The sequence below is a fragment of the Gracilinanus agilis genome, chromosome 5, assembly GCF_016433145.1.
Source record: "Gracilinanus agilis isolate LMUSP501 chromosome 5, AgileGrace, whole genome shotgun sequence".
Taxonomy (NCBI): domain Eukaryota; kingdom Metazoa; phylum Chordata; class Mammalia; order Didelphimorphia; family Didelphidae; genus Gracilinanus; species Gracilinanus agilis.
The window spans coordinates 259,196,545-259,255,971 of record NC_058134.1 but is presented as its reverse complement, the minus strand read 5'-3'; the positions used below and the strand labels follow the sequence as shown (position 1 = coordinate 259,255,971).

Below are 59,427 nucleotides of genomic sequence, written 5' to 3'. Positions count from 1 at the left end.
TCTCTCTCTCTCTCTCTCTCTCTCTCTCTCTCTCTCTCTCTCTCTCTCTCTCTCTCTCTCTCTCTTCCCACCCCCTTTCTCCCCCAATCATGAGTCCTTTACATTTTCCCCTAGTTTCAGGGTTTCGTTATAGGGATACTAACAAACCATACCTCCATACCTTTTCACTTCTGACAGTTCTACAAAGCAAAAATTATGGGTTTCTCTGAGCAATGCATTTTCACTACAAAAACTAAAAGTTATGGATGTTTGAACCCTTTCAAGTATTTACCACCTGACTTTAGACTGAGGAATTCTTCAAAAATCATTGCAAAAAGGGTCAGAAAATGAAATTAAAATCATACCATAGAGCCTTGGGAAAAGCAGATGGGGCAAAAACTTGGGCCAAAGTGTAAATGTTCTCTTTCCTGCTCCCATTGGAAATAATTTAATTAAGCACATATTTTTAAGTTAATACACAAAGAAGCCACAATCTGAAAGACTTCTTCTTAGGTCTATTTAGAGGATGGCTGAAGTCTTTCACAAAATGACATTTTGTTCCTGGCCCATAGAGTTTAAAGAGAAATCCGATAATTCTTTAAAACAGCTGGGTATTTTTTTTTAACCCTTACCTTCCATCTTGGAATCAATACTGTGTATTGGTATCAAGGCAGTCGAGCAGTATGGGCTAGGTAACTGGATTAAGTGACTTGCTCAGGGTTTCACAGCTAGGAAGTGTCTAAGGTCAAATTTGAACCTAGGACCTTCCATCTCTATTCACTGAGCCACCTAACTGCACCCCCTCTATTTTTTCATCGATATTTGGAAACCAAGTTTCAGTGTCTTTTTGTCCCCCTCTCAGAGCAGTTGCATTTAGAATATTAGATTCTCATACACAATTCTTAACACTTAATTGCTTTTAATGAATTTCTACCCAAAATAGAGCTCTAGGGGAGAACCAAATAAAAAACTTAAATGTCAAGGCGCGTGGACTTGGCATGACAAACCATCCATCAGTCATCACAAACAGTATCCTTATTAAAGTCTCCTTGAAATAAATAAATGGATTCTCAATGTCTCTTCCTGTCCCCTTTGCCTTCACCTTCCCACTTCTCCAAGGGTGGGGGCTTATTATTATTAGCAAATGGAATTTGACAAAACGTTTCATTTCTGGAAAGTGGCCTACATTCAGAAATGTCTGAGAACAAGCATTTAAAAAAACTAATAAATAATTGCAAATTAAAATACATAAAATAAAATTACAGTACATCATCTCTCCTAGAAGCGGAGCCATTCTAGAAGAGCCTCTCCAAGGTTCATAAATAATAGTCGAAGTCTTCATGACTCGAAATTCTTCCCTGCAACATGAGGAGGCCCGTGCAGAAAACTAATTGGGATGGGGGGCGAGTCACAGGTTACCACAGAGGTGAGGTCCAAGATACCTAAGCTTGGCTGGGGTCCGGGGGATTTGTTTCTTTGAGGTTCCCGATCAACCGAAGCCAACCAAAACGGGATCTTCCCATCTTGCCGAAGAGTTCTTTAGTTCAACCTGGAAAGAAGTAACCAGTGACATTGAATGGCGGTGAGGGCTCTAAAGACTCCCGGCGCCCCGTTCTCCTTCCACCAACGAGGCGCACGTTCTCGGACAATGGTTTCCCCCAAGCCCCAGCTCCGTGCCAGCTGGCCCAGACTCCCTGCGAATCCCTTCTGCCCTGCACTCCGTCTCCCTCCGCCTGCCGCCTCTCTGCTTTCTAGAGCGCAATCTGTAGCGTCTCTGGCTGCATCCCCAGCGCCAGGTACCCGGCCTTCCTTGCACAAAAGTAAAAGACGCGGGACGAACAGACTTGTCTGGTCTGAGCGTGCCCGGGACACGGAGAGACCCTGCCCGTCCCCTCCGTGCCTCCACTCCAGAAACTTGGCTTTCTCTTCTGTCCCCGTTGCCCACCCTCGGCCCCCACTCCTCCTTCCGCAATCGCTGTCCGGCCTTGGGAACCGCGGGTATCCCGTTCTCCCAGGTCTCCCTCCCTTACCTGGTCCAGCTCGGAGTGAGGGGGGAGCTGCCCTCTACCCTCTCAGGCGGAGTTGGAGGTGCTGCGGAGGAGGCGGTGGCAGGGCTGCTGAGGTGGCGGCAGCTGCTGCTGCGGGGGCTGCGGGTGCGGGTCCCGTGGGGGGTGCTGGTGCTGCTGCTGCTGCTGCTGCTGCTGCTGGACCAGGTGCTGCTGTTTCTGCCGGGTGGACTTCACGGCCAGGATCGCCTGGCGATTCTTGTACTGCACCATCTGCAGCGTGATCTCGGCGTTCCAGCCCTGGTCCTGGGGGCAGCGAAAGTCGATCTCTTTCCCCTCGGCCATGACCACGGTGAAGTACATGTACTTGCCCTTGCGTTCCACACAGTCCACCGTCTTCATGTTGGAGAAATGCAGCTCCTTGAGCTTGGCGGGCGGCTCGAGACCGGCGGCCACTGCGGCCGGGGGACTGGGCTGGGGCTGCTCGGCCGCCGCCGCCTGCTGCTGGTGCTGCTGCTGCTGGTGGTGGTGCTGCTGCTGGTGCTGCTGCTGCTTGGGGGGGATGAGCAGCAGCCCCTCCTCGGTGAGGATGCAGCATTTCTTCTTCCACAGCTGCAGCAGCCCGTCGCTGCGCTTCTCCAGCACCCCCTCCTTCAGTGCTTTGCAGCCGCTGCTCTCCAGCATCCTCTCGGCATAGGGGTGGCCGCCGCCTCCGCCGCCCCTGCTCCTCCGAGCCGCCTCTCCTGCTCCTTGGCCTCCCCGTCCTCCTCGCCTCGCAGCCGCTGGCGCCGGGGGCAGCAGCAGCAGGCGGGCGCCGTCCTCCCCACAGCGGCTCCCGCGGCCGCCCAAGCGGAAAGGGTAGAGGAGGCTGAGCAGGAGGACGCAGGGCAGGGCGGCTTGGGCGCCGGGGAGCTGCGTCCTGGAGTCCTGTCTGGGCTCGGCTCCTGCTGCTGCTGCGGCTGCTGTCTGCCCTCCCTCCCTTCCGAGCTAGCCGCTCACTGGAGACGAGTGGCGCTGCCCCCTCCCTGTGCTTTTGAATGGGCCATCCCTCCCGCCCCAGAGTGACACCCAGCGGAAAAGGCGGCTCCGCGCGCACCCACCCGCCCCCGGGCCCCAGCCAGCCAGCCGGACTGACGGACGGACTGCCCCGCTCGCTCTCCAGACAACGTTGGCTGGCGTCGGTGAACTTGGCTCCCTTCCAGCCCCCGCCCTCCCCTATCTCCTCTCCCCTCACTCCTAGGGGACAGAAGGGAGAAAAATGGGTATAGGAGCGCCCCGTGCCCAGGAGAAACAGGGCAACGTGCTCAGCTGGCCTAAAGTCGTGCCCAGATCGAGGAGGTTGGAGACAATGCCGATATGGGGCAGAAATCCTAGCTCCTCCCCAGATTTCTCCTAGGAACCCCGTCCCTGCCTTCTCCCAAAAAATGTGGGAAAAAAGGGAAAGGTTGGGAGTGGTGGGGAATCCTGCCTCTGGGATCGTACTTAAAACACCAATTCTTATCCTAGATTCTCCCCGAACAACTCCCTTCTCACAAAAAAAAAAAAAAAAAAAAAAAAAAAAAAAAAAAAAAAAAAAAAAAACTGAAAAAGGTGGAGACTGAAATCGAAGGGGGGATCCTGCCAAGGAGATCGCGCTCCACTTCAGCCCTCAGGAACCAAACCCCTTCTCCCTGGAACCTCTCCTCCCAAAAAATTGGGGAGCTGGGGATTCCACCCCTGCTACAGCACTCAAACCCAGCTCTGACCCTAATCCCCCCTTCCCATGCCTCTCAAAATGTGAAAAAGTGTGTGGTGCTAATGAGGGAAACAAGTCCACCAACAAAGATGGAAAACAAGGGAAAGTATGCAGGTGGTAAGTAGGGGCTACCACCACTGTGCCCACTCAATCACACTTCCACTCTAGCCCCACCCCAAAACTAACCCTTCTCGGAACGTCTACCTCCCATCTCAAAAAAAAAAAAATAGATTGCGGGAAGTGGGGGATCCCCGCGGAGTTCACACACAATCACACCTCTCAGCCCTTCTGGGTTCATGCTCCAGGAAGGATAACTGAGGAAAACTTGAGGCCGGGAGAGCCTGGAGCCCGCCTGGCGATCTTGCTTGCCAACAGCCATACAGGCTCTTCGGGTTACTCTGACGTGGCCCACACCCAGCTTCTAAAAAATACGTTTGTGCCTAAGCACAGACGCAGCTTCGCATGGGAAACCTCCAGCCCCATTTGAATGGAGAACTGGTGTTTGCTGAACCAGCTTCCAGATGGGCTCGGGTGGGCATAGGAGGAGGCTGCCGGGGCGCGCACTTCCTTGCGCTCCTCGGGCTCCTCTCAGTGCAGAGGAGCTCCGCGCTAGGCACCGAGTGGGATGCGAAAATAAAGCTGGCTTCTCAGTGGGCTCCCATCCACTAAACCACACTGACTAGAGCAGAGCTGCAGTCGCTGTTCTCAGACATTCCAGAGAAGTGACCTCGAGTCCCTTTCCCTGCCCTTTTCATCTGAGTTTGGATATTAAGGGCAGAGGCGAATGCCGCCCGGAAACACCAGCTTCTTCCGCCCCGTTGGGAGATGGTCTTCGAAGAACTACACTGTCCGCTTTTTTCTTTTCTCTAAAACAGAATCTGGCCTTTCCCTTTTTCCCATGGTCCATAATGGCCCTTTCCAATCTCCCAATAGCAACTTCTATGGAAATTGCTCCCAGAGGGGTGGAAGATGAAAGAGATTTTCCGTCAATCGCCACTTTTAGTGGGAGACGTCAGTCCAAATAAAGAAAGGAGCGCTCCTCTTGGTGGGCTACTTAGGGGCCAAGCCAATATTCTTCTCCGAGGCTCTCTCCTCCCTCTCTAAAACCGAGATATTACTACACCCTGTACCTGCCCGGGTGGCCGTTTGTGAACAGAGAGGTTTGCAAATCTGAAAGCAGCACAGGAGCCTATGCTATAAATCTGGCTCCCACGGTTAGCCTGTATCCTAGATGCCAAGGGATGCCAAGGGATGCCAAGGGATGCCAAGGGTTTGAAAGCAGCTCTCCTCCTGAAATGGCCCACCCCGAGTGGAACTATCCCTAAAGAGGGAATCGCCGTTTATGTTTTTAAATGAAATCCCCCGACCTAACATGGCAAATCACTCCTCTCTCTCTCTCCTTGCCAAGACAAGTGGGAAGCGGAGTTGGTTTTTAAAGGAATCCACTAATTCGCCCAACCTTTGGACAGTGTGTTCTTCTTGGCTAATTGGGAAAAGTCAAGTTAATAAGCACTCATTGGTGTCAGGCACAGTACTAGGCACTAAGAAACATCTTGAAATTTATCCTGACTGTCAAATTCCCTTTTGTTTTTACAAATTCTTCTCCCAGACCTCCCCTTACTTTACTGACTTGTAGCTAATGCAATTATCTATGCGAGCCCGTGTTTCAGCCACTCAGTTATGGGCAACGAACAGGACCATAATACAGATTTTACAGATGGATCACATTATATTCGGGTTGGAACTCTGGCTATCCTGCTCTTTCCACTTATGAAATTCTGAGCCTGCCCAGATTCCAGTTTTGAATGTTAAAAAACAAACAAACAAACAAAAACCAAACATCCAAAAGATGGTAGGTTGGATGCCCTCTAAAGAGCTTTACCCATTGTTTGGGAAGAAGGCACATTCCATCTGCTAAATGGTCTAGCTCTAGGCCGGCTGGGTCTCCTCCCTCTCCCGACACAACTTTGCACACACGGATTGGCTAGCACCTGTTTTGTGTTTTCACCTGACATTTATGGAAAAAGCCAGGATTTTCAGCTGGTAATTGCTGGAGAATTTAGTAATTTTCTGCTCAGCAGTGTTTGGCACATAACAGGGACTCGGAAAATACTTGTAAAGGGACAGACCAAATTTAAAAAAAATAGACTTTAGAGACTTTAGGATTCTTGTGGATAAGTAACTTCTCTATCTCAACTTAATATTCCATTTTAACAAAGTTAAAGCTGCAGTCACTTTCAAAATATGTAGGGGGGAAAAGACTAAATGGGGTGGAGTGTCTAGGTGTCTCAGTGAATAGAGAGCCAGCCTAGAGATGGGAGGCCCTGGGTTCAATTTGCCTTGTGTGACCCTGGGCAAGTCACTTAACCCCCATTGCCTAGCCCTTATTGCTCTTCTGCCTTAGACATGAAACTCAGTATCCATTCTAAGATGGAGGTAAGGGCTTTTTTTTTAAGGCTAAATGGAAAGTACATTAGGAAACAGTACTGCTTCAGTCAATTCTCAAAATCTGAACAGAATTGCTTTATGTACTTCCCTCCTTCTTTAAATGGCACCAAAAAGCAAATTTATTCAGACAATGGTAGATGACAGATTCTAATTTCAGACCCTGTGTTAAATTCCAAATAATCCTAGTAGATAAGGAAGCAAACTGTCCGGTCAGGAGTGAAACCCTTATTATCACAAGTGGAAAGAAAAGCCAATTAATTGGTAAAGTACCATTTATATTTCCTACAATTCCCCACAATCTAAGTTAACAAAAAGTTTTTAAGCTTTATTCAGGATTTTATGAAGCCCTCATAGGATGATAAAAATCCTGACCTTGGTTAAGGAATCTGTTGTGCTGCTATGTATGAAGCATAATCGATTTTTAAAACTTGCTCATTTGGGGGATGTAATTGGTCCCTCGATGAATTTTATTATCACCTATAGTCTAGCTATTTCCTTCAAAACAAATTAGTTTTCCTTTCTGTATAATGCAACATTGTGAGAAATATTTAAACAATGTTTGTAAAATACAAGCTAGCTGTTTTTAATATAGGGATTAATCCAAGAAATAGTAAATCTCCATGTAAATTAAGTGAAAGGATTTACAGAAAATGTAGCCCCCCCAAAAAAAAAACCAACTTTGCTTAAATTCCTGGATTAAAAGGCTGTGGAAGATTCTGTTCCATGAATAAGAAACGTTTCTTATTTTCTCATCCTCCCCCCTTTTTTCCCGCATTTTAAAGTGCGTTGGAGGCAGCTGGGTGGCTCGGAGACAGGAGGTCCTGGGTTTAAATCTGGCCTCAGATCCTTCCCAGCTGTGCGACCCTCCATGCCATGGCCTACTGCTTCCTGCCCTTCCGCCTTGTTCTGCCCTGTTTTGAAAACTAAATAAAGTTATTTAAATCCAAGGCAATAAACGCAAGTTTGATTGACAAACGAGCCGGGAAGACGTCCTAGAATGTCACCACGACTCCCTATTTTAGGGGCGGATAAGCCAGAATTTAGATCATCCCTTTAAATAAAAGTCGTCGAGCCTGTTATGTGAAAAGGGGGTTCTCCGTCCCACACCGTGCAGGAAGAACACGCCGGTAGAGGCTTTCATGAGCCTGTCCTGGCCATCTCGGCATTGACCAAAGGCTCCACGGAGGCTGCAGATTCCGGCTTCCACGCGGCTTTAAGAAGGGTCCTCAGCGTGCTCAGACTGTGGGGTGCCCCGAGGCTGCAGAGCTCCCAGGAGCAGCAGCAGCAGCAGCAGCAGCAGCAGCAGCCCAGGGCGCTGAGCTTCCAGGATAACTGAGGGAACAGCGCCGCCTCGTGGCCACGAGGAAGAACACGCGAAGGAAGCCGCAGGGGGGACTTGGAGGCACTAGAGCGGTGGAGCCCACCGCATCCTTACAGCGGGGTAGCCGGGTGGTAGGGAGGGCAGCGTGCCTGACCCACAGAGTCTCCTATCTGGCTCACTCTTTTTTTTTTTTTTTTAAACCCTTGTACTTCGGTGTATTGTCTCATAGGTGGAAGATTGGTAAGGGTGGGCAATGGGGGTCAAGTGACTTGCCCAGGGTCACACAGCTGGGAAGTGGCTGAGGTCGGGTTTGAACCTAGGACCTCCTGTCTCTAGGCCTGACTCTCACTCCACTGAGCTACCCAGCTGCCCCCTGGCTCACTCTTGCTAGCTGTGCGGCCCTGGCCAAGTCACTTCCTCATCTGTGAAAGGAGCTGGAAAAAGGAAATGGCAATCACTCCCATCTTCGCCCCCAAACTGAGGTGACGGTCAGGCGTGGCCGAAACAACGGAACGACAACGTATCCCAGAGTGAATGCAATGGCAAGACCACTGGCTCTGGAGAGAATTCAAAGAAGATCCTGCCTGCCTAGGTGACCTTGGAAAAGGCACTTCGGCTCCTTCTGGAGCTCAGTTTCTTCTGTTTCCAACTGTGGAGAGGAGACTGTGATTCCCAATGTGTGAACCTCTGGCAAAGGACCTTCGATATCCAAGAGGAGGGTCTTTTCCAGTTTAAGAAGGCTCTAAATTTGTAAAAGTACTTCCGGGACACCAAATAACAAAAAAGACACAGCTCGATTTTAAAATGACTTTTCAGAGCCAGTTGGTGAGCTATGAGGGAAGCAATCCCCATGGTTTGGTTTCTTTTTTTCCCTTTTCACAAAAAGGCAAGAGGAGTGACTAGTGAACTGCCATAAAAGCCAGGAAGAACTAGATCTAAGTCTTGTCTGACATCTCTAGCCTGTGTGACCCTGGGCAAGTCATTTAAGGGTGCCCCCAAGAAACTCTCTCAGACTAAGGTGCCTTGATATAAAGGGGATTCCCTATTTCCATGAAATCAGAGATCTGCCCCCTCTCCCTACTTTTCTCTGCCGATTTTTCATTTTTGAGTTTTTTTTCCAATTAATATTTTCTCTCCCTCCTTCACATAGCCACTAGGGTGGGTGTGAGAAGAAAAACTCATAAGAAAAAGTGTTTATATTTTTTTTAAGTTTTTATTTTGAATATTTCCTATAGTTTCATGTTTCATGTTCTTTCCCTCTCCCCAAGCCCCCCTAGACCCCCCCCCCCTTTAGCTGACACACAATTCCACTGGGTTTTACATGTATCATTGATCAAGACCTAATTCCATATTATTGATAGTTGGACTAGTTATAGAAAAATAGTTTTTAGATAAGTAAACAAATGGCCACATTGGTCCTCTATCCCTAAGCTTTTGATCAGTGATTCTGATTCTCCCCTTTCAATGTTCTATTTCCATCTTTCCTTTAAAGAAAAGGAATACAGAATAGATGATACAGAACCATCCATAAAGGAGTCATGGGACAGGAAGCTTAGGGATCTCTGTAGTCCTTTTTCCTGGGAAAATAGGCTCACAGATGGAAAATAATTTGCCTGAGGTCACATAGCTAGAGATTTAGGATTAGAGCCTGCAGCCAATTAGGAGGCAAGGCTGAGTGAGGCTCTAATATTAATCCTCTTGGTCATATAACAACTAATACTAGATGGGTCTTTAAAAGACTTTTGGAATTCCAACATTCCTAGAATCTCAGTTGGAAGGCAACTTTGGGTCATCTAGCACAATTCCTATCAGAATAAGAATCTAGACCCTATATCTAAAGAGAAAGTCTTCGACTTCTGAGACAGACTTTCCATTGATGGACAGTTTTTAAGTTTTCTGTGAAATCTAAACTGGTCTTGGGGGCAGCTGGGTGGTCAGTGGATAGTGAGCCAGGACTAGAGACAAAGGTCCTGGGTCCAAATCTGGCCTGACACTTCCTAGCTGTGTGACCCTGGAAAAGTCACTTAACCCCCATTGCCTAACCCTGACTGCTCTCCTGCCTTGGCACTAGCACTATTAGTACTGATTCTAAAACAGAAGATCAAAGCTTAAAAAAAAATACCTAAATTTGTCTTAATGCAGTTTACCCTGTTTCTTGTGCTGCCCTTCAAGTAAAAGGTCTATTATTTTTTTAAACTACCTTTCAGATATTTGAAAAATTCAGCCACCATCCATACAAGTAAACAGTCTCCTCAGAAACAACAGAAACCTCATTTACCTTCTAACAGACCCTGGAAACCTTTATTTTATTGCATGTCAGAGGCTCAGTCACTTTTCCCCCTGCCCTGTGACTCCATTTTCATTCCTGTTAAGTTGTGTCTTACATATAAACTACATCATGGAAAAGGTTCTCCCCATTCCTAGGTTTCTAGAACGTCCAAGGGAGGAAGCTGTCACTGGAAAAAGGTGTGACTGCATTGAAAATGGAGATGAGAGAGACAGAAATGGAGATTTTTTTTCCCTCAAATAATTTTACATCGAGTAGAGGGTATTATCGTGGATACCAAAGCCAGGTAAACGTGGAATGTTGTTCTGCCTCTGACCCCGCAGGGCTCCCTTCTCCTCCTTTTTGCTCTTCTAAAGAAGGGACACATGGACCCTAGTGGAAGAGGCTCAACAATGTCCCGGGGCAGCCTCGGCATTCAAAGCTAGTCATCTCTTGCTCTCTTCCCTCACCTTTTGTCCTGCATCACACATAAATGAATCAAGAAACTACACAACAGATCATCCCTCCGTACTTACTGATTTCCTCTCCTATTTGTGGCTGCCTCGATTTTCCAAGACTAAAAGTCTTTTTTTTAATTCTATTGGGTTGATATAAGCAAATACCCAGTGGCATTGCTCGTCAGCCCATGTGGAGGGGGGAAGAGAAGAAGGGAGGGAAAGACCATGAATCATGGAACCAGGGGAAAAGATTCTAAATTAATTTTTTAATAAAAAAATTTTTTTACATTGTTGGATGTTCTCTTCATGAACTAAAAGTGTCTAAAGTATACTGTTAAGAGAGCAGAGGAGGCGAGGTTTAGAGAAATGGTTCCTGCTCCAAATGCTACCCAGGAACTCCTGGCTTTGGGTTAATTTACTTACCTGGGAAAACTACATATTCAATTGTCTTTGTCGAAAAAGTATATTCATTGTACTGATTTTCACAAGTAAACCGTTTTTGTAGTGAATAAAACCGTTTTTTAAACCTACATGTATGTCTCCCGGCATATATTTTAAGGAGTCTCATTATTCTTCATTAGTTTAAACCCATGACAAAACCATTTAATTCTGTTTACCTTTTACTTTTTGTTGCATGCACATCCTTTTGGATATGGTCCAAAGAGGGCCTATCATTTGCATGATCTTAACTCCACTAAAAACTTAATCTGGAAATTCCCCTTATCTATTAGAATTATGTCCAACTTTGCTCAATTCCAGTTTCCTTGGCAAAGGTCCTGGAGTGGTTTGCCATTTCCTCATCTGGTTCATTTTACAGATGAAGAAACCGAGGCCAACAGTGGAAAGAAGCTGGATTTGAACTCCCGACTCCAAGCCCAGCAAATCATCTCCTTTGGCACCTAGATGCCCCCACTGGAACTGTAGCCAGAATATGGTCATCTTACTCAAGACTCATTTGGAAACTGAGACATTCAAAGTAAAGCTCCCAACTGAAAACTCTTAGTGCAGAATGAAGCCTATTTTCCCCCCCACTTTTTCTTGCTTTTTTTTGTGTGCAACATGGCTAATATGGAAATGGTTTTCCTAATTTCATCGTATAACTGATATATTGCTTGCCTTCTTAGTGGCAGTAGGGAGGAAAAAACTTTGAAATTCAAAAAAAAATTTTTAAATGAATAATTAAAAAAATAGAAAAACAAAGCTCATATTCTGGTTAGGCTCAGCGGTGTGGCTGGAAGATAACTAATGTTTTAGACGGCTTCTTTATTTGGGGTGAGTGGATGGGAAAGAAATAGTTTCATCTCTTCAACAGAAGGTATACACCACCTACAAATCCTTACACCTCGTTCCCTAGATCACCTTAAATAGTAATTTAAGTAGTTCATGGTCCGAAGGGGATCCTAGACTCTTGCAGGTTCCACCACCAAAAGGCAAACTACGGGACGTCCCAACAGCCTTGAAAGTCTTCAAGTGGCAGCTCAGCCAGGGAGAGAAGGTCATTTAAGGACATTTGTGGAGCCTTAAGATGCAGGAACTGTTTTGGCCGCAACTACTCCAGGAGACTGTGGTCTAGAGCTATGTCAAAATTGTGCCTAAACCAGATTAAAATGAAACTGGCAAATGTTGAACAGAGTAAGTAAAAAATACCTTATCACGTTAATCTGAGGTTTCCTCAGTCAATATGTGGCCAGGAAGGATCTCTTACTATTTGAGTTCTGTTCTTGTGTCATGGGCCACTTTTTGGCAATTTGGGGAAATCCAATTTGGCAGCCAAGAAGCTGCTAGAACTAACAACTTATTTTTAAATGCCTAAAATATGTAGGATAACAAAGGTTACAAATTATGTTGAAATAATGAATTCATGGCCCTCAAGTCTAGAATCCTTTGTTAGTGCCTAGAGTACTCATAGAAGGAAAAGAACTTTTTTTGGACTTTTTTCTCGAGAAATGGCATTTTTAATATTTCAGAAATTGACATCTCATTTAAAATTCTGAGAGGAAATGAGAGGGGAAAAACATATGGAAAGGATAGTTTGTGTTTATTTATTCCTAAGACATGTTATGCTCTCAAAGGGTGTGAAATCAGGGCGGAGGAATATAAGTAACTTCTTAATCTCCATAACTGTCTTGGATTTCCTGTGTCCAGAGGATCTCTTCTCCAAGAACTAGAAGTTATAGGTTACATCAAGATGTTCTAAATTGAGCATTTAAAAAAAAATATTAGGACGACAGCCATTTAAGTATTTCTGTGTGACTTACTTATGGATATTATTACTCCCTTTCTGAACCGCTGTGAATTATAAACACTTGTAAAATGAGAGGGAGGGTTGGATTAGATCCCTTTAAGACTGTTTCCAGCTCTACAGCCCAGGGGTCCTTTTGGAGTCTAAACCCCATCACAGCAGGAATTTCCACTTTTCTTGGTGTTCTCCCAGCATCTGGCACCCACAAACAGCTCAGGTACTTTGTTGGTCGAATCAGCATTTAACCTGCACTCATCATTTTTGAGCAAGTTCAGCTTACATAAGTCAACCACGTTTATCTGACTTTAAAATATCTCATTTAGATTTAATATGTTCTGCTAAACAGTACCAGATCTTAAACTGTACTATAAAGCAGCGGTCATCAAAATGGTATGGTACTGGCTAAGAGACAGAAGGAAGGATCAATGGAATAGACTTGGGGTCAATGACATCAGCAAGACAGTATATGATAAACCCAAAAAGCCCAACTTTGGGGACAAAAATCCACTATTTGACAAAAACTGCTGGGAAAATTGGAAAACAGTATGGGATACACATCTCACACTCTATACCAAGATAAATTAAGAATGGGTGAAGGACTTAAATACAAAGAGTGAAATCATAAATAAATTAGGTGAACACAGAATAATAGTATATCTGTCAGATCTGTGGGAAAGAAATTTAAGACCAAGCAAGAGATAGAGAACATTGCAAAATATAAAATGAATGACTTTGATTATATCAAATTAAAAAGGTTTTGTACAAACAAAACCAATGTGACCAAAATTAGAAGGAAAACAAGCTGGGAGAACATTTTTATAAAACTCTCTGAGAAAGGTTTAATTTCCCAAATATATAAGGAACTAAGTCAAATTTACAAAAAAAAAAAAAATCAAGCCATTCCCCAATTGACAAATGTTCAAGGGACATGAATAGGCAATTTTCACATAAAGAAATCAAAACTATCAATAAGCACATGAGAAAGTGTTCCAAATCTCTAATAATTAGAGAAATGCAAATCAAAACAACTCTAAGGTATCACCTCACACCTAGCAGATTGGCTAAAATGAAAGAAGAGGAGAGTAATGAATGCTGGAGGGGATGTGGCAACATGGGGACATTAATGCATTGCTGGTGGAGCTGTGAACTGATCCAACCATTCCGGAAGGCAATTTGGAACTATGCTCAAAGGGCCATAAAAGACTATCTGCCCTTTGATCCAGCCATAGCACTGCTTGGTTTATACCCCGAAGAGATAATAAGGAAAAAGACTTGTACAAATTGTGGTATATGCGGGTGATGGAATACTATTGTGCTAAAAGGAAAAATAAACTGGAGGAGTTCCATGCAAATTGGAGAGACCTCCAGGAACAGATGCAGAGTGAAAGGAGCAGAGCCAGAAGAACATTGTACACAGAGACTGATATACTGTGGTAAAATCGAATGTAATAGACTTCTGTACCAGCAACAATGCAATGACCCAGGACAGCTCTGAGGGATTTATGGAAAAGACGCTACCCACATCTAGAGAAAGAACTGTGGGAGGAGAAACAACTGCTTGATCACATGGGCTGATGGAGATGTTATTGGGGATGTAGACACTAAGCAATAACTCTAGTCCAACTATTAATAATATGGAATTAGGTCTTAATCAATGATACATGTAAAACCCAGTGGAACTGCTCACTGACTGGGGGAGAACATGAATCATACAACCATGGAAAAATATTCTAAATTCCTCAATCCAAAAAAAAAAAAAAATGAATAAACTACAGCTCTCTCCGGTCACCACACCCAGAAGGAAGCTCAGGCCCTTCTGCTGCCACGCCTTCATTCGGGGTCCCCAGAATTCTCTGGCGTGGCTGATCCTGTTCTGTAGGACTCTGCATCCTCTGCCTGGTACGGGAAAGCCCATGTAAAATCTGGCCTTCCATTGGAGACCGTCTGTCTGCGTCTGCGGTAGAACTCTGGGCCACTTTACTCATCCCTGAGTGAAGCCTGCTCTGGAGGCCTAGCAAGGCCTCAGACTGGCCCGTCTCCTTTCCTCAGTGCCCCAGGAAGGGCTCACGCCAGCCCCGCGCCGCTCGCCTCAGCACCTGCTGTGCTCCCCAGCACGCTCTCCCCAGCCTTCCAGGCTGTCCGTGTCGGAGGGGCTCCGTCTTCTGGGGAAAGGCTTCGGCGTCTGTCTGGAATGACAGGCCGCGCAGCGTCCCCATCCCCATCTTCCACGCTCCGCTGGGGTCTCCCTGGTCTACCCCGGCCTCAGCGGCGCCCTCCACAGTCCTTGGACGGCATCCCGGCCTCTCTCCACAGGAAGACTCCCAGAGAAAGCAGTGTCCTCGCTGCCTCCGTTTCTCCCGCTCTGACCCCCCACCACCTTCTCTCCAAACTGTCCGGCAGCAGAACTCTTGCCAGGCTACGCCACGTCCGGCTCTGGGGAGGCGGCCGGGCGCATACAGGATAGAATAAAATACCGCGGCCCGGAGGGAGGAGGCGAGGCGGAGGGGTGCGCAGCCAGGAGCGGCAGCGGCCAGAGCGCAGGACCCACTGGAGGCCCAACAGCCTCTGCTCCCCAGGAGCTCCCAGGAGGCACTGTGCTCACCAGCTCTTCAGGACAAAGGAGGCCGGGCAGAGGCCCACAAAGGATTGGAGGCAACGGGACGGGCAGAAATGCAGGCGGTGACAAGGCCAGGTTCAAGGAAAGTGGATGGAAAGACGCCACACGGGGATGGTGAGCCCCGAATGTGGAGGTTATGAACCCAGGCAAGGGAGAGAGGAGTCTCTCCAGAAAGGGGACAAGGAAGCAGAGGGAGGGCCTGGAGCAGACTCGGGGCGGCCACAGAGCCAGAGGAGGGCCGAGCCAGGGGCTGGAGAATCAGAGGCCCCCAGGCAGGGCCCTTTCCTCTGCAGCCCGGCCCCACAGCCCCATCTCTGGTCTCGGCAAAAGAAGGCTGCCGTCTGCCGGTCCCAAGCAGGCTCTGGAGACCCGGGAGCCAAGCCTGAAAACGAGCCTGGGCTCAAGCCATGGGAGATGGGAGGCACCAGAGGGGAGTCCTGAGGGGAGATGGTGGAGTCAGAAGGGGCAGCCCCTGCTCTCAGACTGGGGGGGGGAGGGGGCTCCGAGCTGCCCTGCCGGGGGAAGCAAGTGGTGCAAGTGGAGGCGGTTAGTTCTGTCACTGGCTGCAGCCTGGCGTTCGGAGGTCCACAGCAGCCTGCATGTCTGGTAGGGTGGCAGCGGCCAGGCCCAGGGCACACAAGGATGCTTCCTCAGACAGTCTGGATCTGTGGCCTTAAGGATGAAGCCCGCAAGAAGCCCCCCTACAAAAGGAAGCTATAAGTTGAAGCCTTTTCTCCCCCCAGAAATCAGAATTCCTGGGACCCTCCCTCCCAATTTCAAATAGCAAGTTTAAGTCTGGTTCAAGGGAAAAGCGCTATTATTCTGTCAAGGAAAACTCACTTGGAGGCAATTTCCCTTAGTGATAGTGATGGAAAAGGCTTTCTGAAGATAAAAGTAAAACTTAAAAAAAGCTCTTTATGGCTAACTAGACACTTGGCACTCTCAAAGTGTCTACAACTGTGATGCTGCTCATCTGGGCAGAAATGAGGCATTTGCTGCCCCCTCATTTCAATGGCTTCCGACTTACCCCAAAGCAGATAAGAAAGGCCACCGTACATTTTGCCATCTTGTTCAGTTATCATTTATCTAGGAAACAAAATTGACTCCAATCAGTTAGAGGGGCTTTTCTTGTGCATGGAGGCCATTTGTGGGGTTCACACCACAACTCCCCCAAGACAGCTAGCTCGTAAACCTCCAAATCTACGGCATTTGGGGGCAGTATCACCTCCCCCCAGGCTCCTTTGCCTATATATAAGGCAATCTGAGGCAGATTAGCGGGTAGAAACCAAACTAGGCAAGATCAAACCTAAGATGTATCTTCTGTCTCATTCCCTAATGAAGACACTCTACTAGTCTACTAATAATTTAAAATTAGGAATTAATTCCTACATCCATTTTTTAAATCCCCCTAAACCAATGATGAGCAAACTAAGGCCTGGGCCGGCAGGCCAGATGCAGCCCCCTGAAATGTTCTATCTGACCTAGCAACATCATTCCTAATCTGATGAATACAGTGAGTAGGATACAACACAATGAAACTTGGAAAGATTTGCATTAGAAACAGACTGACAGGAGCATTTCCTTAACTTTGGCCCCTCTTTAAAAAGTTTGCCCATCTCTGGCCTCAACTATTCATTTAGAAATAACTGTTGCTAATTACCATCAGTAACAACTAGTGACACCAAAGGCACACATTTATAGGTTTTAACCTTGTACAATCAAAAGCGGCATTAGACAGAACAAAGATTGTGAGTATAGACTACTTTCCAATCTGGGGTTGCTCTTTCCCTAGAGGGGGTTATTAACATCTGAGTGACGTGGATTGCATCCCTCTGGCAGCATGAGGAAGGCTATGGACACCTCAGAATGTTTGCAAAATACATTAATGTAAAAAATGAAACCAATTACATTGAAACAGTTATTATAAAAAGTTTAAGAACTCATGCCCTAGAAATGACAGGCAGGTAGGGATTTCTTAAGGGAAAATATAGAAAACAATATACTGTGGGGAGCGGGGAGAACAGAGCATTATCCTTTACAGCTTAATAAAAAAAGTTTTTAATTGATATGTTAAGATTTGCTGGTTGCAGAACTATGGGGGGGGGGGGGTCAGCTGTAGTTGAGACAGTGAGAAATGATGCAAGTCAATTCAATGAAGAGGGGACTAGATGGAGAGATCTGATAAAGCAACAACTACAGCCCAAGGCCTGAGGAACCTATTAACACCAGTTAGGAATGCAGATGAAACACAAGGATTACATTTAGATTTATAGTTAAAACACGCAGGAAAGGTAAAATTACCAAGCATGAGTGTCAGGATTAAGCAAAGCCCAGGGATGGAAGCCTTGAAGAGAATATTTATGCATGATGGTTATGGTAGGGAGATTTTAAATGGGGCAGTCAAGGACTCCAGAAATTTAACTTCTACAACTCAAACTTTTCAACATTCAGTGCTACAATTTTGGAAGTGGCCCTCAAAATGAATACCCTAAACCAGTGATGGGCAAACTAAGGCCCCCAAAAATGTTCTATCTGGTGAGTGGCACATTATTCCTGATCTGATGAATACAATGAGTAGGAAACAATACAATGAAACTTCGAGAAATGCCTTAGAAAAAGACTAACAGATGAGCAATTCCTTTCCTTTGGCCCCCTTTTCAAAAGTTTGCCCATCGCTGTTCTAGACAAAATTGTCAATACTTGAATTAATGAGAGGTAGGAAAAGAGAAAAGCTAGATTGGGTTTTCCACTATGCCTTAAAAAGTTCCTTCCAGCTTAAAATTCTACATTCAATGCAATTGATAACAATGTTTGGGTTTTGTTTTGTTTTGTCTAAAAGCAGCAATAAAGATCCTGGAAACAGAAGGTTCTTGCCCTCAAGGTTTTATGGTCTAAAGTACTTATTATTGTGATCTTTACAAATGGAAGACACCTAGCTTCAACTTAATTTATTCATCTGGGGGAAAAAATTCACATTTAAAGTCAATCTAACTACTAGAAAAGGAAGGGGTAGGGGGAAGCCTGAAAAGTAAATAGGCTTTTACCTGCTAAATTTTCAACTCTACAAATATTCATAAAGTGAGGCTAAAAGTGAATACTAGAAATGTTAATGCCTGGTAAATGACACAATTCCAGTCCTTAATCTTTTCCCCAAGGGCAAATTTAATACCTAGATTCTTACAGTAATAAATAAAATCTTTAGTATGCCACTTCAGGTCACTTTTTCTCCCATAAATTCTACTACATCTCACACAAAAAACAATTTACCTACCAGGTGGTACTTGGCATAGTCCTAAGAAAAATTCCAACAAAAATGTGTTCATTATCAGTATAGCATAGACAAAATTAAAAAATCCAATTAATTCCCTTTTTCAAATTAACAAAAGGTAGTTTCTCCCAAAAAAATTACGGCAAGAAATGCCATGCTCTATAAATCTGTTCTATGCTTTCAGAATAACATTTAGTCTGAGTAGAGAGCTAATATAACCACTTCAAAATGAAAAACACTAAATTACTTACAAGAATGAACTAAAAATACTTTGAAATCAAAAAATTCAAAGAAAAGGCATATCAAATACTTGCATATTAAATGGTTTAATATATATTAAATGGATAGGGATGAAAATGTTTCAGCCAGCCACAGCTCAAGTTTTCTTACAGGAATTGTAGTATCTAATTTAAACCAAGAAGAGCACCAAATTTACACTCTCTTCTAAATAATTATGTGTAAACACGGAAATTCAGTTATCTTTAGTGACCCTACTATAATCGCCAACCACTTTGCTATTATACTATTCATAGTGCAATGGAATACTTCTACCAAAGAACAGAATCCTTTTACAAGGAAACAGCCAGTTTTCTTTAGGGCTAAAAAGGAAACAAGAGACAGGTAGAATCCCATTTTAGCAAATATAGTGAGGTACAGCTCTCCACATACTAAGGCTATTTCCATGCCATAGAAATGCATAGGAATATTACTTTATTGAATTGGACCCTAGTTTTCTCAATGAGAAATCCATATAAAACAAATATATTTCACAAGTCTATGAAGTTGGCAGTCAATTAGAAAGTGTTCTGTTATTTATATATAAAAATATAAATATCAGTATATAACAGTAAACATGCAAAATGTTATGTTGGTTATTCAGAGTTCTTAAAGAATAGATGTGAATTGTTTCCTGGCTCCCAGTGGCTGGACTGGTGAGGACTATATATAAAATGAAAGGTAAGACAAATCAAAAATACTAGCAGAAATCTTGGGACAACAAATTTCCCTAATTATCTCTGAAATGCTGTGAATTACCTTCTGAACTCAGCAGTTCACAGGGCAACTTACAGGTCCTTCAAGTTCCTACAATTTGCAGACCCCCCCCCCTTAAGAATGTAATGAGAAGCCAGAAAACAATATTTCCAAATTCCTCCCTTTCTCAAAATAGAAAAGCCCCAAATCATTACCAACACAACATTCTGAAAAACATGTCAAAATTTATTAGTAATCTTTGAATACATTCAAATATAATTTCGGCAGAAGGGAATCACATTGTTTACCCTCTCAGATTCCACTGAGTCTAGGACCCTTCTTTCAGAACACCTACCCACCCCCCACCCCCATTATTTGGTCACTATGCAAATGTGGCGTCATCCCTGACAATTGCTTCCCATAACTAAAAACAATTAACCATTTACTCCTCCATTTTTTAGCAATAAGTTTCTCTTTCAAAAAGGGCTGTATAAAACATTGCAATTTTGAAACTCTTTAAAGTTCACTCAAATGGGATTCTACCTGTCGAAGAAAAACAGAAAGGCAGGGGAAAAGTGATCAAAAGACAGAGAAACAAGTGAGATCAAATTAAGATCATCAAAATTAATCTGACAGAAAAAATAACAAAGACAAATAACAAAAGATTTATCGCAAAGATCTTTCCACAGCAAATTTTCATACAGTAATTCGATGTGTTCAGTTAAGGATTTCCAGAAGTTATAATTAAATGTTCTGAAGTGAAAAATGGATGTGGCCCAACGTAAATACCAAATGTTTGCTGCATATTACCCCAAATCATGCTAAGGAGCTGGGGGAAGCACAAGAAGCTATTATCATATTAAAGAATGAAACGAATATAATTATCTTAGGTTCTTGGCCTTCCCTTTTTTTTAGGGGGAAAATTCTCTAATGGACAGCTTCACCAGCAAGCCTTGAAATAAATCAACCCTTCTCCCCACTCCTGAATAACAGTAATTAGCCTGAGGTATTTTAGTATGGCTCTTACTTTCCCAGATTTCATGAAGCTTTCTTGAAAAAGGAATGCATTACTATCATTAAATCCAGAATGCCCAAATGCTTTCATATAGCCCACAGTCCTAAATCTAACAGGAGCCACAGAGATCCACCACAAGAATGTCTTTTGTAAATCTAAGATAGAGGTACTAGCCATTGGTTTTCCAGTCTGAAAATTATAACCCTGGTTCAAACAAAGTGCTAAATATAACACATACACAATAAAGTTTAAATTTCTGACCTTTTAATGACCAAGAACAATTTTTATATAATGTAACTTAATAAGCCTCAACACTCTTGTGAGGTAGGTAAGTAAACAATACGACCCATTTAAATATATGGGTAGATAGAGGTATGAGTAAATAATATACTCACATATTAAGCAATGAGGATTGGAATAGAAAACTCTCTCCCTAGCTTCAACCCCAAGATCACAATAGATTTAACTTGAACAATAATGATCTTTAAGGGTTATGATGATTTAAAGTTTTGTCCACTGGTTCATTCACATATCATTGCATACTAGTAGATATAGGACTGCTTTTTAGTCTGGTCCCTTCTCCCAACTAATGTCCATCAGTTACAATCATCAAGGTAGACCTCCAAATGTGTCGAATTAAGACATTATCCTGTGAGGACTAGCATTCTGCTTGGTAATTTATTTTAAAACTGCAACAAAAGAACTTGAAATGGGCTTATATCAGGTGGTATAAGTGATTGTTTTCAGTGAAGGTGCACCACAATACCACTAAGAAAAGGAAAGATGCTTTCAATTTAAATGGACACGGTTACACAAGTATAAGAGGACGCTAACTTCTGAAAATACTAGGTTTTATTCACACCCCAGTGGTAAACAATAACCTTAATAGGATGACTAAGTTTCTTTGTAGATCACTATGTCACATTAAAATACAAAAATCCATAAACAAGCAGACAGTTACGAACATTAGATGTGGTCTTACTGGAAATTCTTAACCGTATACTAGTCTCTTCTCAAATCAATTTTCAAAATGCTTTGTCTCCTAGTTAGTACAAGTCACTGCATTTCTCTAACAAAGTAATGAAGGCACAGCTAGTGCAAGCAGACTTAAACCCATTCAACTACTGGGCTGAAAAAATACTTTGGTTGGTTCTTCAGAAGGATTTCTTTTTTCTAAACCAATATTGGTCTCAAATAACAGTTTGGATAATTTTTGCAGCTGCAGTCTAATAGCTACATGACAAAAGACTTCACAAGAACCAAACTATGTAGCAATGGACATGCGTTAGGGGATTCACTGCATTCTACATATCCGGCAGAAAGTATACTATTAAAATGCTAGGTAGAATGAACCTATAGTTTGAACTGGTTCTTAAACGTTCATTTTTTCTTTTTTTCCTTTTTTAACAAAAATTGTTTACTTGATTCTACCAAGAAAATACAAAACATAAGGCTGTAAGTAACTACTAGTTGTGTTTAGGCTGGGACAGTGCAGTAATCCTCAAGGCCACAGCACACACTGCTCACTGCTGCTTGCACTCGGCTGGGTTTGGATCTTTCTGTTGAAAAGAAAAAAGGAAACACTAGTCAAGGCCACTTTCTGCGCAATTCTGTGTAGCTATCAAACACTGCTTTCCCCAAAAGTAATTCTTCCAATTTTTTTTTTTTTTTTTGGGGGGGGGAGGGGAGAATATAACTCCCAAGACAGTTAAGGCCATGAAATCACTCAGTCCTAATTCATGATAAAACAGATACACGATGGAGGATGGAGAATCCCATTTCAAGGTGATGGGAATTATGTATCAGAGCAGGCTCCCCATTAATCAAGGCATAATCCTTTTTAGAAACCTCAGGTATCAATTCGCTCACTGGATTTCATCTAATATTTAAATGACTAATTGAGAGTAAAGGGAGAAAAGTTTTGTACTTTGCCACAAGGGGACAGTTTAAGCAATAGATTAAAAACAAGAAACTTAACTTACAAAGGATCACTCAATGACAATAAGACTTTAAAAATATTTTTTGCACAGATATTAACTTTAGAACATAAGCATAGAAAAAAAATCAGGATAAATTAAATAATTTATCTACATTTTTCATACAGAACTATTCACAGAAAGTTCAGTAATTTTGTTCTAGAAATCAGTGCCATGTCTACCTTTAAAAAACTCAGTTCACAGGAAAATTCAGCCTTTATAATAGAAAAGAATTTAAAAAGAAACAAAAACATCCAAAATCACATGATCATTGAGACAGGCACATAAAAAAAATTTCCTCTCACCTTCGGATCATATTCTGGATCATTTTCCTCATCAGCTTCTTCTTCCCCTTCCTATATTAAAGTTCAAAATGCATCCATGAAGTAGGTACAGTAGAAGAAATTTCATAATGTAGGCAGGTTAATCTAAATTATAGTATAGGTCAACAAGTTTTCATCATTACAAGACTTTGATGAAAAATGCAATTTAATCTGAAAGCTTCTAATATGAAAATTTCCCAACACAACTCGAGACACATCCAGTCTGCTTTTATTGAAAAGATTTACTGCAGCCAACGTTGAAAAAATTTACTGCAGCTTTTGACTTCTTCAAAGAGCTGATAACCCTGCAGCAGAACAAAATTTTTAAATAAAACATTGTTGCTGATAGTTTTGTAGCTTATCTACTATATACATATACACAAGTATACTTTTACCTGTAGAACTATATATTTGGATTAAAATATATCCTTTTTTTGTTAAAAGTAAATGTTATACCAAAAACCTTAATGCTAATTTGATATATATTCAGACAAAGCAAATTATGAATTAAACAATTTAGCTATCTGGTCTTGTAAATATTACCTCATCATCAGCCTCTTCACCTTCTTCATCATACTAAAAAAAAAAAAAATTTGTTTATTTGAATATGGTGGAGTTAAAAGCTATGAGAACCAAAGCATTAGAAGGAATCCTACAGGCCTCACCCTAAGTAAAGTTATCCTCTTATCACATACTAGGCAAGGCTAGTTCTACATAAAAAGGAAAAGACTATTCCCCACAGCCATTCACTAGCTAGAGGTATATGATAAATTGGCTGAATCATCAAAAAGCAATGATAGGACAACAACTTGGAAATAGGTCTTGATCAATGACACATGTTAAAACCAGTGGAAATACACATCTGCCATGGGGGGGAGGGGGAAGTGGGGGGGGTGAAAGGGAAAGTAAGAGCATGAATTATGTAACCATGTTAACTGTTCTAAAAAATAAATATTAATAAATGTTTTTAAAAAATGCAATGATAGGACCTAAGATAGAGATCATCTAATCCAACCTTCTTCATGAGGAAACTAGCTCAGAAAAAAAAAGGGAAAAACCAAGTAAAAATTGCTAGTAAGGCAATTAACTTTAGAACCATTCTGTTTTCAATAGATGACTGCAAGATAACAATTTTTCTGTTAATTATCAATTATTCAGTGGATGAAAGATAATCCCTATCTATTATTGTCAATGTTTAAAAAAAAAGGTATACAAATAATCCCTAGAAAAGCAGCTAGGTGGCTTGGTGGATTGCAAGCCAGGCATGGAGACTTGATGAGGGGATGGAGTATCCCAGCTGTGTGATTCCAGATAAGTCACTTATCCCCTATTGTCTAGCCCTTACAACTCTTCTGCTTTAGAACCAATATGGAGTACTGATTCTACGATAGAAGGTAAGATACTTAAACAAAAAATGATTTTTTTGGGGGGAAAATTCTAATTCTCCCGAGTGTTGTCATTGATGTTGATGATTATCATGTACAGGACCCAAAAAAGATCATTCATCTTTGTCCATCCTATTGCCCTACTGAGTGGTTACAATTCAAGCTACAATTGAAAAGAGGTAAGGAAATTCCACAAACAGGATAGGTAATTTACTGTTATCTCAGTTACTGGATGTATCGGATCTCAGAAAGATCTTGGCTTCCAAAGTAAGAATTTTACTGGCCAACATTCATCTTCACTTACATCATCGTCATCATCTTCAATAGCTTCCCCTGTGAAGTATAATACTGATCTTGGGACAATACGCTCACGTAAAAAGTGACCAATCTCGAAGTCTGCAGCAAGGATAGCCTCTGCATCATCATCCTGTATTAGCAGACAACATTTCATAAGTAAAAGACAAAAACATATGAGTAACTTCATTATTAAGCAATCTGCACATGCAGCTGAGATGTCAGCTACACCAAGTGTACATGGCTAACTTTTCTAACATTTTCTTCAAAAAGCTGGGATAGCACAAAGACTTAGGTATACCTTTTCCCAGTTTATTCTCAAGCCAAACCACATACAACCAAAAATAATGGCATCTTTTTAAAATGGTGAGTTAAATAACACATTTTTAATTTTAATAATTTGAATCAATGCTTTTAGCCAATAAAAAAGGGAAGGATGATGCTTCAACCATCAACAAAAACTGTTTTTTAAAGAAGTCACAAAAAATAATATGCTCACACTTTATAAAGGTCAAATAGATACTTCACTTTGTTCTTCAGAGACTTCTTGGAGTTAACACAAAGTATGAGGGTAAAATCTCAAGACAACTGCCTATGTGCACGGTTATGAGACAAATAACAAAAACATGATCTTGGCATACAATTACTTACTAAGAGAAATATGGGGGGAGGGGGTAAAAAGGGGAGACAAGAAGTTAAATTAGCATAGCAGTTGAGAAAGACAAATAAAAAGAAGGGAGAAGAGAACATCAATAAGTAACCTGCCCTCACCAGTATCTAGCTCCATTAAAAAAAAAAAAAAACAAAGAATGGCAGAATGGTAAAAGAAAGCATAATTTACTGATCCTGCTGTTTCATCTACTATTTAATTCAAATCATGAATTCTCTTTTTAAGGACTATATCTTCATGTTTAAGAATATGAAAGTAATAGACTTGCAGAAATTATTTTTTTATCTGCTAGGGCATTTAAGTTCTACTAAACCAAGAAGCTAAAGAATCCAAAGGACTATCACAATCACTTAATAAAGATTTTAAGATAATTATATAAAAGTGCCTGAAAAAGAAAATCTTATAAGTGGTATGCATATGGTTTTAAAAGTTAAGTTCAAATACTGAAGTGAAAAAACTTATAGAAGTGGAGTTAATAGCAAAAACAATTTCAGGAGTGTACAGATCATAGCCTACAATCAAATTGATAAAAATTTCCATAAAGCCCTCCCCCTTAGTTACAGAACAAAAACATTCCAAATATAAATAAGTTTAAATAAGAATGCTAAAGCAAGGGGAAGATTTTGTAAAGGAATGAAACTGTGATGGATGGTATGTTTATCACAGGACTTTCCATAAAATAGGAATTTCTTTAACATGGTCAAATGAATAAAAAGAAGGCATTTTGAAAGGACAGCTACTGCCACGGCTGCAAATTATTTTAGGGCTATGTTCCACTTAAAAATATCAAAAGATGATGACTATCATGAAAGGCAGTTTCATCAATGAAAATTAACAATTTGAAATCTTTCCACCAAATCCATCCACTTCATATTAAATATTGCTACATCCAAACTCTATCTGTCTAAGTCTACTCAAAGCTCCTGAGAATCTCTCAGGATTCAGCAAGGGTCACCACAGCATCTGAGAACTACCCCAATTTCCAAAACTAAGATAGGCCCAGACACAGAAGTACTCTGAGAACCATACATTCAATCACCTTCACATTCAGAACACAATTAATTTCCATTGAAAAGAAGTCCAATCATTAAAAGGAAATGTTATTCTGTCCAGAGTGAACATGACCCGTGCAATATAGCATAAAAGTTTCACAGAACAAATTGCATTTCAGAAAACGAGTTTCTCCATAGAAATAAATGGTACCTGGAAGTATAAAAGTTTACGAAACAAAACTGGAACAAACATCCTTTGGAAGCCTTTCAATCTCTACAGTTTTACATTACTCAAAGAAAACAATTCAACTCACCAGGTCTCCACTCTCAGGGACTATAGGTAAATGGCAAAGAGAAGGAAAGAAAGAAAAAAAAAAGGTAAGACTATAGACTATAATAAAATAACACAAGCATCCACCCAATCCCAAATTAAAGGACTGTTTACCTTCAGGAGGAGAAAAGAAATTGAAGAAAGAATCATTGGAAACTGTTTTTGTCACAGTTCGAACAGTCCCCCGTCCCTTGTGTTTCTGCTTCTTCTTAATAGTTTTCAAAGTAACATTTTTCCCTTTTTTCCAGTCTACCTGACACCTTTGAGAAATAAGGAAGTTTTAATCACAATTATAATACTCATTCTTTTTTCTAATCTTTTAAAAAATATGTATAAATATAAACTACAAGACAAATATGATTACAAATTTTGTGGGAACATGGCATTTGCAATTAGCTTAAGTCCACAGCAGAGTAATAAAAATGTTTCTCCTATAAGCACTTTTTTAGGAAAAAAAAATCCTTACCTTCTGTCTTAGAATCAGTATTGGATTTAAAGCAAAAGAGTAATAAAGGTTAGGCCAACTGGGGGTTAAAGTGACTTGACCAGGGTCACACAGTTGGAAATATTTAAGGACAGATTTGAGCCTATGGCCTCCCATCTCCAGGGCTGGCTTTCTATCCACTGAGTCACCTAGAATTCCCTTAACAAGCACTTTTAATGAAACAAATTTTGTTTTAAAATTTGATTAATTCATTTAACTATAATCCAACTACTCTTTGGAAGGAACTGTACTGTTAGGTGGAATACAAATCAGCCAAACAACAAGCATTTATTAAGCACTTACCCACCATGTACTAGATACCAGGAATACAAAGATAAAAAAATCAAATCAAATTTGCTTTCCTCGAGGAGCTTACATATTCTACTGGGGGAAAACATGTATATACAAAATAGTTTGGGGAAAGGAGTAAGGAAATAAAAAAAGACCATGTAAAAAAGTCCGGGCAAAGGTACAGAGACTAACTATTATTTAAGGAGATTATACTATTAAGATGCTGACAGGACAAGAAATCACAAATATAAGTCCACCTCTGAAATACTAGCACTCAATTAAGGTAAAAGACATTCCTTTATAAATACAAATAAAACAAAAAACATTTTATCTAGAATTTGGTTTTTTTTTTGGGGGGGGGGGGGGTAAATATTTTTCCATGTTTATATATTTCATTTTCTTTCCCCCCTCCCCTTCCCAGATCCAATAAGCACTTCTACTGGGTTACACAAAAGTTATCAAGTGTTTTGAAGCCATCAAAATAATCTCACCCTGTGCAACTCATAATTTCTGGTCCATCAAAGGAGAAGGGATCAGAATCATCTGGCTCTGACCGCATCCGGTATGTCTTCATCAACACCTCATTTGTGAAATATTCATTGGGTTCAAAGTGAAATTCTAATGTAAAACTCTAAAAATGATTGCAAAGATTAAGATAAGATGTTATGGTTTTGTTACCATCCCACTAAATGAAAGCCTTCTGGAATACTAAATGAATTTTATTTTTATTTCACTTGAAATTTCAAAAATGGCCAAATACTAAGAAATACAGGTTCTATACTAGCCTTACTCAATTTTCACAAGAACATAAATTTTCATACATCCTGACTCTTGCTTGCAAAGAGTATACTTGTGTACACTCCCCACCCGCCAATAACCCCATCTAGCAGTCAGACTCCAAATTAAGATTATAGTAGAATTATTATTCTTAAATCATTTACCATAGGCTGTCCAGCATCTGAGAACTTCACTTTAATATCTTTCAAATGCTTCAGAATAGGTTCATCATGTTCCTTCAAGTAAAAGGAAAAGGTAGTTTTCAAAATGGATTTGAATATTAAAGAAAATGTATACAAGAACTGTTTCCCCCCCAAAAAAATAATTAAATTTGATCAACACAATAATTAATCTTACTATTTTATTATCTTCTTAATGCTTAGCCAGTGAATCCTATTATGTAGGTGCTATACCTCAGACCAAAAGAGATAGTTGTTAAAGAACGCCATAAAGTGGACGATAAGTTTGGAAAACTCTTTCTATCCTTGGCAAAGCAGAAAGCAAGAGGTACGATCCATTCATCCCCAACAGTGGCTCAGATGTCATAATATTCAGGAGGCAAGTAGCTGTCACTAAGAAGACTACACTGAGTTATACAAAAATAAAATCTAACACAACTGGTCATATGGCACTAACCTATGACTTTTTTTTAAAGCTCTGAATCAACTTACACCAAACCAATTTGCATTTAATTTAGTCAAACACGAGACATTAATAAATGTCTCTTTTAATGTGTCAAATAAATGGTGGTATGCTAGGCAGATATATAATCTCATGTGAACCTCCCCAGCATTTGTAATATGAATTTAAATTACCTGAACCATATCACTGAGCAAGTCAACATTTTTAAAAACAGTCAGCCAAAATTCAGGAATTCCTTTAGGGTCTTCTTTTTCTTCATCTTTTTTCTCCTCTTCAAGCTTAGCCTTCTCTTTCATTTCCTCCTTGAAAAAATACAAGTGTTACTTACTAAGCTTAATTACCCTTTCTGGTTCACTTTTACTTTTCAGGTTTTTCATTTTCCTCTCAATCAAAAAAAAAAAGTGAGGCAAAATAGTTTTGGAGTACATTTTTGTCTCACTATTAAATGTGATATCATTTGTTGTAACCCTCTAAATTCACATTTAATTTTTGGGTAAAGAACATTTAAACATGCTATTACCTTAGTGATTAGAAGTTATATAATTCTAAAAAAAGTACTCACTGAAATTTCTTCATCATCATCTGCTTTCCACTCACATTCTTCCTCTGTAGGTTCATAAATTGCATTGATGATTTCACTTCTCTGAAATGATTAAACCATATTACACCTTTAAATTTATAGTTTCCAAATTTTTTAATACCAGACCCGTCTGTGTTTTAGAATCACCACTGTGTATTGGTTCCAAAGCATTCAAGCAGTAAGGACTAGGCAATGAATGTTAAGTGATTTGCCCAGGGTCATGCAACTAGGAAGGAAGATCTCATTCCACAAAGCCACCTGGCTGGCCTCTTATATTTTCTATTCCCAATGGAATTACTTAATTAGTAAGAGTCACTGCCACACAAAGTCTTTTTTCTCAAGCAACAACCACATAAAATTAGGGATTCTTTTCCCCTTTGGGCACACTACAAGACCAAGAGACACTGGACTCTTACCCTTTTATCAATGGTATCTATCACCAGGCACACGATAATAACCACTTTGACATTAGGTCGAGAAACTAAAACACTTAATTCTGTTCATTGTAACTAAAAGCATAAATTTCCTTGTTTTAATATTGCATATATTGGATAAAATGACAGAGTACATTACCTTATCAAAAAGTGGCTGGTAAAGAACAGCATACTTTCTTTCAAGAGCATGAACTTCCTCATAGAACTTAGCTTCTATCTGTGCACATTTCACCTGAAGGTTTTTGAGAGCATTCACCCGTCGCTTCACTACTTTTGGCAAGCTAAAACATTTAAAGAGAACCCACTGTTATTCCATAGTGAAGTGTGCATTAATTCCTTTTCCTTATTTATAACCAAATGAAGCAAATTATGTCAGTTCAGCAGTCAATGTACCCAAAATGATAAGTCTCAACTGCTACCCCCAGAAAAAAGGACTCTTAATCATAAGGCTCCACTAAAAATCAAGATGAGGTAGACATTCTGGAACTGATATTGCCAACAAGAGAATGCTAGGCAATTCATACAGGGCTGTGATTTTTTTTAAATGAACTTTTAGACCAATTAAATACAATAAGGAAACATCAATAGGCAACTATCAATGAATCAGTAATGGTTAGAAAAGGATTACCACTAACCAATCAACTAAACCAAAAAATGTTTCTGATTATAAATGGTCTAAAATGTTCTTTTCCTTTCAAAAGTAGATATTTGCCTTACAAAATAATTACATTTCATAGATAAAATCAGATTTTCCCCTGAGTATATAACTATAGAGATATTTGGCTAATCATTCAAGAAGAAAAGCTTTCAATTTAACAAAATGACTTATGAGTAACTTATTCATCATCTGTTCTGGCTCTTCTTTCCATCATCATCTTTAGAAAATAGTTTCCCCTTACATTTCACAGTTATTGTTTGTCATGGACAGAGGAAAGACAAAATCTTCCTCAAGTTTCCAAACAAATCTCATTAAAAAATTGGGGGTGGGGGGGGGCAGACAAAAAAAACAAAAAACAATCCCTAGACCAAAGTCAACTGACTTTTCAATTTCAGCTCTAATGCAAAACCAGCTTACTGTCTTTTGGTGAGTCACTCTTTGGCCTCAGTCTGTTAAAATGAGAAACTAGATCACCTCAAGCCCTCTTCTGTCCTTATAATTTCTTGATCTCAGGCTGCGATCCTACTTTCTAAAACCCACTAAGACTGTTAACATCCAAGTTACTTAAAGTGACAGCATTAAAAATCCATCCTTAATCTAGGTATTAATAAGAATCAATCTTTTTAAGATTATCTAGATATGGTGCTCTTTAAAAAAGACATACCTGTACTATACCTATAGTTTAATAAGCATCAATTATAGAGCATATACCTTTCAATGTATCCAGTAGATGTTCCCACTAAACCATCCAATCTTTCCTGAAGAGCTGCAAGAATTTGAGGATTCTGCATCATCTGAACAGTCAGTTGACGGGCTAAATAAAGCAAGAAGTAATTTTTTTTAATTATTATAACTGATCCATAGAATAATAAAGTTACAAAGTTTCTCAGAAATCTAGGGTATAAGAAATCCAAGCTTAGTAAAACGAGTATCAGATTAATGAAAAACACAAAAGGAAAAAGTCATCCTGAATTCTGCCAATATATTCATGCCACAGTTCTGAAGAACAAATTACTCAATGTCAATTTAGTGCTTGAATTTTATTAATAATTGCCAACATGAATTTAGAATACCAGCAAATTGGCATTGTCAGAATGCATTCTTATCTTTTATGTAGAAGAAATCAAGACAGTATCTAGCTAAAAGCTGAACTTGTCAATTTTTAAAAACTCATCTTTATAGAATATTTGGCTTCCAAGAGGTGGGGGAGGAAGGGAAAATCATCTGAATCTACAACCTTAGCCAGAAAGCTAAACACAGAATAAGTAGTCATCTCTTCCTTTAGTTCTTCCTCTAACCCTGCCAGTCTCTCACTATGAAGTCACAGAATAGATGCTACCTTGCATTGGTAGAGGGAGTTTCTCTCTCTACACCATGAAAATTATAGGTACGGTTCAAAAAGGAAAAAGAACAAACAAAAAAAAAAACCTCAGTCCAAAGTTATAATTAGGGACATGCAATGGACTATTTATATTTCACCCCATCCTTAAATATGTGGTGTGAAATGTCCCCAACCAAATGAGGTTGAGAGTAAAAAGAGACAATTGTGATAAAGCAGTGGCATTTTGTATCCTAGGGATGATACAGGTTTTCAGAAATGATAGACTTCCATCAAAAGTTGTTAACCTTTGCTATTTGCATCTTCACCAGTTTCTTCTTCTTCCACTTCTTCAACATCCTCCATATCTTGTTGGTCAAGTTCAGTTTCTTTGCTGTAAATCACAATTGACAGATTAGAATTTACATGGACTAGGAAAAAAATATTCAAAAATTCATTCCCCATACTAAAAACCTGTCTTTTTTGATTCATACACAACAGGTTAACTTACAAGATGATGCAAAGTTCTCCCCAATCTTTTGTGCTAACGCAGAATAAGTGGTTACTGTGGGGGACACCTTATACTAAGCAACTAAGGAGAAACTGCACTTTAAGGAGAAGAAATCCCGAGCCTCCTTATTCTTGGACAAGTGCCAAAAGAGGAGTATTTTATTAGAATAGTTTGCAAGAAGTTTCTTTGATATTCCCTCTAAGACAGGGTTTCTTAACCTGGCATTATGAATAAATTCAAAATGTCTGTGAACTTGGATAGGAAAAAAAACAAATATATACCTATTTCCTTTGTAATCTTATGGGTTTTATGCAGTTAAAAACATAATTCAGGCAGCAAAGGAAAGTAATAAATGTTGGAGGGGATGTGGCAAAATTGGGACATTAATGCACTGCTGGTGGAGTTGTGAATTGATTCAACCATTCCGGAAGGCAATCTGGAACTATGCCCAAAGGGCACTAAAAGACTGCCTACCTTTTGATCTAAGTCATACCACTGCTGAGTTTGTACCCCAAAGAGATCATAGGGGAAAAGAAGACTTGCACAAAAATATTTATAGACGTGCTCTATGTGGCAGCAAAAAATTGGAAAATGAAGAGATACCCCCTTCGATTGGGGAATGGCTGAACAAATTGTGGTTATCTGTTGGTGATGGAATGCTATTGTGCTCAAAGGAATAAAGAACTAAAGGAATTCCATGTGAACTAGAATAACCTCCAGAACTGGTGCAGTGAAAGGAGCAGAACCAGGAGAACATTGTACACAGACACTGATACACTGTGGTACAATAGAAAGTAATGGACTTCTGTACTAGCAGCAAATGACCCAGGACAACTCAGGACAATTCTGAGGGAATTATAAGAACACAATCCACATTCAGAGGAAGAACTCTGGGAGTAGAAACACAGAAGAAAAACAACTGCTTGATCACATGGGTTGATGGGGATATGTTTGGGGATATTGACTCTATATGATCACCCCAGTGCAAATATCAATAATATGGAAATAGATCTTAAATAATGACACATGTAAAACCCAGTGGAATTGCACATCAGTTACAGGAGGGGTATGGGGGGGGGGCAGGGAGAACATGAATCTTGTAACCATGGAAAAATATCCTAAAGTAATCAATTAAATAAAATTTTCCAAAAAAATTTTAATTGATTGGAAGAAAAACATAATTCAGGGGAAGACAATTATCTAAACTGTCAATAAGGCCCATTACACACAAAAAGTTAAGAATACTTGGTCCAGGGCAATTTTTCCCAATCACTGTTGGAACCAGTCCATAATATATGGGTAAGACACCCTTTAAAGTATTCCACCATCTAGGACAGTGATTCCCAAAGTGGGTGCTGCAGCAATCCAGAGGGGTGGTGATGGCCACAGGTGCATTTATCATTGCTATTAAAATTTTTTAAAAAATAATTTCCAGGGGTCTAAATAATTTTTTTTCTGGAAAGGGGGCGGTAAGCCAAAAAAGTTTGGGAACCAGTGATCTAGGACTACTTCACAACCTTTTTTTTTCAGATCAGATGGAGAGATGAGATAACCATGAAAATGAAAGGAAAAGGGGAAAAAAATGCCTATGTGTACAAGGGGTAATCATAAAGTCTCTGCACCATTAAAACTTTAATATTGCACTTGTAGGTATAATAGAATCAATAAATATAGGCTCTTGAGAGTAAGGACTTTCAAAGGCTTTGTATTTCTAGCTAAATTGCAAAGTACTTGTGGCATACAGTAGTCATTTAATAAATGCCTAATTGATTTAAAATATCTTCCAATTCTCAATGTTTAGAATCACTTTAATAACAGACAATGTATTTGGGGCATATGGCAACAAGCTATAGGCAGAAAACTCTTAGCCAATGCTAAAGCTAATAAATTACCAAGTAATGTATAGGGAGAATCTTTTTACCCTTATTGTTTTGGGAAATACTAATAGCACACCAATAGAACCACTAAGAATATGGAAAAATCAAGCAACTTATTAATATCAGATAAAGCACTTTAAAGTAAGTATCAGGTTTTATTCAAAAACCACTTTGAAAAATCCAAATGAATTCACTTAAATAGTCAATAAGTCCCTACTAGATGTCCAGCATTTTGCTAGGGATAAGCATTATCCAAAAACTTAGTAACTAAAATAATTCATCACAGTTATACTATCCAAAGTGATATGAATAGCTACTAACAATTAGCCATTTAGAATACATTTTCCCAAAATGGTATTCATACTACTACAATAAAGGGGCAAAGTGGACTCAATTTTTTTATAGTACAAAGAACCAAATTACTTACTTGTCAATATCTGCCATGTTGTAAGACCTCCAAATATGAGAGCTATAGAAAGAAAGGAGTGTTAAAAATGTTCTTGAACAATAAAGAAAAATAAGGTATTCTGAAAAAAAAAAAAAAATCAAAAACCCAACAGACAACTTTGTAATTGCCCTAAGAAGTCAGGACTCAACATGTTATAGCTAATCTCAGACCCACTATCTATAGCAATTTTCATAAGCAACATGTGTTATTGGAAATTTTGGGCCTTTGAACTACAGTTTTGGAGAGACCACTGGCTTCCTGTCATTACAGACAGGGGGATAAAAATTGAGGGGTCTTGCATGGCTAGCTTTTTTCTTCCTATGGCGGCTTGGTAGAGAGGGTTGTTTGAACAGGTAGATTAACCATGGCATGTAGTTTTATTTTGTTACCTATTTATTCCTTTATTTCTAATTATTAGTAAGTATTATAAAAGCACAATATTTTTATGTTATTATTTTATATTCATTTTAATTTTTACAAACAATCCTTAAGATTTTTGGTAAGCCACCATAAAATCACTTCTATCAACTTGAGACCTGCACCCGTTTCATTAGGTTCCCTAGACTGGCAAAAAAAGTTTTTCTTTCTCTCAAGACAAAATTACTGGAAAGTAATATAAAAGAAAAATGATGATTTATTGTTCCATTATCCTAGCCTAATTCCCATATATACCCACTTTGTAAAGAAATAGTCTCCTTAGGAGCACAGGTCCACTATTAAAAGTAAAAATCATTAGGATAAGCTTTTACCTTAAGTATTTATTTAGGACCTATTTTGAGAAAAAGAAGTCCCCCAAAAAAGAATGCAGGATTTTATTAATGGGTTCAAGTACTAATGCATAATGGAATTTAAAACACTTGAGTTCAAGTCCTAATAGTATAATCAATAAGTCCCTTAATTGTCTCAGTGCCCCAAGTTTCTTACATAGGTAAAATCAGGTCTACCTTAAAAACATTTATTGACAGAGATTCGATTTACTTGCTGTGTCCCCTTGCTCTGGTTAGGTTTGAATTTTTGCCTTATCTTTCCAAGAACCAGGCTTCCTTATCACTTACTAACCATATCTCCATACCATGTCATCATACCATATCCAGTTTTACTCAGGTCCCCTTTACGTACAATTTTCCCCATTAAAATATAAGTACTGGGGCAGCGGGGTGGCTCAGTGAATTGAGAGTTAGGCCTAGAAATGGGAGGTCCTAGGTTCAAATATGACCTCAACCACTTCCTAGCTGTGTGACCCTGGGCAAGTCACTTACTCCCCATTGATTCTAAGGCAAAAGATAAGGGATAAAAAAGTGAGAGAGTGAGAGAGTGAGAGAGAGAGAGAGAGAGAGAGTGTGTGTGCGCGCATGTGTGTGTGTGTACACCTTGAATGTAGAGTCTTACTTGTTGGTCTTCATATGTCCAACACTTAGCACAGTGCATGGCAAATAGTGTTTAACAAATTCTTAAAACTTCCAGTTAAGGCTAGTGAATGACATGAATATAAAGAATAAAGTGAAAACTGATGAGAACTTTAAGCAACCATCAGAAATTAACCATTGAATTAAAACTTCTTAGTTTCTTTTCCATCTCATTTATCAGAACAACTCATTTTAGAAAACACAGCTTATACAGGCTATGAATATATGTGCAATTAGGCAATTACAAATCACAAAACAAAGAAGGATACAAAGGTTCAATAAAGAGCATCCCACTTTAGCCACCTAAATGAATAGAAAACAATTTTGTGTCATATTGAGTATTGGGCATTGGTATTGTACCTAAAACATTACATAGATACAAGTGCCCCTAGGCCAATGTGAACAGAAAAGATCATCTTGGCTATCAGATAAACTGAGGCAGTATTACAATATTAGTATCTCCACTACAAACAAATCTACAGCTTTGTTAAAGATGGGAAAGCAGTGTAAAAATGGTTGTCCTTGCCAAGCTTGATTACATTAAGCTCCTAAAGTACTCTGGGTATACCTCAGTTCAAAAAGCTAATCTGAAGAATCCAATGCAACCTAATATTCATAAACTGTCTTGTCTTGCTCGGCAAAAACTAACATATATAACAAGAACAACTCAAAACATTTGAAGTATCTACGTGCCCTTGTGAAGAATAAACAAAAGCATGCTAAACATTCTCCCTTTTAACAAAAGGAAGGGGGTTCTGGGGTATGCTAACTATGGTGAGGACTGTGGGTTTTACTTAACTATTTTTGTCATAAGGAAAAAGTTGGTAAGAGGGGAGGAGAGGAAGAGATCTACTATACAAAAAAAGGCACCAATACAACTTTTCATTTAGAAGTAGATCCAAACCTTAACAGAAATTTAAATGCCTTATATATAGTAAGCTTAGCCATCTTGTATTTCTTAAGAGTTCTGAATACAAGATACTAAAGCTAGTGTGAAGACAACAAAGGGGGGGGGGGGGACATTGAACTGCATTGAAAAAATGCATTGGTTACATGGTCAAAATGAAAACAGTAAAATATGCTCCACCTAAAAAAGGGATATCATTGGAGTTGCTATTATTTGTCAATGACACTGGTAAACCTGGTTCCTGCCTTTGGTTGAACTGGCCCAGGTCTACAACAATGTAAACAAAATCTGGCAGCAACAGGAAGAATAGATTGAAAAGGAATTGAGAAGACCTGAGTAGTAATGAGGCCACTCTACTACCACAAAAAGAGGGCAATAAGAAAAAAAGGGACAAAGCAGAAGAGATGCTCCTGGGTAAAAGCTATAGGACCTGGTACCTGACTGAATGAAGAGAGGGTCAGATATAAAACAAGATGGAGTCTAGGTAACAAAAACATGGGTCAGAAAGAGAATCTTAAGAAGAAACAAATGTGAAGTTTAAGACAAGTGTGAAAATTCATATGGCTATGTCTTAACCTTAACTACTGCTAATGCAGAGCTTGGGAAGTGTGAGTCAGCTGCCTAAAACTTAACCAAGAATTTAGCCACAGATACACAATGTCATAAATGGTACCTAGGTGTATACAAAAAGCTTGACAAATAAAGCTGGAATTTCTGAACTGTTCCTGAATGAAGAATATCCTCACAATATAGAAAGCAAAAAATATAGTGGAAAACTTTAAGAGTAAAAGACCTAGAATTAAAGCTAAGAACCCTAGGTTCAAATACCATTGACAATTGCTATTATGATCTTGGTAAATCCTTACTGTCTCTTTAATCACAACTCCTTTCTCTTCCCCCATGGATTGGTAAGAACCCACCATGAAACCTTATATACCACAGGATTTTTCAATAATGCCATAAGCTTCTTGGAGGTTTCCCCAAAGCCCAACAGGTTACATAAAGTAGGTTGCGCTGTCTTGCTATATGAGGGTAGTTCTATGACTGGCAAATTATTTCTATACTGGCAGAATTTAGGTCATGATAGCAAGGCTATGTTCAATTCTGAAATTGTTGCAAATATTTACTAACACATTTTCTGTAAGTGGAATAATCAGGAATTTTAGAACCTAGGAGCAAAGAGATTACATATCCTTTAAAACACTGCCTCCATCCACAGCTTCCAAACTACAAAGTCTAGAGTCATACCAGTTTTGCTTCCCATATCTTGGTAATAATAATTTAGTAAGAATAGGCACCTTAACTTATTACTTAGAAATCATCTTGGTGGTAGTTGGTTTTACCAAACTAACCTGGACAAAATATTTTACAAATAAGTACAGCAGTGTACAAATCACAAAAATAATCATTTCTCTTTACCCAGCTAATATTTTTCTCTTTGGCACATTATTTCTTCAAAGATAAATAGGAGTGCATATCTAATTGTTTAAAAAGAACTAGAAATCCCCTTAATAATTTGCTCAAAGACAAAAGCAGCAGCAGCAAAAATACCAGACTATGACCATAAAATTAAACCTGTGTATAACAAAGGTTAATGGAAAATAGTAGCAAATGTTAACAAGCTGTTGTAGCCTTTTTTGTACATAGAAAGAAAATATGAAGATAGAAGAAAAATATGACACTCTCTGAGAATTAACCCTTTTAAACCAGGCTTGTCAATCAAAATACTCTAGTACTCCAAATACTTGCATTTTCCATCTCTCATCATTAGTGCTGACAGGACAAATTATCTCTGCTATTCTACCTCAAATATAATAAATTTTCAAAAACTAAATAAAGCTTATATTTCATAAAGTCTCAATACCTACATAAGTCTTCTACAAAATATAAGCCTTTTGAGTTTTTTTCTCTTCTGTCTATATATTCCAGCACCAAGAACATAAAAATAAATCATCATTTAAGTTAGGCCTATGGACCAGATAAATGGTCTTATACTGTAATGAGAACAAGCATAAGGAATATATAGAGAATAAGGAGCGAGGTCTGTATCGAAGGCTGTTAAGAAAGAAGAGATTTAGTATAGCTTGTGGGGATTAAGACAGGTAACCAATTAGGGATTTTCTAGCAGTAGCAAGGGTCCAGGTGTATAATGTGAACTTATGCCATACAGTAATGTAGCTTCATTCATAGTATGGAGTAGAAGAGGTGAATAATAGGGAGCAAACCTAGGCTGGGTTTGGTATGGGATGAGTAGTAATAGCACAATTTTTTTAACTGATGACCCTGAATAGTTGAAAAGGATTGAGCCTGGGAATTGAATATACTGAAGTCAGAGCAGGAGCCTAGGATTAAAGATCACTAAATGGGCAAAAATGGATTTAGAAGTGGTGAAACATAGGGAAGAAATGGAATGAATAAAAGGTAGCGAAAACCAAACAGAGGAATGTAAAGCAGAGATCCCCAAGATGAGGGCATGAGTTGACAGAGAATGATTTGAGAGCTGAATTCCTTGAGAAAGGTACAAGAATTACTTCAGTGGTTGGCATACAAACAGCCACAATGATTTTGAATAGGGTAGAAAATCTTGACAGGATTAACTTCAAGGAAATAATTTCTGGGTGAGAGCAGCAAAGAAAAGTCTAGAAATGGCAATGGGGAGCAAGAAGTTTTCTAACTTCTGCTCCAGGTCAGTTGTATGACTTAGGGTACATTCAGGATGAACATTGGAATTGTGAGTCCTGAAAGTCCAGTTCCAGGTTACCCTTACCTTAATTTGTTACTTTATTTGTATCTGGATTGTCTAATCAAAGATATTTGCAGGTGATTCACTGTTAAACTGTAGCTCACAACTGATAATGTACTTTAAAAATAAGGTAATTACAAATGACATTCATATACATTATCTCACAATGTAGTAGGGCCAAGACTGTTTATCTTTTTTCCCTCCAAAGCCTTATCAATTCTCTAGACCATTCAATTGGCTACTTGGGTTTTAAACAAGAACCTCCTTTATATTATGAAAGGGTTTGCCATAGACAAATTTGTAAATCCTCATCCAAACTGATGTCACTTCTCTGCCATTAATTAGTAAGCCAATAGTACACAAAGTCTATAAGAAAGTAGTAAAATATTCATACCTACCAATCTTACTAAATTTAAGATTGATGCTTAAGAGTTTAATACGTATTGTAGTCACAAACCATAATAAAGAGTTCACACTAACATAATGCTTTATGGTTTGATAAAGCACTTTACATGTTATCTCAGCTGATACTGAAAGGAAGGTACTTTTATTCCCAATTTATAGTTGAGGAAACTGAGGTTGACCAGATGTAAGTTACTTGCTCAGGGTCACACCAGCTACTGAAGTGTCTTGAGGGAATACTGAAAACACATCTTCCTGATTCCATTGTGAGCACTCTATGCTCTATACCAGTGATGGGCAAACTTTTTAAAGAGGGGGAGAAAGGAAATGCTCATCTGTCAGTCTGTTTCTAAGGTTTCATTGTATTGCATCCTACTCATTGTATTCGTCAGATTAGGAATAATGTAGCCCCAAGAGAACATTTCAGGGGGCCACATCTGGCCCTCGGGCTGTAGTTTGCCCATCACTGCTCTATACCATTCTCAACTCTGGGTATTGTGTTCACATAAAGAATACTTCTGAGCATTAGTGTCTATGGGTAAATTCTATGATGCTTTCTGGTTAATCTGTTTTGAATATAACAAATATCCTTAATAAATCATGACTTAAAAAATGCTGGGGAGTGGAAGGGAGGAGGAAAAAAGATGTTTTCTGAGCCAGAAGACACCTGTTATCTTTACCAATATTTAATAAACTGTAAATGCATACACAAGATTTTCAATATTATTCTACATGTGATTCCTGTGGTGTTAATTACCCTGTCAACCCCCAGACCACCCCTTCATTATCAAAATAGGGGTTGTGGAAAGAAAGGAGAATGCATTTTCTTGCTTTCACTGTTGCCAACACATTAGATAATATGCCTTACCCCTTTGAAATCAATCTCCACCAAAAAATACTTAGAAAATGCTTTCTTCTGATTCAACTTTTGATCTTGAGTAGCAAACCAATGCTAGCACTGTATAAGAAATCTCCCTTCTAGGTTAGAAAATTAGGTTCCGGGATCATTCTACTTAGGAAATGTTCTAACCTAGAAGGGAGATTTCTTATACAGTGCTAGCATTGGTTGCTACTCAAGATTAAAAGTTTGGACACTGGGGCTTCTAGAAAGAGGATCTTCTATAGTTGGAAAAACAAGGAATTAAAACTATTATAAGGGATGGAGGAAGGCAGGATTTGTTGGGGTAAGGGAAGGGATTGATTAGTCTAAATCATGAAGTGATAACTCTAAAAAAGTCTGAACAGGAACTTTGGGAGGAATATAAGTGGAAACTGTCAAGGGGTTTGCTCCAAAAACAAACACAAATTTAATTTCTTTCCATAAGTCTTACCAGATATTACCTTGACCCTGGGAAAGTCAACCTGATTTCCAGATTCCTCAGGAGGGAATTGGACTAAATGACCTCTATATTCCTTTCAGCTCTAAATCTACGATTTTATGAAATTTCTCCAAGTTTCCTTCTCTCCACTTACACTACCAAATTAGTTCAAACCTCTATCACCTCTCAATTGGACCACTATAACAGCATCCTGATCAGTCTCCTTGGCACCAATCCATCCTTCATGTAGCTGCCAAAATAAATCTTTCAAATGCAGGAGTCTGAAGAGGTCACTCCCCAGCTCTCAAAATGTTGTTCATCCTTCATTTTCAAAAAGTACCAATGGCATCAGGAGGTGATGTCCTGACTTGCACATTACTTGGACTGAAGTGAGGCAGAGGTGCACAAAGTCATCAACCATGCTCTCTCTTCTAAACATTAAAGTCTAAGGAAAGCCAAAAGTCAGGATGACTAGACATGGCCTGGGATGCAGTAGATGACCTTGTTGCCTTTGAAGTCTGTCCGTGGTCCACAGTGCCTCTGCTTCAGCTGCCTTCCCAGCCATTGGAACAAATTGTTTTCATCTGCCCATTCTGCTAGGGAAGTCTTCACATGCTTGGGGATACCAGGTTGATAGTAAGGCTCAAAGGAGGTATTTATAAAGTTCTGAGCACATTGCCTGGTACCTAGTAGGTGTTATGTTAGCAATTAGATGCTTAATATTAGATCCTACCTGCCTAGATTATAGATTTCTCCCCTTACACTCTAAAAAGTAACCCAAATTTCCCCATTCTCATTCCGTCTCCTGCTTCTATCTTTACATAGGCTGTGGCCACTGTACATGTTACAGGTTCTTGGAACCACCGATGGAGTTGAATAAGAGGTAGACACCAAAAATGGGTGACCAACCCAGAAGGGTTTGGCAAGTGCTAATCCTCACAGAACCCCCCCCATACACCCCAATGTATAAGACATAAAAGGTAAGCTCTTTATACCTCAGAGACCCACCTACCAAGGCTTGAGGCAGTTTTTTGTTTGTCTGTTTTTTTCATTTCCAATTTGACATACATTTATTTTCTAGCCAAACGGGACTTCTGGCTATTCTCCAAATTCAAGCCAACAGCTCATTCCTAAAAAAGGGCTGTTGGTCTCGGGTTCTTAGAATCTTTCTTCTATTCCTTCCAAGCACAACTAAAGAAACTCCTCCTCCCCTTTCAGGAGACTTCTCCCCTAACCCTTCAGGTTTGAGGATTCTTTCCCTCTTTCAAAAGATTTTCAAACACTGCTATCTGTATCACTCCTTTACCCAACTACAATCTTGCACTTTGTCTGTGTTCAAGTTGTATTCTTTACAACTCCCAATAAGTTTCCTCCTTGGTGGGAGTAACTACTGGTTAAATTTTTAGTGACTAAATTTCTTACCATTAACAACTCTTCCAAAGGATCTACTAGCATGTATTGCTTCTATGCATGTTGCCTACATGAAATTTTGAAGGAAATGCAACATTAGAGGTTAATGAAAATAAGGATGCAATTCCTCCCCCCCATTCCTCCTTCCCCTTTCTGAAATCTATACAGGGACCCAATGTAAAAAACTATTTTTCTAAAGTAGCTTTAAGGGAAAAAAATACTTTTAAGGATATCTTAAAACACTTGGTACCTCAAATGTCTTAATTACATTCTGTAATTGTATAATTTGTAAAAAATTTACATCAAGATAAATGTGTCTTAAAACACACTTACACATAGCTTTTACAGGCTTATATCCCTGCTTCACCATCAAATTTTCATCCAGCTTTTAAGAACCAGATAAAATGTCATCTTTAAAAAATTTCCTGGTGGCCTAGAAATGGGAGGTCCTAGGTTCAAATCTGGCCTCAAACACTTCCCAGGTGTGTGACTCTGGGCAAGTCACTTGACCCCCATTGCCTACCCTTACCACTCTTCTGCCTTGGAACCAAATTGGTTCCAAGGCAGAAGAGAAGGGTTATTTAAAAAATTTCCTTGTTAAAGTAAAGGATCCCCAAAGATTTCTCCCTCCTCTGAAATTACCTAGTACTTAGTATCTATCATTCTCGAATAAAGAATAGCCAATGCAGGAGATGAATTGAGAATTAGGTTTACTTTTGTTAGAGTATAAGGGGAGAAATGTCAGACAAGTCTTAGCTAAGGTCACACAGTACATGTCTGAGACAAGATTTTAACCCAGGTCTTTCTAATTCTAGATATCAGAACCCTATCTAATTCACCATCTAAGCTTCCTGGAGTTGAATGGCAATAACTAGGGCAGAGAGGATTCAAATTAATATTAACTATAACATCTTTGATATTAATTCACTTTGCTAAATTAATGACAAAAGATCTTTTGAATTTTGTATCTATTTCTAGCACCAAAACACAATGCCTGGCACCCACTAGTCAATTTAATAAATTTTTGTTGATTTATTGGTATGTACATACCTAACAAAAGATGAAATAATCAACTCTGGGTTGAAACAATATTATTCGGTTCATGATTAGCTAACAATAATTTTAACAAACCTATTGTCAACATGAATTTTCTATTTTCTAAAAGTATCATACAAAAGGCCCCTTTAAGTCTTTGATTCCCACACTATAAAATTTCCTTTTACAGATTTGCTTCATCTTGATTTTTGACCAAGCTTCAATCATTCCATTCCCTCTGCTGTACAGTTTCTTGCCATGAAGTTCCAAAATCACAACTCAATAATAAATTGATGAAATGCCAGAACTAGACAAAAAGATGGCCAGATTCACTAGAGGGAAAAGAAGCTGAATCAATTAAAAGTTAAAATGTCTAAATTGCAAGCCCCATCAAGTATGGAGCATAATGAATCAAAGTACCAAGCATTAATGTGCTTTAAAGTGTTTGACATTTTATTTAAAGAAAACATACCAAGATTTAATGCATCTACCTGTCATTAAAGAAGTTACTTTAGCAGGCATATGCTCATTCCAACAATATTCTTACTGCTCAAAATGTTCATTAACTCCTTGGGAATGCGATCATTCTTTCTTTTAGAAGTTGCCAGAGTTTTATTTTTTTTTTAGTTAAAAACCATCAAGATACAAATCTGCTGAGGTTCACAGATTTAGTTCTGGAAAGAATAGTGGAGGACATTAGTGCCACTCACTTTTAAAGGTGAGGAATTTAAGGACAAGTCACCTAAAGTCACACAAGAAAATATCATTGCTGATCCAAAAGTAGCTCAATAACTGGCTTTCAAGGTAATTCCAAAATAGGAGTTAAATGTGGATCAATAGTATTCTAAATATAGTTTCAAATTGACTTTCAAAGTTTAACAATTATTTATGTGTTCATGGTCTAGTATGTTTGTTAAAAATGCCCAGCTCTCATTTCTTTCTTCTAGAACAAAGATTTGTTTACTACATTCTGTTCCGGCTGTCTTAATAATATATCTAAACAAAATGCAGTAAATTGGTATTTCATGAGTTACTTTAATACAAATTAGGGGGATAGGACCATAGGTTTAGTGAAGTGACCGACAGTGTCAAGTTCAATCCCTTCACATTTTACACAGGAAAGAAAAGACTGGAGGGTTGAGGGGGAGGGTTAAGTAACTTGTGACTAGGGTCACGCAGCAAGGGTCTCAAGGATTAACAATACAAGTCTTCCTCACTCCAAGCAAAGTTGGCCTCCTATCCATTGCACCACCTAGCTGCCAAGAAAAAAATCAAGCAATTAAAAAAAACTGTGGGTCTGAGTAAAGTTTAATAAGCAGTCCCAACAGAGAAGTTATGCATTTGTATGACAAAAAAAGTCCCAAATCCTTTCTTCTAAATTATATCTATCTTCCCTCAGATTCTAGTCATACTAGGCTTTCCTAGTATTATATGTTATGGTATAAGATAGTAGTCATACACATATATACACACACTACATGTATATAAACAGAATCATTTTATATATGTATATAATCTTCATTGATGGATTAAATGTTAATTTAAACATGGTTTGATTTTATGACATCAAACTTAACTCTAATATTTGCATGAAGATTTGATCTGTCAAATCAACTCACAAGATTCCTTCTGCAACCACACAGCATTTGCAGCTAGTGAGTGCACATAGCCTTAGTCAAGAGCCTAAGGGCAGAGACATTAATTACCTGGCCAAGATTACCTTAGAAAAACGTCTGGGTTGACATTCCCTAACAAATTTTTCAGGGATATCAAGTGAGTGTAGCCTAGTAAGAGCTGGCCTAGAAGCCAGGAAAAACCTAGGTTCAAATTCTAAGCCAAAGTAAGCCCCAGTCAACAAGTCCCTCTGACTTAAGTTATTGAGAAGGTATCTATCTATCTACACTGGTGGAAGAAGTTCTCTGTACAAAAAAAAAAAAAAAATCACAGTTCAAGTTTCACTCTGCCCTCCTCAAAGGGAACTGGTCATTCTAATTAGATGTGAGAGATTAGAAGCAATAAGGGTAGAAACGACCTTTTAAAGAAAAAGGATTTTAACTTTATATTTCGTCAGTCTAGGTGATCAGTTCCTACCTAGAAGGGTAGAAAGATATTTAGTCAATGGAGAAGCAACGTTGAGAAGTGGCTAGAGGTGGCCTGGAAGAGTTCAAGGTTTTCTTGGGAGATATATTGGCTACTACGAGCCCAGCAAGTGGCAAGTCACATCTCCGTGCCTGAGGGCATAGAAGGGTACTTACTCACCTGGACCCTAACCCGTGATATTACTGATCTAGTTTCCTATCCCTCAAAATGAAATCAACAACCTTCACACAACACAGATTGAGATTTAGAGTTCATTCAACAGATGCCACAACTGACAGTTTAGAGAGGTTACCCCACTTGTCCAGGTCACACAGCCTTAATAAGGGGGATTAAGGGCAAGTGTAGGAAGGGCTATGATTCACCCGGGGAAGAACCTGTTGTCTTTTACCAATGCACGGTAGTACCTTCTCTGTAACTTGACAGGGATCTAGAGCAAGTTAAAAAGTTAAACCACTTGCCCAGGACCACACAGCCAAAATATAAGTCATGAACACAGGGTTTCCCAATTCAAGATCCAGCACGCCACTTATTAGCCATGGCTTCCCTTCCTCTGGGCATTCAACCACACCAACTTAGATGAGGAGACAGACAAGTACCCCCAAACTTCTATTACTAGTTTTTGCCGGTCTTGCAGGTCTTCCCTAGAACCTCAAAGTTCAGCCTGGCTAGTCTTTTACCAGTGTTTAATCAAAAGGCCCATTGGGAGAAAGTAGTTTAAAGTCAAAAGGGGTCTTTTTTTTTGGCGGGGGGAGGGTGACAATTAGATTAGTGTAAGGAAAGGGATGGGGAGAAGTCAGGTGGGGAAAGAAGGGGCATAAGATTGGAGAATGATCTGTAAGAGAAAGGGCGGACTAGGGAAACGATAGGAGGGGAAGATGAGGACATGATGGGGGGAAAGGGGGAAAATGGTAGGAGGAAATGAGGTTAAGATGAAGGATGATGGGGGAAGATCTGGAAGGGAAGGGAGAATGGCAGGAGGAGGAAGAGGATTAAGATAAGGAGGGATGAAAGGAGATGATCAGGAAGAGGGAATGATCCAAAGTATAGAAGAGGAAGATAATCAGAAGGTGGGGGGAGGGGGAGGCGGAGCCGCGCTCACGGGCGGGCGGACGGCGGCCATGCCACCACGTGTTGCAGGCAGCGGACAAACGTCGCCTCAGCCCGATCCTAACTTTGCCGCCGCCTTCTGAGGCTGCGGGGCCGGGCAGGGAATAGTGTCCCCCCCAACCCCCCGCTCTCCGACCGAGGCACCTATATAGTGCGAGAGAACCGCTCAGGCTGCGCCCCACCCACGGATTCCCACGGACACGCGCGCGCGCAAAACGTGCTCCCGTGGCCACGAGCAACCCCACAGCCGGCCTTGCCTCCCTTCCAGGCCACCCCGGCCTGCCGATTGTCCGAACCCAGTCAAGACCCTCACAATCCTCGCCCCCACCTCGGTCGGCCCTCACGAAAGGGGAGCGGAAGATTCACCGCGGCCGAGCCTGAGGCCCCGGACCCTCCCACGTCCGCGCGCGGGCGCGGCCCCGGCCAGGCCCCGGCAGGGCAGCCTCGCTGGATTCCCCTCCCCCGCCATGGCCAGGCCCGGCCGTTGGAAGCCCCGCACACTCCTTCCCCTCTTGCCCTGCTTCCGTTACCCGCGGCTGCTGCGGGAACCAAGCGGCCGGAGCTGCGCAGACTGTGACTCAGGGCGGCGACGGCGGCAGCGGCAGCGGCAACGGCGGGAGGAGACCTAGAAGGAGGAGGAGGAAGAGAAGGAGGCGGCGCCCTGAGCAGATGGCGCTAAAAAAGACCCAAGATCGCGCCGCTCGCGCTCATATACAATTAGCGTCAGCACGTAGGTGCCCGTCACCCCCTCCCCTCCGGCGGTCACCTAGGCAACGCGGAGGGGGGCGGGACAGGAGTTGGGTACCTAGCAACAAGGCCACCTTCCCGCACGCATTCTCGCTCCCTCTACTCTCCCGGACTTCCACAAACCCTCCCATAGCCCCTCCCCGCGTTCCAGCTCCCCAGCTGTGCGTCCGGCTGCCCCTGCCGGCCAGGGGTCAAACGCCCCCGGCTTCCTCCGCGCGTGCGCGCGCCCTAACGCGGGAAAGAAATCCCGGGCTCTTCCCTGGGGTCTCCGCCCGGTGCAGAACACCGTCCATCTCTTCACCCTGGGCGTGGCCTCCGCCCTGCTCAGCCCCTGGGGCAGGCACTCAATTCCCCTGGGTGCAACCTGCCGAGAGTTCAGCAGTTCTCCAGCCTCTGCCCTTTCTCCTCACTCTGTTTCCGAGCTTCCCAGGGTGGGGGGTGCGAGCCAAGCCTGTAGGTCCATCCCTCGCTTTCGTTAAGCGCTCAGTTTGCACCGCACCGCGCTAAGTCCCAAGGGTGCAGAGAGAAGGGGGCGCGAGTCGGACAGGGGGAGCGCCATACCTGCCCTCCCGGAGCTCGCGTGGCCAACAACACTTAACACAAGACCAAAGCCACTATAGACGCTAGATGGGCGTACCTTTCCGGAGTGCCTACGGAGTAGCTAAGTGAGAGCAGCCTTCTGGTGCCTCTTAACTGGGCTCAAGCTCCGAGCAAGCACCCTGAAGGGGAGTCTGACGGGAAATCGCTCAGACCAGTCAAAATTGGTGGCTATTTTCTCAGCTGAGGCTAGACTGACTCACATTTATCAACTCCCTAAATGTTGCCCCTTCTCCCACTGGAAACTTCATACTGTCATTACATTCACAGACAGAGGGGAGTCATTTACTCCAATCATCCAATTTAGCAAATCACCTCCACAGTTTTCTCTGATGCAATGCTTTTCCCAAGAAACCCTGGAGCTCAGCTCATTCTCATTAAAATAAGCAGCCCCCCAGCCAGGCAGACACCCCCACTCCCCAGCTTTTCTTTTCCTCCCTTTATTCTACAGTTAGGAACCTTTCTGTCACTCCTAGCCCTCCTTCTTTAACTCCTCTCTAACCCTCCCTAACCTAGCTTATTTTTAAGGCTTTCCTCTAAGGTTAAATTGAGCTGTTGTCAATCATTTTCCTTTATAAGGAGCCAGTAGCTTATTGGATACTGTAGAAAGATAATCGGCTCTGCCATTTCATTAAGTATATTTGTATAATGTTTTTTATACTTTATTATTTATTTTCATATAATGAATTTAATGAATAATAAGTTCCAAATTTCCTGAGCTGATGTTGTGACCAGCTAGTCACTTTCAAAGCTATAACTAAAGCCAACTTTATACGGACTTGGCAAGCAACACATCTGATGTTTTTAAGTCAACTTTAAAAAAATATAAAAAACTTTAAAAATTCAATGGGGCAAAAAGAAGTGCAGACATTCCAGGACTCCTTGAAGCTGCTTTTGGAGAAAGAATGGGGGAGTACCCCATTATCAGTAATGTGGCTCCTGAGGGAGAAAGGCGGTGAGTAAGCTTCTTATTTCAACTAATTATTCTAGCTAACCAAATATTAAGCTGAGATGTTTCTGTACTGGTGAAAGACTGCAAATGTTGTCAGCGCCCTCTAAATATCAGTGCTCAGAAGCAAAGCTCTAGTCGCACTGCCCTAGTTACAGCTCGGATCATTTCACCAGTCTGAACCTTCCTTTCTTCTGTGTAAAATGTAAATCTAAAGTTTGTCCTCTCCTGCTAGACCAGGAGGAAAGTGCTTTGTGAACCTTAAATTGCTAGATAATTCTTAAAGTATGGATCAAGTTCCCTTTCAGGAGGTCCAGGGGACCAAAACTATTTTCATAATAATAGGAAGACATTTTCATTTCTAATACAATAAAAAATATATAGGACAGGTAGGTAATGCAGTAGTTAGAGGACTGCACTTGGAGTCATCTTCCTGAGTTTAAATCCTCATACACCTTCCTTGTAAGACACGGGGCAAGACCCTTTACCCTGTTTGCCTCATATCAGCAATATGAGCTGGAAAAGGAAATGGCAAACCGCTCCAGTATATTTGCCAAGAAAACCCCAAATGGGGTCTCGAAGAACCAGACACAACTGAAAAAACCGAGCTACGTTTTATTTGTACGTATACATGTCTGTGTGTGCGTCTGACTGAATCCCATTCCTGTGAGAGATGTTTCTGTCAGCTCCATCCATAAAGGCTTGATTTCCAGACACGTTGAGCCTCCTTTTACAAAGGGAGTTTAAGAAGCTGGTAGAATTGTCCAAGGTAAACACCGAGCCAGGGGCAAAGCTAGGCAGGGAGGGCCTGCCCATCCCAGGCTCCCCAGGGCAAAGCTAGGAGGAAGTCCCCTGTACGCTCACCCCCAAGGCCCCCCCAAGGCCCGTGCCTTTGCCAGGCTGCTTCCCAAACACTGACTCACCAGGACCCTCAAGGTTTGAATTCTACAGAAAGCTACCTGGGAGAATACGAGTATAACCCAGACTGAATGGCTTGTCAAGTCTGGAAGGGGACAGGGAAGAAGGGAGGGAGACAACGTGAATCCTACCACTTTGGAAAACTTATGTGGAAATTTTAAATTATTATATTAATATATTACATCATATAATTATATATTTTATGTTATATTGTGTATCATATATAGTATTGTTAACATTGATATTATTAAAATAAAGAAAAGTTTAAAAATTAAAATTAAAGCTACCTGCAAAACAAATTTTCATTGTAGCTTTAAACAAACAAGAACCCCAAAATAGAAAATGAACTGAATTCTTTTCCCATCTCCATGCTAAATTCTGCCGCCAAAGGGTCCCAGTCCTGGGTAAAATGGTGAAATGTGTGAAATTCATCTTGATCTTGATTCCTAACCCAGAATTCTGGCCAGCGCTTTATGTCCTCTGGGGGTCAGGTCTGGAGCTCTGTCCACCATTCCCTTCCCTAGAAGCAAAGCAATCCCCCAGGAATCCTGCAGGTGGGCATTCTCTCCCTAGCCATTGACACCCCCCCCCAAGTCAATAAAACCAATATGGAACCCAACACCTTGGACAGAGTAAGGACTTCCTCCCAAGGGCACTTCACTGAATGTCTCTCCGCTGCAGCCCCAGGGGAGCTTTCCTTGCTTCCTCCTGCTTTCTATCCCATCCCTCGTGTCAGGCCAGGCTCTCTCTTTTCTCTTTAAGGGAATCTGATAAACATACTAACATGCTAACAAAAGATGCTCACAGAACTCCCATGGCTGCTTAATTTCCTGGGAAACCCAAGCTCTTGAGGGGGCATCACATCCAGCTGGAGCAACAAATCTGGAGCCATTGAACGTGTTCCTGGGGGACCTGGAGCTTCAGAGGACCCCAAAGCCAACCCATACCCAACTAAGGATTTCTTCCATGGAATGACCAATGAATGGTCCTCCCTTTGAGCATCTCCAGTGAAGAGAAACTCGTTACTACCTGCAGCTACCCCATCAGTCTACAAGCATTTAGAGTACCTGCATGGGCTGACCCATTCCATTTTTTGGTCAGTTCTGATTGTGGAGAAGTAGGTCCTTGTGTTATGCCAAAGTTTGCCTTTCTACGAGATTTCTGGGAGTGCTAAAACAGAAGCAGCAAATCCCTCTTCCTGTCCTGGCCCTTCAGATGCTTAAATGAAGGGCTCACCTGCCCACTAAGACTCCTTTTCTCCAGGGTTAACAGCTTGGTCTCCCCAATCCCTCAGGGCTTCTCCAGCCAGTCAGTGTCTTTTGGAAGATGGGACTCTTGAACCTTCCTCCATAGGAGAGAGGACAGCAATACAAATGGGTCATCACCTTCCAGTTCCTAGACACTGGACCTCCGCAGTCAGCCTAGGAGAGTGAGCATTAGTGTTTTGGGTTGTGGTCATGGTTATTTTTAATGCTCCGTCATCCTCAAATGACATCCTCAATTGGTTCAATTTTGAACCTCAATATGGAAGGTATTTAAAATATATATTTTCAAATATATATCTATTTCCAAAAATATTTTATATGTCTATATTATTTTATATATAGAAGGTATTTTAAAATATATATTTTCAAATATATGTATTTCCAAAATTTTATTTTATATATAGAAGGTATTTTAAAATATATATTTTCAAATATATATCTATTTCCAAACATATATTTTTATATGTCTGTATTATTTTATATATAGAAGGTATTTTAAAATATATATTTTCAAATATATCTATTTCCAAACATATATTTTATGTGTCTATATTATTTCATATATAGAAGGTATTTTAAAATATATATATTCAAATATATATCTATTTCCAAACATATATTTTTGCATGTCTATATTATTTTATATATTTGTAATAAATGTCTAATTATAATGTATTTATAATATAATGTATTTATAATAATTTATAATCCTATATTTATTATAATATAGCACTTATTCATAAATTTATTTACGATTTAAATCTATATTTATATACATTTAAATATATATTTATCAAATATATATATATGTATAATATCCCTTTTTATAATTCCTCCAGATCTTTTTCACCAGACCAGCCTAGTAGCTTCTAAAGGACATCATCTCAATTGTGTAAAATGTCCAAAGGTTAAGCAAAAGGCAGCAAGACAAAATAAGCTAAATAATTAGCATTGCTTTTTTTTGCATCTGAGTCTGAAACAGTTGGGTTTTTTTTTCCCTGAGTTTCTAGCATTATAATTTCTGCCTTCCTAGGTTTGATGTGTTGATTTTATTTATTTTTTTGATTCGTAACGATCCCAGTTTCACATGAACCCACCATTTAATGGAAGAAGAAAAAAAAGCCAGATTTGCAATTTGTAAAGCAAGTCACAATGTATTGCAGAAATACTTTCCTCATTTTTATTACATCATTTCAGATGGTTAACACACAATAGAATGTATGAAGTATATAAATCCTGCCCAAGGGGACATTTCAAAACTTTGTTCGGAATTTGTTTTTCTCTCTCCTCAAAACAAGAGCAAATTTCCCTATAGGGGAAATATTTTCATTTGATGATAAGAAAAAGCAAAAAAAAAAATATGCATGAAACCTTTAAAATATTATGCTAAAAGACAAAAGAAAATTATATTATACAGGAAAAAAGGAAACGCTGGAATGTGATCATGCACCTTTTGACACAAATAGACTTTTCTCATAAATAGACTTTTAACATCTTTCGTTTCTCAATTTCTTTAACTCACTGAGGGATGTCGTGACTCGTCTTAAACTTCTGAAAGGGCTGCTCATAGAAATAGAAGGCAGAAACTCAAAGCAATCAAAGAATTGGCACTAGTTACAGTGCTAAGTAAATTTCAGGAGTTGAGATGAATAAGAATAAAATATAGAGATAAAGGAAAAAAATCAAATGGCACTAAATAGCCTTGGGGAGAATAGCTGGGTCTGACTTCTCAGTGAACATAGTATTGAGTAGTCCATCCAATGACCAAGGTCACTGGCTAGCATCCTCCTGCACAAAAAAATCTCTCTTCTGCTTGGTCTCAGTTTTTCACATCACTCTTTCACTTTTTTATTCTCATTTGCCATAACAGAATGTATTCATACTTCCAAAATTAATATATTACTATGATTAAATAATATATAGCTATCCTACATCAAGGGGGTTAGGGGCACCAAGCCCCCTCAATCTGGAAAATCCAAATAAAAATTTTTGACCCTCTCTTTGTACCAAAGAAGAAGTCTGAAAATTTTCATTTTCTTGTTTACTTTATTGTAAAATTTGGGTTAATTATTTGGTCATGGGCTATAAGTAAGTCAATCATCTTTTTTTAGCAAACTTTAATTTTTTTACTTATTTTACTTTTTTAACTTTAAAAAAAGACATTGTGTATAGTTATGATAATAAAAGAAAAAATTTATTGATATACAATACTCTAAATATATTTTATGCATTTCTGACTTTCTAAACTTTTTCTGCATCTTCTGTGGCTTCTAAAAAACTCCCATTTTATTTCTTATGCTGATTGGTAATATATTGAAACCAAAATGGGGAAAGTCTAGACACGTGTATTTTCAAATGTATATCATAAAATGTAGATATAACATAAATATGTATAATATCCTTATAAAATATACAATGAAACATAGTTTAAATAAAAACTATTTGTATAATATGATAATAACACAATCGGTTAATTAGAGTATTATTGCTTTTGGTTTTTTTATGTGATTTTTAAGAACCATGAAGAAACTGCCCACATCTAATGCAGAGGAGCATCCCTCAGCAACTCAAGAATCTCATGGAATTGTTTGGGTCACATAATTACCTAATTAGAATGTTTAGAGGCAAGATTTGAACCTGGCTCTTGTTGACTGTCCCTACTATGTAGGTCACCTTTGGACACCCCCAATATTTCAGGACTTTGGTTTCCAAGACTATAAAATGAGACGTAGACTAGATGACTCCTAAAGGCCTGTTCTGGGCATCTAAGTGGCACAACACAGAGCACCAGTCCTGGAGTCAAGAAGACTCATTTTCCTGAGCTCAAATCTAGCTTCAGACACTTCCTAGCTGTGAGACCCTGGACAAGTCATTTAATCCTATTTGCCTCAATTTCCTCATCTGTAAAATGAGCCAGAGAAGGAAATGGCAAACCATTCCAGTATCTTTGCCGAGAGAAAACCCCCAATAGGATCATGATGAGTTGAAAAGACTGAAAATGACCAAACTCGAATGCAGGAACTATTTTATTTTTGTTGTTTTAATTGTGAAAAACAACCACCACCCCAAAGAAGCCCTTTCTAACTCTTAATCTTTGACCCTTGACACAATTAGCATTTTATTTAAATTGAAGTATTGGAATATTGTTTGTTTTCTATATTTCTGCCCCGATATCAGTTTGAACCTTTCTTCAGATGTTAGAATGTCAATTCTTCTAAAATAGAGATTGTTTCTTTCTTTGAAATTGTGTCCTAAGCACTCAGCACAATTTCTAAAACATAGTGAGCATTTAATAAAATAAATACTTTGTCGATCTGATTTACATTTTGTTCTGAAAATTCTGTAATAAGCAATTGATACCGGCCCATTCAGAAACCAGTCTCCAAAGAAACTCTTTACCTGAAACCCTACCAAGTTAACTAATTAAGCATTGTTTTAAAATTAATTCAGGTAGGTCCACCAGAAAGGAAAACAAAGGCAGAATGCTTTTTTTTTTCTTTGCAAAGAGCAGAATGAGAAGCAAAAAAAAAGATAGGAAAACCCCTCATTTCAGAGAATTGAGCGGGAGTGTAATTCTATCAATTATAGATGCTCTTTGGTTATAAAAATGGATACAACACTTTAAGGTTTGCAAAGAGCTTTACAGTTACATATTCTCATTTGATTCTCACACTAACCTTTAAGAAAGTTGGTATAATTATCTCCATTTTACAGATGAAGAAATTGAGGCTGAGAGAAATTAAATGACCAGCTCAAGGTCACATATCTAGGAAATAGGCAGCTCTTATCTGACACTCTCTTTTCTGTCTGGTACAAAAGTCAGGAAAGAAGAACTTTGATCTAAAGGACCCAAATCCCTCAGGAAGTCACTTCAGAAACAGGCCACTAATGAAGAAAGTCCAGAAATGATTCTCATATCTGAAGTACTGAAGCCATGTGAGCTGTGGACATCAAACTGGTCTGAAGCAGCTGAGCCCAGGAAGGATTTGAAAGTGCAAAAAGGAGAGACTGAATTCCTCCCTCCCCACCTTAAAAAGTTGATGTTACAGAGAATTCAAGCTAACCTTAAAAGGAATTTGAGTACCGGAAATGACCTTAAAAGTCAAGTTTAGCCCATTTTGTTTACAAATAAGGAAACCATGGACCTAAGAAGTGGAATGACATATCCAAGGTCACACAAGTTAAATTGCAGAGCTAGGTTTCTAATTTATGTCTTCTGACCCCAGAGCTAACAATCTATCCATTCTCTATCACTACTTCTCAAAAGAAAAAAGTGGTAAAGTGTCAAATACTGCCAGGATCAAGGCCAAGTTTTAAGAAAAGACCAATGAATTTGGCATTTGGCAGGTTCCTGGTGACTTTTAAGAAAACACTTTCAAATAGGAAAATGTGATATCAAGAGCTTTAAGGAATAAATTGATGGTGAGAAAGTGGAGACACTGAGCGTAAACAACTCCTGTGGTCTCAAATAGCATGTCTGCTTTAAGCTTACATTGCTCATTTTTAATTTGTACTCTATGTAAATATTCATTTTTATTCAAAAAGACTTGTTTATGAACAAAAAGTTGCATCCTAAAATTTGGGGATCTGCAAGAGAGCCCTCCAGTTGGAAGGATCGTTCTAATAATAGCTAACATTTATATGGCACTTACTATGTGCCTCAAGTGCTAAGTGCTTTACAAATATCTCATTTGAGCCTCATAAGAACTTTGGGAGGTAGATGCTATTATTATCCCCATTTTATACGTGACAAGATTGACAAACAAAGGTTAAGTGACCTATACAGGATCACACAGCTAGTATTTAGGGTCCCATTTGAACCCTGGTCTTCTTGATTTCAAGCCCAGTGCTCTATTCTCTGGCCAATCTCAACCTATCCAAAGAAGACTTGGTAAAAATTGGGTGCCTTTCATCCCATCTCACTATAGAATCAGCTGAGTGGCTCATTCTTAATGGATCAACCTATGATGATTTCCTATAATTCCAATAATTTGGGAGTATTTAAGAAAAGTCAAATCAGTCAACTACTTGGCAGAGCCTTCATGCCACCAGGGTCCAGAATTCAAGGTCTTGAAATGGCAGGTAGGCAGGACCCCTTTTAGGCAGCCAGGTTGCTTTGTGATGTTATGGCTCTGAGCCCAGCTTTTGCACCACATTGGTTGAGGGCTCAGATTCCTCAGGTCGCCCTTGCAACCAGACACCAGAATAAATGCCAAATAGGTTATCCATTCAAATACTCATCTTTCAGTGCCACTTCCAGGGATTTCTTTCAACTGTAGCAATTCAAGATGATTATAGATAAAAGTAAAGAGAAATCTCAGTCTTCATGGATGCATAACCCCACAAATAAAAATGTCAGATGCTTAAGTATAAACATTGAAATATAGTCAGTTTTAAGTTCATATAATTCATTAAGAAAAGGTGTGTTAGAATTGGCCCATTAAAAACATGTGTCCACAAAAACTGGATAATCCATAGAAAAAACTCATATCCAGCTTCCCTTATATCCCTAGCCTGGACCATTCCATCAATCAAAAATTATGGGCAAATTATGTAACCATGTTAACTTTTCTAAAAAATAAATATCAATAAATGTTTAAAAAAATTATGGGAAAAGTGACTTAAGAACTTGGTTGCTTTTTTTTTTTTTTACAAAAAGTATTCATTCTCTCCATTCCCACTCCAGTGTATGTAATGTATAATTAGAAAATCTTGTACTTTTGAACTACATCTCCCAGCATCTCTTTCCTCTTTCATCCCCAAGTTACATACTTACATTGTTTGTATATAGTTGTGTGTAACTCTACCTCTCGCTCTTTTCCCCCAGGGACCACAGCTGGGTTAGCACTCTTTTTTACTCTAGCTTTTTATTTTAGTTATTATAAATAAATCTTATAAAATATAATACTTGGAGATATTGTTTATTAATTTTTAATCTTATAGAACCTCACACAGTTTGTCTAGCTGCCTCCTCCTTTTCTTGATTGGGGTCAGGGAGTAAAGAGAAGGAAACACAAACTTTGTGGAATTGGTCAGTTTTTTACAAGTTAGCTTAGTCTATATAATTTACTATAATAATTGTTGTTGCTTGTCCTTCGTTTTTGACATCACAATGGTGGGGTAAAATAGTGGAAGGTGAGTGATGCCCCAACATGCTCGTGAATTGAGTTTAATTAAGGCAGAGAGGCACAAAGTCATCAGCCTCCCTCCCTCTTCCAAAGCCATTGAAGTTCAGTGTCAGGCCAAAAGTCAAGGTTACTGGTGATGGTCTGGGATGCAGTCGATAACCATGGCAGCTCTGATGTCTGACCAAGCTCCAAGACCTCCACAGTGCCTGCTTCAGCTGCCTTCGTGGTTTTTGGAACAAATGGTTCTCCTCTGCCCATTCCACTAGGAGAAGCCAATTATTACCAGCTAATAATACATTATATCCACGTAACCTATGTTGTTGATCCTTTGGAACCTTTCCTTTGACACACCTGTCAGGTTCAAAATTAGGGGGTCTCTGATGAGTAATAATCTATACAGCAGAATAAATATTTTAAAAATAAAAGCAAGACTTTTCTCTCTGCTGCGTGGTGTTCCAATCTGGAAGTCTGACTCTATTCTACCCTTTGACTTTCCTCTGTCCCCACTCCATTGCCTGCTCAGAACTTTCCATGTTCCTCTGATCCAACCAATTTGGAGAGAATTTTGGAATTATGCCCCAAACTATGAATATCCTTTGACCCAGCAATACTACTATAAGGTTTGTTTCCTAAAGAGATCATGGGAAAACGATAACCTATATGTTCTAAAATATTTATAACTGCTCTCTTTGTAGTAGCTAAGAACTGGAAATTGAGGGGATACCCTTCATTTGGGGAAAGGCTAAACAAGTCGTGGCATATAATTGTGATGGAATACTATTGCACCGTAAGAAATGATCAGCAGCCTAATTTAAAAAAACAGAAACAATGAAAGCTCTACATGAAGTTATGAAGAGTAAAATAAGCAGAACCATGAGAACATTATATACAACAACAGAAATATTGTTTGAAGAATGACTTGTATATTTCCATCTCCAGAGAAAGAACTAATAAATAGAAACAAGTAAGGAAAAAAAAGATCTTTGCTTTTTTTTCTATTGTATTTTGATAAACACTAAAGAAAGTGGAATTTTTAAAATTTATCTTTGGAAAAACTCAGAACTGTGCTTTGTTTGGTATTGTGAAAACTTACTACTTTTAATACACAATTAGTAATCAATTGTCTGGTAAACTTGTTTTCAGTTTTCATTTCAACAAATAAGTACTATCATTAAAATTATTAGAATAAAATCTCTAAACTATTTAAAATATATATGTATGAATACATATATACATGCACACATGTTTTTGTCAAATGATGCCTTAGGAGGGGAGAAAAGGAGAGAGATGCCTAGGAAAACAAACGAATTAATTGATTGAAAAAAAACTTTCCATGTTCCTGAGCATTTTGGTCAGTGTATCCAGAGGAGAAGGGACAGTCTTGACTGTCTAGATCCTTTTGGCATGATTCCCCATGTCTGCTATCTATAAAATGTATTTCTGCTGTCCACTCTTACCAAATTAGCCATCTGGATCCATCTGACTTGTGAAATGACCAATTAGACTAGCTTTTTCTGTGAGCAAACCAGCTCTTTGTATGAATCAGCTTCTTGTTAGACTTCATAAAATCCAAGAGTAGGGTTGCTTTTATCTCTTTTGAGAGTTCTTGCCCTGGGGAAGAGGTAAACAAATGTTCTTGTTTCTACTCTGTAGTGATATTGGTTTTTCTACCAGGTTTGACTTTTGCCTTCTCTTATCACTGTCCCCCCAAGTGCTGTGACGCAGGAGATAGTCAAGGTGAAAAGAAGACCTGAAAGAAGCAAAAACTTAGCTGAAATCATTCAGGATCAGAACAATATACACAATCATAAGTAATTCCTGGACCTTCGATACATTCCTGGTGCTATCATTAAGTCAGGATCTTAGATAGGGAACACAAACATCAGAAATATGGCTGAACTCTCCTTTAGCTGATTATCAGAACTTTAGGTCCATAGAGGTATTCAGAGAATACTTGAAGATTCATTGTTTTGTTTTGTTTTTAAACCTTTACCTTTGGTCTTGGAGTCAATATTGTGTATTGGCTCCAAGGCAGAAGAGTGGTAAGGGTAGGCAATGGGGGTCAAGTGACTTGCC

At 39.7% G+C, this 59,427-nt stretch overlaps 2 protein-coding genes across 4 annotated transcripts; both read right to left on the bottom strand.

Annotated features, from left to right (window-relative positions):
* Positions 1-903: 903 nt before the first annotated feature.
* Positions 904-4,099, bottom strand: PHLDA1 (pleckstrin homology like domain family A member 1). The gene is given in 4 exon segments (XM_044679185.1): positions 904-1,528; positions 2,010-2,870; positions 2,872-3,221; positions 3,997-4,099. Coding segments are annotated over 3 exon segments (1,272 nt in total). The 3' UTR covers positions 904-1,528; positions 2,010-2,051.
* Positions 4,100-21,161: 17,062 nt separating this feature from the next.
* On the bottom strand, positions 21,162-47,442 carry NAP1L1 (nucleosome assembly protein 1 like 1). Of its 3 annotated transcripts, none has more exons than XM_044677263.1 (15): positions 47,278-47,442; positions 34,298-34,339; positions 31,791-31,876; positions 30,876-30,978; positions 29,646-29,787; positions 29,055-29,135; positions 28,666-28,791; positions 28,015-28,086; positions 27,565-27,704; positions 26,413-26,558; positions 26,282-26,301; positions 24,316-24,438; positions 23,170-23,202; positions 22,609-22,659; positions 21,162-21,886 (listed from the first exon to the last, which is right to left on the bottom strand). In XM_044677263.1, exons 2-15 carry the CDS (start codon positions 34,312-34,314, stop codon positions 21,851-21,853), a joined length of 1,176 nt encoding a protein of 391 aa, XP_044533198.1. In that variant the 5' UTR covers positions 34,315-34,339; positions 47,278-47,442; the 3' UTR covers positions 21,162-21,850. The 3 variants fall into 3 exon arrangements, with proteins under 3 accessions (XP_044533198.1, XP_044533197.1, XP_044533199.1); XM_044677262.1 differs by having other exon boundaries at positions 28,666-28,794; positions 47,278-47,433; XM_044677264.1 differs by lacking the exons at positions 21,162-21,886; positions 22,609-22,659 and adding an exon at positions 22,839-22,931 and having other exon boundaries at positions 28,666-28,794; positions 47,278-47,433.
* Positions 47,443-59,427: the final 11,985 nt, after the last annotated feature.

Bases quoted from the DNA above. Each gene is read 5' to 3' on its own strand.
- NAP1L1 (XM_044677262.1), bottom strand. The intron at 29,788-30,875 runs GTATATGCTCTA...TAAATGTTTTAG, and splicing joins TCTACTGGATACATTGAAAG to CTTGCCAAAAGTAGTGAAGC. The intron at 27,705-28,014 runs GTAAATGATTTA...AATCATTTTTAG, and splicing joins CAGATGCTGGACAGCCTATG to AGTTTTACATTAGAATTTCA.